Source organism: Brienomyrus brachyistius, chromosome 2 (assembly GCF_023856365.1).
Source record: "Brienomyrus brachyistius isolate T26 chromosome 2, BBRACH_0.4, whole genome shotgun sequence".
Classification (NCBI taxonomy): Eukaryota; Metazoa; Chordata; class Actinopteri; order Osteoglossiformes; family Mormyridae; genus Brienomyrus; species Brienomyrus brachyistius.
In genome coordinates this window covers 3,583,358-3,653,809 of record NC_064534.1, presented here as the reverse complement: position 1 = coordinate 3,653,809, position 70,452 = coordinate 3,583,358, and the positions used below count along the sequence as shown (strand labels likewise).

The 70,452-nt window shown below is 47.5% G+C and overlaps 6 protein-coding genes and 1 long non-coding RNA gene across 8 annotated transcripts in view; 3 read left to right on the top strand and 4 right to left on the bottom strand.

The window, feature by feature from the left end:
* The window catches only part of LOC125716489 (protein crumbs homolog 2-like), a 21,358-nt gene extending 12,166 nt beyond the window's left edge, over window positions 1-9,192 (bottom strand). The window contains exons 1-2 of the mRNA XM_048988820.1: window positions 8,985-9,192; window positions 2,487-3,062 (exon numbers count right to left, since the gene is read on the bottom strand). Of these exons, the coding sequence (XP_048844777.1) occupies window positions 2,487-3,062; window positions 8,985-9,087 (679 nt within the window). The 5' untranslated portion in view covers window positions 9,088-9,192. The remainder of the gene's footprint in view (window positions 1-2,486; window positions 3,063-8,984) is intronic.
* An 11,158-nt stretch (window positions 9,193-20,350) lies between these two features.
* LOC125716503 (folylpolyglutamate synthase, mitochondrial-like) lies at window positions 20,351-35,464 on the bottom strand. 2 transcript variants are annotated; one of them, XM_048988858.1, is made up of 15 exons: window positions 35,244-35,464; window positions 33,387-33,515; window positions 32,332-32,385; window positions 30,914-30,978; window positions 27,276-27,390; window positions 26,657-26,734; window positions 24,862-24,923; window positions 24,479-24,581; window positions 23,700-23,777; window positions 22,582-22,729; window positions 22,234-22,317; window positions 21,394-21,544; window positions 21,233-21,308; window positions 20,987-21,050; window positions 20,351-20,878 (listed from the first exon to the last, which is right to left on the bottom strand). In XM_048988858.1, the coding sequence occupies exons 1-15, from the start codon at window positions 35,367-35,369 to the stop codon at window positions 20,505-20,507; spliced, it is 1,707 nt and encodes a 568-aa protein (XP_048844815.1). In that variant the 5' UTR covers window positions 35,370-35,464; the 3' UTR covers window positions 20,351-20,504. The 2 variants fall into 2 exon arrangements, with proteins under 2 accessions (XP_048844815.1, XP_048844826.1); XM_048988869.1 differs by having other exon boundaries at window positions 33,462-33,515.
* LOC125716519 (uncharacterized) lies at window positions 35,363-36,668 on the top strand. Its single transcript, XR_007384348.1, has 2 exons — window positions 35,363-35,448; window positions 35,858-36,668. It is a non-coding gene; the product is annotated as an uncharacterized LOC125716519 (long non-coding RNA).
* Window positions 36,669-46,114: 9,446 nt separating this feature from the next.
* Window positions 46,115-48,172, bottom strand: LOC125719987 (zona pellucida sperm-binding protein 4-like). Its single transcript, XM_048994916.1, has 7 exons — window positions 47,822-48,172; window positions 47,548-47,735; window positions 47,375-47,472; window positions 47,161-47,306; window positions 46,750-46,942; window positions 46,533-46,680; window positions 46,115-46,459 (listed from the first exon to the last, which is right to left on the bottom strand). Exons 1-7 carry the CDS (start codon window positions 48,045-48,047, stop codon window positions 46,256-46,258), a joined length of 1,203 nt encoding a protein of 400 aa, XP_048850873.1. The 5' UTR covers window positions 48,048-48,172; the 3' UTR covers window positions 46,115-46,255.
* A 3,063-nt stretch (window positions 48,173-51,235) lies between these two features.
* On the top strand, window positions 51,236-55,093 carry LOC125727882 (Golgi-associated plant pathogenesis-related protein 1-like). Its single transcript, XM_049004875.1, has 6 exons — window positions 51,236-51,334; window positions 51,971-51,997; window positions 52,564-52,773; window positions 53,707-53,784; window positions 53,986-54,135; window positions 54,456-55,093. Exons 2-6 carry the CDS (start codon window positions 51,991-51,993, stop codon window positions 54,461-54,463), a joined length of 453 nt encoding a protein of 150 aa, XP_048860832.1. The 5' UTR covers window positions 51,236-51,334; window positions 51,971-51,990; the 3' UTR covers window positions 54,464-55,093.
* Window positions 55,094-62,184: 7,091 nt separating this feature from the next.
* Window positions 62,185-64,915, top strand: LOC125720098 (tubulin beta-4B chain-like). Its single transcript, XM_048995175.1, has 4 exons — window positions 62,185-62,343; window positions 63,260-63,368; window positions 63,471-63,581; window positions 63,703-64,915. Exons 1-4 carry the CDS (start codon window positions 62,287-62,289, stop codon window positions 64,761-64,763), a joined length of 1,338 nt encoding a protein of 445 aa, XP_048851132.1. The 5' UTR covers window positions 62,185-62,286; the 3' UTR covers window positions 64,764-64,915.
* Window positions 64,916-65,792: 877 nt separating this feature from the next.
* Window positions 65,793-67,713, bottom strand: bcl2l16 (BCL2 like 16). Its single transcript, XM_048995188.1, has 3 exons — window positions 67,556-67,713; window positions 66,659-67,209; window positions 65,793-66,499 (listed from the first exon to the last, which is right to left on the bottom strand). The coding sequence occupies exons 2-3, from the start codon at window positions 67,133-67,135 to the stop codon at window positions 66,368-66,370; spliced, it is 609 nt and encodes a 202-aa protein (XP_048851145.1). The 5' UTR covers window positions 67,136-67,209; window positions 67,556-67,713; the 3' UTR covers window positions 65,793-66,367.
* Between the last annotated feature and the right edge of the window lie 2,739 nt (window positions 67,714-70,452).

Here is a 70,452-nt window from a genome sequence, read left to right as displayed (position 1 = left end):
TACGTGACTGACTTCATGTTTGCCACCGGGGCAGTGTGGTTACGTGACTGACTTCATGTTTGCCACCGGGGCAGTGTGGTTACGTGACTGACTTCATGTTTGCCACCGGGGCAGTGTGGTTACGTGACTGACTTCATGTTTGCCACCGGGGCAGTGTGGTTACGTGACTGACTTCATGTTTGCCACTGGGGCAGTGTGGTTACGTGACTGACTTCATGTTTGCCACTGGGGCAGTGTGGTTACGTGACTGACTTCATGTTTGCCACTGGGGCAGTGTGGTTACGTGACTGACTTCATGTTTGCCACTGGGGCAGTGTGGTTACGTGACTGACTTCATGTTTGCCACTGGGGCAGTGTGGTTACGTGACTGACTTCATGTTTGCCACTGGGGCAGTGTGGTTACGTGACTGACTTCATGTTTGCCACTGGGGCAGTGTGGTTACGTGACTGACTTCATGTTTGCCACTGGGGCAGTGTGGTTACGTGACTGACTTCATGTTTGCCACTGGGGCAGTGTGGTTACGTGACTGACTTCATGTTTGCCACTGGGGCAGTGTGGTTACGTGACTGACTTCATGTTTGCCACTGGGGCAGTGTGGTTACGTGACTGACTTCATGTTTGCCACTGGGGCAGTGTGGTTACGTGACTGACTTCATGTTTGCCACTGGGGCAGTGTGGTTACGTGACTGACTTCATGTTTGCCACTGGGGCAGTGTGGTTACGTGACTGACTTCATGTTTGCCACTGGGGCAGTGTGGTTACGTGACTGACTTCATGTTTGCCACTGGGGCAGTGTGGTTACGTGACTGACTTCATGTTTGCCACTGGGGCAGTGTGGTTACGTGACTGACTTCATGTTTGCCACTGGGGCAGTGTGGTTACGTGACTGACTTCATGTTTGCCACTGGGGCAGTGTGGTTACGTGACTGACTTCATGTTTGCCACTGGGGCAGTGTGGTTACGTGACTGACTTCATGTTTGCCACTGGGGCAGTGTGGTTACGTGACTGACTTCATGTTTGCCACTGGGGCAGTGTGGTTACGTGACTGACTTCATGTTTGCCACTGGGGCAGTGTGGTTACGTGACTGACTTGTGAGTCTGACCCATTTGCCTATTACACAGCTGCCCTTCCCCTGAAACCAGTGAACATGCATCCTGGCATCCTGAAACGCTTATGTACTTCAGGTCACACCACGAACAGGTTAGATGCTGGGAAGGCCAGTAGGGGGCGCTGGTTAGCAGGAGTGTGGGTAGTTACGGAGTGGATGAGCCTGTTATGTGCAGGTTACTGTGTCAGCCATGCATCGATCGTCCTTCAATCCCAGCCTCGAAACCCAAAAAGAAATGAAAACTACTAATTCATTCTGTTAAAACATGCTGGTCGATGAACAAATGCATGGAAAGAAAGAAAAAGATATTCTTAGATTTGTGCATGAAAGAAATTTTAAAAGGTTCCAAGAGCTTTTCATAATGTTTGGCTGCAGTTAGTGGTTGTTAGTTCAATAGTGTTTCGTGGTTTGTCTTCATTAATGGCTCCTAGGCGTGCAGTCTTAAATAGGATCCTAAAACAGATTTTGGGAGGGATTGGCGTAACCGCTGTCACTGGTCACTAAGTAAGAGATATCCGATCAATCCAGCTGGGATGATCACTATACATGTATGTCATATATGCTAGGAGGCCGTGTGACCGTTTTTGAGCTCCATGATCAGACTGCGTCCACTCGCCGCTGCCCCCTTTTGAGTGCCTCTCGTGCGTTGGCGAGCTCCCCAGGTACTCGAGATACCAGGACAAAATCTCTACAGATAACAAGTGAGGCCCTTAACATACCGTGGGCCCAGTGAGGAGCGAGAAAGGAGTGAGGGGGGATGGAGAAGCAGGCCGTCCATTAGCCAGCTCCTCAGGGCACCAGGCAAAGTTAACGAAACCGCTCGTTTGTACGTAAACTGCGTACACCCCACATGTGGTTGTGACACTTTGTTTATTTGTCTGCAGGTTTATTCATTATTTGCCATCTTTCCTTCTATTTTATTTTATTTCTGTTTTATTTTGATTTTATTTCTACCTCTGCTTAACTTTTATTCAGTTTATTGTTTTTGTACTTTCGTGTTAATTATGTTATTAATTGCATGTTTACTTGTCTATCTTCCGCCACTGCCTGCATCCAAGGGAATTTTTTTTGTTCTTGGCGAATAAAATGATTCTGATTTTGGGTGGGGGGTTCATTTCTGGACCGAAACTTGCTCACAAAAGTTGGCTGTAACTGGTTGTAACACACAGGAGTGGGTAGTTCAGGTCCAGAGAGTACAAATCCAGACCGAGATTTTGCTTCAACCACCCAGTTGAGAATAAAGAGTCACGGTCACAGAATAGTCATCTGGTTGGTTGGAACAAAATCCTGATTTGGACTTTTACTCTCTAGACCTGAACTTTCCACCTCTGGTAGCGCATGAGAAATCGGAGAATGGTGGGGGGTGGTGGCTCACCGGTGAACCCAGGTGGACACAGGCACTCATAGCGGTCCTTCCCGTTCACGCAGGTGCCGTTGTTCTCACACGGTCGCGAGGCGCACTCATTGATGTCGATCTCGCAGTTGTTGCCCTGGAAACCGGGCACGCAGAAGCACTGGTAGGTGCCCGGGGCGTCTATGCAGATGGCGCCATTCTTGCACGGCTCTGACAGGCACTTATTCACTTCCTGTTCGCAGAAGATCCCCCAGAAGCCGGGGGGGCACGTGCACTCGAACCCGTGGCCCACCTCCCTGCAGCTGCCGTTGTTGTGGCAGGGATCCCCGGAGCAGCTGGAGACGGGGGTCTGGCAGTCGTCGCCATGGGAACCAGGCGGACACGGGCAGAAGTAGACGTCCGTGCCGGGAGCGCTGATGCATTTGGGACAGGCGACGAAAGCGCAGGCGTCATACAGCTCCCCGCAGTCCCGGCCTGTGTAGCGCAGCCCCTCCTGCGGGCAGCGGCACACGTAATCCCCCCCCAGGCTCTCGCAGGTGCCGCCGTTTCGGCACGGGGAGGACGCACAGCTCTCTGTCGGTGCCGCGGAGCCGGTCCCTGTCAGGAAGAACAGGCCACGTTTCAGAGGGTGGAAACGGTAAATGCAGCAGGGAAATGCCGTACAGGAAAGGGGGGGGCGAGACGTCGTTAAAAGCTGGAAAGGACAGGGGGGCAAAAAGTGAAACCCTGCTGCACTCAAACCCCAGGAGCAAATCAGTCAGAAACAGGCAATACCACAATACCCACAATCCCCCTGCCCGGGACGCCTTTGTTTTCCCAGAGTTCTTAGCTCCTTAGCTCGCATCCTTCCAAGCACACGCACCGCAGGGACCCTCCCTAATTCTCCACGTTAACGAGGGCAGCTTATCTTCCAGACAATGGGGGGAATCATCTCAATCAGACTATTAAGACCTCCTGTTTAAATGTAAAAGGCACTCAGGGTCGGGGGGCAAAGTGCACAAATTACCCTCCATATGGGGTGTGGTCAAGGGAGGCCCAGACAGTCCCCTCCCCCAAGAAATGTCACGAGCAGATGAATCTTTTCCGACATGGATAAACATGGACTGATGGGTTTTATTATCCTTTAATCCAAGCCCATCGTGCGGAATCTCCGAACTCCTGTTTCCGAAACCATGAGCCGGGTGCTTTTGCGTTCCCATGCGGGAAAAGCTGAACAGGTGTCCAGCACCCCCCCCCCCCCATAAAGAAACCCAGCACCATCGGAACAGCTGTACCAGCAAGGAGGCGACGCAAATCGGCCACAGAGGCCCTGCTGGGACACCATGGGGAAATCACTCAAGGCCACCGCTGGGGGGGGGGTGGGGGGGCAAGGGAGGCGGCACAGGGGCCAACTGAGGGGCTGGGACCATGTCTCATGTATCTGAGTGACAACGAGCCAAGGGGAATTCAGACTTCAGGCCAATTGAAAGATGTGAGTGAGCTTAAGGTTGGGGGTGTGGGGGACACGTCATATTTAAACATTTTTAAGCTGCAGTGTAGCTCACTTATGCGTCCATTCATTTTATATACTCACCTATCCCAGTCCTTTCCAGGGAGAGAAGGCCACTACCAAGCCCTCCCACAGACAGGGTGAGGTGCCCATCTGTGGTCTGCTCACCTCACAACAGAGGTCACCGATTATTGTAAAAGATCACAGGTATTAGGAGTGTGGGCTGATTCTGCCTGGGAGCTGCTTCTCCTTACGTTGCTTCTCAGTGGTTTAATTAGTGTCACCTTTTGATGGCACCTCACCTCTTCTCCAGAACTTTCTCAAAGTCACCAAAGATGTCAGTCGGCCAAACGTTTATAGAAACTGGACAGTGACCTTGACTAAGGCCCGGATGGCGTGTTTGCGGCCCAGTTAAGCGAAACATTAATGCATCATCTTTCACCGTTTCCCTCACCAGCTGCCCCTCGCCTCAAACATCCCTTTGGCGGTGACGCCCAATATAACTCAGCGCAGCATTTCATCCACGTTTCTCTAAAAAAAATAAAACAGAGAGGATCCTAAATTCCTCAGCTCCGGTTCATGCACGATTTCTGGAACTACATAGTGCGACGATACAAACAAGTGAGTCTGGAGTTTCACTAAAAAGATAAAGAGTAAAAAAAATTGAAAAAGTCAGTAATTTTTTATATGACATTAAAAAGGTTGGTGAGGAGCAGCTGTCAGCATCTGGTCTCTGCAGAGATCTCGCTCTTCTACCAGGACCGTCCATGGTGGGGTGCATCTTTGTCAAGAAGAGGGCCAAGCGTTTTTGGGGGGGTGGACTCTGCCCTCCATTGTCTCACGCCGAACCAGCCAATCACGTGCCCCCGTGCAGAGTTACTGCATTCCACGGTCCGCTTTTCTGATTGCTGCTTTGTTTCCAGATTCTTCCACTCAGGCAGAAGATATTAATGAGGGTGGAGTGGGGAGAAGGGGAGGGTGCTGTGGAAGGATGGGGGGGGGAACCTAAGGGGCAGAGTCACAGCATCCCAGAAGACCACCGGGGCATGGGCGGTGGGGAGCAGCTTAGCCTTAGCCTTCTGGGCCCCTGCTGGTGGACACCCCCAAGCCCTGCGGAAGGTGCTGCACGCGTCAGCCTGGCACCCTGAGAAGTCCCAGGGCGGGTGTGAGCGAGTCAGACGGATTCCCCGTGAAACGCCACACTACTGAACCTGCAGGGGTAACCAGAGCAACGTGGCCTGGGAGGACTGAACCAGCTAAGGGCACAAACTCGCCGTCATTTGCCGGATCCCTGGCAGACACGGTGAGTGGCAGGGAGGAAATCCAATCAGCTTTCGGGGCAGTCAGTCCCAGGACCGGCCCACAAGAGAGGCTCAGATGACTGACCTCTTACACTCTTCTCCATTGGCTCCTACCCCGATGCCCTCTGGCCTACCAGGCAACTGTGGCAAATTCCAACTCCCCCACCCACACCTGGTCTCCCATCCCACCCCCCCCCCCCCCACCCTAAGTCGTGGTTCATTTCCCGAAAACGCTGTTCGGAGGATCCCGGCAACGGTTGCTACATGGTGCCAGGCGGCCCACGGTCTCCATGGTAGCCGTGGTGAAGTATGCGGCAGGATTAGTGAAAAGGCTGCACCCTGTAACGACCCCGCGACCTCTGACCTGTGACTCCTCTCTCTGTCAGTGGTGAAGGGGAGGTCACGGGACAGCTGATTGTCTCGGAAACTCCTGGAAAATGTGCCGAAATTACTCACACTACAGACTTTGAGTCGAGCGTGAGTGTGAGAGTCTATCTAGTCTCACTGTGCCCCCCTTACACTCCCCCACACACCCCTTGTATTGGGCCTCTACCCTTTGACCCCATGGCCGTTCCTAATCATTATATGTGTGGGCTGCTGCCCCCCCCTGCCCACCCCCGCCCAAAGCACAATGCTGAGCCCTCAGTACCTGCCACACAGTCGGAGCTAAAGTGACATGGACACACCCATGCACAAGTGATCACACAGGCTCACACACACAAACACACACAAACACAGACACACACACAAATACACGCGCATACAGACACTCACACACAAATACAAACACACACAGACACACACAAATACACAGACACAAATGCACGCAGGTACACACACAAACACAGACACTCGCACATACACATGCACACTCACACACCCTGCAGTGTGATCCCATGCACAGCTTAGCACTGGTTCCCTCCCACACCTGCCTTATCTGGCCAGTGTGACCCCACCCCCCGCATAACCTGCGGCAGTGGGACACTGCTGGGGCATTCCCCTATGCTGATGTCATTGCTTCCCCGGCAGCAGATAGGCTTTATCTGGGGCGGCAGGGTGCACTCCTCAGAAAAAGCCAGCAGGTATTTCAGTGAGCAGAGACCCCCAGCAGGCAGAGACCGCCAGTGGACAGTGACCTCCAGCGGACAGACCTCTCCAGTGGACAGAGACCCCCAGCGGTCAGACCCCTCCAGCAGGCAGAGACCCCCAGCAGGCAGAGACCCCCAGTGGGCAGATACTCCTAGCAGGCAGACACCCCCAGTGGACAGTGACCTCCAGTGGACAGACCTCTCCAGTGGACAGAGTCCCCCAGCAGGCAGACACCCCCAGCAGACAGAGACCCCCAGTGGTCAAACCCCTCCAGCAGGCAGACACCCCCAGCAGGCAGAGACCCCCAGTGGTCAAACCCCTCCAGCAGGCAGACACCCCCAGTAGGCAGAGACCCCCAGTGGTCAAACCCCTCCAGCAGGCAGACACCCCCAGCAGGCAGAGACCCCCAGTGGTCAAACCCCTCCAGCAGGCAGACACCCCCAGCAGGCAGAGACCCCCAGTGGTCAAACCCCTCCAGCAGGCAGAGACCCCCATTGGTCAAACCCCTCCAGCAGGCAGACACCCCCAGTAGGCAGAGACCCCCAGTGGTCAAACCCCTCCAGCAGGCAGACACCCCCAGCAGGCAGACACCCCCAGTAGGCAGAGACCCCCAGCGGTCAGACCCCTCCAGCAGGCAGACACCCCCAGTAGGCAGAGACCCCCAGTGGTCAAACCCCTCCAGCAGGCAGACACCCCCAGTAGGCAGAGACCCCCAGTGGTCAGACCCCTCCAGCAGGCAGACACCCCCAGTAGGCAGAGACCCCCAGCGGTCAGACCCCCCCAGTAGGCAGACACCCCCAGTAGGCAGAGACCCCCAGTGGTCAGACCCCTCCAGCAGGCAGACACCCCCAGTAGGCAGAGACCCCCAGCGGTCAGACCCCCCCAGCAGGCAGACACCCCCAGCAGGCAGAGACACCCAGCGGTCAGACACCCCCAGTAGGCAGAGACCCCCAGCGGTCAGACCCCCCCAGTAGGCAGAGACCCCCAGCGGTCAGACCCCCCCAGCAGGCAGAGACCCCCAGCGGTCAGACACCCCTCCAGCAGCACACCATGCACAGTGGCTTGTTCTCTGGGGGGCATTAGCACTGCAGGTAAAATGGCTCTATTAAACTATTATCTGCTTGAGGCCCCTGAACACCCTTCTCCTCCAGTTTAGGGGGGGGAACGTGAGGAATGGCAGGCCCCAGCTTTAGAGCTACCCCCCCCCATAGGGGGCAGGCCCCAGCTTTAGAGCTACCCCCCCATAGGGGGCATATCGTCAGTGGTCTGATGGCCTACCGGCTTCCCGGGGCCAGGAAGGCATGTTTATTTTGCTAAAAATGCCCTCCCCTCCAGAAAAAGCATCACGCCTCCACGGATCTTCAGCACCCCCACCTCAGTGATTGCACACGGCTCATGTAAAGAGCGTTTGTTTTTTTTTTTGGCACCCATCAACCCCCCTTTTGACCCGTCCAGCTTATTTGAATACTAAGCCCCTGGAAGGACGACTGGCCCATACAGAAAAAGTGGGGGAGGGTTTGGCCCAAAACACCATGAGGGAACAGGAGCTTCTGTGAAGATGCAGCTCTACCCGACCCTCCACTAGGGGGCCACCTGGAGCCCTTGGACACACGCAGAAGGAATCTGCTTCGGCCTCCTCAGCAGGACAATGACGTCACTCTGATTAAAACTGCTTGGCTGGTCTGCCCCCTCCTTTGGCTCTCGACTACCCCTGAAGCCCCCTTTTCTCCTCCAAAAGAGGCATCCCCGTCTTTGGGCCCATCGCCATAGCGACGGCCAACAATGGCCCCTGCATGCATGTGTCTAGACCCCCCCCCCCCCCTTTCCCGGGCTGGTGGGACCTGCCAAACTTAACGAATCTCAGACCTCCCTAACAGACAGCACTGCAGGGGTTGAAAACAGGGCAGTGCTTGATTGTGTGTGTGTGTGTGTGTGTGTGTGTGTGTGTGTGTGTGTGTGTGTTGGGGTTTAGAAAAACTCCTCCCACCAAAAAGCATGATGTAGGACCCCAGAGAACGAAACGTCAGACCAGGAATTAACATTTAAAAAAAAATAATTAAATAAGCATTTTAAAATATGTAAAACTAAAACTCTGAGCTTCCACAAATTCTACTGTACAAATCATGAGGTTTTTTCAGGAAACTGAAAAATGTGAAAAAACAGAAGCGCACTAAACGATCTGATCTGATTAAATAAAGAGCCCTGACTAATGTGATGACGTCACAGACACAGAGCTGGACGGTCGGTGTGATCGTGTGAACTGCAGAAACGACACACACTGCAGGCGGCACTTTATCTTAGCTGGGGTCCTTCTCAGAGAGGAGCCAGTGCCGATCCCACCTGACCCAGCCGCATCATGTCCGCATTCCCGGCCTCCCTGCTCTCTTTACAGGGCACCCTAATCCCAGCCTGCTTCCTTGTTCCCGCCAGTCAACACACCACCAGATTATCACTTGTGCCCAAAAACAGTCTGACTGCCAACATCCAGCACTTGTTCCCCCTCCATCAGCTAATATGCCCCCCCCACAACAAAATGGCAAACTATTCTCTCTCACACAAACAGGGACTGACGATTCTACTTTAAAGCTTCACCATCCTCCCACAGATCATAGTAGAAACCCCAAAAAAAAACACTTTTACCCCAGTAAAGCAGCAACGCTGTGATCAGCAACCAGCCCGGAACTCTCCGCCGAAAGTACATGTCCCTGGAACTGTCCCTGAACTCGCAGCTCCGAAAAAGCATCCTCACGCCATGCGCTCCAAATGTCTCTCCGCTTGGTCCAGCACTCCTCCTCACGCCCGTCAGCGGCCAACACACCACAAGCACTCCATGCCCCTGAGTGGGGCCTTCTCAGATAGGGGGGTTTGGCCCAGTGCGAGCTGTTCAGCCCCCTTAGAGGGAGGGGGGGGTCGTGCTAATACCAGGGCCGGACTTTCTGACTGGGAAGGCACTGCGAGGCTGCCAATTTAACACTCCAGTTTGGCAACTACAAGAAACTAACAAAAGAAGAGGGAGTATGGAAGAGGGAGTAAGGAAGAGGGAGTAAGGAACACAGAGTAAGGAAGAGGGAGTAAGGAACATGGAGTAAGGAAAAGGGAGTAAGGAACATTGAGTAAGGAGTAAGGAACATGGAGTAAGGAAGAGGGAGTAAGGAACATGGAGTAATGAACACAACAACACGGAAGCCTGACCAGATTTATCAAAATTCCAGGCTGCTGTTTAAGGCAGAATCAGTGTTATCATTGCCAGGTACACATGTGTGTGCAGGGAATTTGGAATGGTACGTCAGGGCAGCTACAAAAAATTAAAAAACACTAAACAAGAATAAAATAACACCACTAGGTACAATAATACAAATGTCTGTCAAAGTGTGTCAGTTTAGCAATTTGAAACCTTCCCTAAAATCACCCCGGAATTTGGTACATCCATGTGTTCTTTGACTCGACCACTAGCCCCCCTTGTTTGCCTAATCAATTCCTCATGGAGTTATTTACCTAATGAAACGACCTGATTAATTTAGGTGCTGGTAAAATGCACCAAACACACGGCTGGGGTGCGAAGCAGGAGGTTTGGGAGCTGAAGCTGTTCATCAAGTCATCCAACGGGACGTCGGTGACTTTTCGGAGAACCGAAAAAATTCTCGTTACTTTCTGCTGTGTTGCCGTCCACTTGCATATGTTCTGTTACATTGTGATTTTATTCTGGAGCAAAGACACACTTACTGTCCAGATAAACAGCTGAATTTTCTTTGACTGCCTTAGATTTTGTGCAGTTTTGTATAAATAGATAAGTGAGGTGCTGGATGGGTTGGTGTGTGAGTCTCGCAGTGGCCTGGTCATGCTGTTCTAATAGGTAGATAACAGCATAGAAGAGGGACCCCTTGCAGGCTCAGGACGCCCACGTTAGCCTGCTGAGGTGGTGGGGGGAGGGGGGCTGCCATCCGCTCCTGCTTTTGGGACTCACCCCGAGGGCTTATCTCCTAGCATTATGACACCTAGGCTGGCCAAAAAGCCATACCCCCCCCCACATAGAAATGTAAGCACATCCCAAGCTAGATTAGACCAAGACAGTTTAATTAGAACATCGACGGCCAGGATCGCCTCTGACACTGGGGGGGGGGGGGGGGGATGGTAGCATGGGCAAAGGGGCGCATTAACCAGCCAGCAAACAGGTTCATGTCCCCCCCAGATCCCCCTGTCACAGTGACTCAGGGACAGATCGACGGGGGTAGCAAGCATCACTGACTCTGACCTCGACCCACCCACGGCCTCCCCCACACCGGGAAGAGGGGGGAATGCCAGCCACCCTGCTCATGCCCCCCCACACCAGCACTCCCCTTTGGAAAACCCCCCGGCTCCCCTGCACCCCCTGCTATAGAGGTGACCTCAAACCCCCCCCAGGAAAGAGACTCCTGTCCACCTGCCATTGGGTTTCTCCCCCGTTCATCCTTCTCCATTGCACCTAATCGTCTTAACAACTCCTTCTCCGCATTATTGCACTTAAATCCCCCCCCCCACTTAACATATGTCATCATGGGAAGGAAACACTAAAAAACAACGATATAGAACAAGTAACTTGAAACTTTATGATTTACGATTAGATGGATGGATGAATGGATGGATGGATGGATAGATGGATGGACTGCAATTCCACCTAGTTTTACCGCAACCTGTTCATTTCTTTTCCTGGAGCTGCAGGGCTGATGGGGAGGTACTGCTGTGTGACTGACTCAGATCTTCGCTGACAAACCGCAGAACGAGCGCGACACCTCCTCAGCCAGGACTCTGGACACAAAGCAGACGACCGGGGGCCTCTTATCTGAACTGGCTAAATGAGCTGGATTCCAGTCATCCCCACCTATCAGACACCTCCCCACCCCCCCTTTATCAGCTTAGGCTAAACGCTAATGCTATCTGCACATGATATGCTGGTAGGTCCAGATCACGCCGTGTTTCATCCACCGAAAGGCTGACGTGGTCACAACCATCACATGTAGTCTTACTTCATAACAATAAGTAACCATCAGTTTGCTGTTGGTTTTTTTACATGGTGACACTGAGCCAAGAGGCAGGGGGCAGAGGAACAGCCTGCAGGGGGGGGGCAGTATAGAGTGATCAGTCAGCTTAACTATGCATTTTTGGAACACGGAGAAAATGTGGGGTGTAAAAAGGAAACACAGGGAAACAGGGGAAGGACGCAAACCACACCCCCCCTCCCCAACACACGCAGACACATTGGGACACACAGACAGACAGAGAGAGACAGAGGGTGTCGATCCTGCACCCCTGGGGGTGTGAGGAAGCAGGCAGGGTTTCTCTGTGAGCCCCCAAGCTTGCACTTGTGATGTGATGCCTCACTAAATACCGCATTTAGCCTATTACGAAGGACTTATTTTTAACTTATTTAGGGAAATCCAATGTGCAGTGCAGACGGGAACTGATCCCCACCGCTGCGCAGAGCCCACATCAACCCCACAAAGACGACAAAGCGGTTTTTCTACTGAACTCCCGCTAAACTGCTGAGGACAGCAGTGGTAGGTATCAGAGTGTCCTTCTGGGACGTGGCCAACGGCAATGGTCACCATGCCGGCAGTCTCCACGGCAATGGTCACCACGCTGCCGGTCTCCACGGCAATGGTCACCACGCCGCCGGTCTCCACGGCAATGGTCACCACGCCGGCAGTCTCCATGGCAATGGTCACCACGCTGGCGGTCTGCACAGCAGCGGAGAGGTAAAGTTGTAGGACACACTTTGGGTTGGCATGGCGGATCGATTCCCGTGGGGGGTTGGGGGGCAGAGACATGGGGATGTGAAATGGGGTTTGGGGGGTTTGCGGTCTTGTCACCTGAGATAAGATCTAATAAGGTAGAATAATAATTTTAGTCATCTCTCTGGGGGGGATCTTTGCACAGAAACACAGTGAGGAAATACAACAAAGGATAATAAACCACTCAAGTTCAGTGCTACCTAACTCCCCACTGCCCCACTCCTCACTGCAAACTGCCCCACTGCCCATTCCCCACTGCCCACTGCCCCACCCCTCACTGACACCTTAGATTCGGGGTCCGTCCCGGCACTTCCTCTATCGCTCGCAGGATAGTGCGCATTGTATGCAAATGCGGCAGGAGGCTGTAAGCCGCCTTGGACCTCCGCACACGATCGATCAGACAAAGGCCACGGGGGCAGGGGGGGGAATCGGCAAACATTAAGGCCACCCCCCATTTCGTGAGCACAGCATGTTCAGCTAACGAAATAAAAAGCAGATTTTCCTAGAGATCACGGCTGCGTTGCAGGTGACTCCCCTCCCAGTACAGGCACACAGGTCCCATTTCGTAAAAGTGCCCAATGGCACAGCGCTTGGGGACGGCTGCTTAATTGGATTAATTTGATTAACGAATAAAAACCCCACGATGGGTGGCCCCGATCCCATGTAATTGTCTGTGGCCCCTTTCAGCAGCAAGGTCATGTGATTACCGGGAATGTGGCAGCTTCCAGCAGATGGGGGATGGGGGGGGGGCGGACCCTCCTCCCACCAGTAAAAGGTTGTCGTTAGAGCTTGAAGGATTTGGTGGTGGGGGGAGCAGACCATGGCAGCACCTGTTCCTGGCAGCGTGTCTGGGGGGCTCCATCCCAGCCACCGGGGGGGGGGGGGGGGCTGTAACGCGGCTGAGCACCTTGCTAATCAGATTCACGGCGGCTAAAACCGCCTAAGTGCAGAGCAGCAGGGACACCTCAGCGCATCCCGGCGGATCGGGGTCTCCCAGCCCCCCAGAGAGGCTTAGCATCCAAAGAGAGTCCGTGCGTGTGCCAGTACCGTCACTGGGTCCTCTATGCTGTCACAGAGGCCTGCAGGGGGCGCTACTGTTAATGTGTCAGATATCTGGTAACCTAGCGCTGCAGCCTGAACCTGCATGATGTGTGAGACTGGCGACCTCTGCACCAAACACCAGCGAAACATCCAAACAGCGTTAGGATGCAGTGCCCCAGTGCTCGAGCAGAACTGTCAGAAAGCGCTTTGCTGTGGGCTCAGCCTGACTCACACAATGAGGGTCTCAAACGTAAAGGATGACTTTGCTTTTTTGGAATTAGACTTTTATTAGACGTCAAGGGGACTTCAGCAGATTCAGCAACGTGATGTTTAGAGAAGTGATCAAAGTGCGTTTTAAAGTTCATCAGTCATGCAAAGACCAGCTATGTTCATCCTATGCTTGGTCAGAACCACAGTGAAAGGCTTTGGTTTGGTTTAGAAGACAACCAACCGCTGTTCTAGCAAATGGTAATATTGCCTGCAATGGGATGCAGCCAATGGTGGGGTGCCAGTCCATCGCAGGGCACAGGGCTGGGGTACATCCTGGATGGGGTGCCAGTCCATCGCAGGGCACAGGGCTGGGGTACACCCTGGAAATAATGCCAGTCCATCGCAGGGCACAGGGCTGGGGTACATCCTGGATGGGGTGCCAGTCCATCGCAGGGCACAGGGCTGGGGTACACCCTGGATGGGGTGCCAGCCCATCGCAGGGCACAGGGCTGGGGTACACCCTGGATGGGGTGCCAGTCCATCATAGGGCACAGGGCTGGGGTACATCCTGGATAGGGTGCCAGTTCATCACAGGGCACAGGGCTGGGGTACACCCTGGATGGGGTGCCAGTCCATCGCAGGGCACAGGGCTGGGGTACACCCTGGAAATAATGCCAGTCCATCGCAGGGCACAGGGCTGGGGTACATCCTGGATGGGGTGCCAGCCCATCGCAGGGCACAGGGCTGGGGTACATCCTGGAAATAATGCCAGTCCATCGCAGGGCACAGGGCTGGGTTACACCCTGGATGGGGTGCCAGTCCATCATAGGGCACAGGGCTGGGGTACACCCTGGAAATAATGCCAGTCCATCATAGGGCACAGGGCTGGGGTACATCCTGGATAGGGTGCCAGTTCATCACAGGGCACAGGGCTGGGGTACACCCTGGATGGGGTGCCAGTCCATCATAGGGCACAGGGCTAGGGTACACCCTGGATGGGGTGCCAGTCCATCACAGGGCACAGGGCTGGGGTACACCCTGGAAATAATGCCAGTCCATCGCAGGGCACAGGGCTGGGGTACATCCTGGATGGGGTGCCAGTCCATCGCAGGGCACAGGGCTGGGGTACACCCTGGAAATAATGCCAGTCCATCGCAGGGCACAGGGCTGGGGTACACCCTGGAAATAATGCCAGTCCATCGCAGGGCACAGGGCTGGGGTACATCCTGGATAGGGTGCCAGTTCATCACAGGGCACAGGGCTGGGGTACACCCTGGATGGGGTGCCAGTCCATCATAGGGCACAGGGCTAGGGTACATCCTGGAAATAATGCCAGTCCATCGCAGGGCACAGGGCTGGGGTACACCCTGGATGGGGTGCCAGTCCATCGCAGGGCACAGGGCTGGGGTACACCCTGGAAATAATGCCAGTCCATCGCAGGGCACAGGGCTGGGGTACATCCTGGATGGGGTGCCAGTCCATCATAGGGCACAGGGCTGGGTTACACCCTGGATGGGGTGCCAGTCCATCATAGGGCACAGGGCTGGGTTACACCCTGGAAATAATGCCAGTCCATCGCAGGGCACAGGGCTGGGTTACACCCTGGATGGGGTGCCAGTTCATCGCAGGGCACAGGGCTGGGGTACACCCTGGATGGGGTGCCAGTCCATCATAGGGCACAGGGCTGGGGTACATCCTGGATAGGGTGCCAGTTCATCGCAGGGCACAGGGCTGGGGTACACCCTGGATGGGGTGCCAGTCCATCATAGGGCACAGGGCTGGGGTATATCCTGGATAGGGTGCCAGTTCATCACAGGGCACAGGGCTGGGTTACACCCTGGATGGGGTGCCAGTCCATCATAGGGCACAGGGCTGGGGTACACCCTGGATGGGGTGCCAGTCCATCGCAGGGCACAGGGCTGGGGTACATCCTGGATGGGGTGCCAGTCCATCGCAGGGCACAGGGCTGGGGTACACCCTGGATGGGGTGCCAGTCCATCATAGGGCACAGGGCTGGGCTACACCCTGGATGGGGTGCCAGTCCATCGCAGGGCACAGGGCTGGGCTACACCCTGGATGGGGTGCCAGTCCATCGCAGGGCACAGGGCTGGGCTACACCCTGGATGGGGTGCCAGTCCATCATAGGGCACAGGGCTGGGGTACACCCTGGATGGGGTGCCAGTCCATCGCAGGGCACAGGGCTGGGCTACACCCTGGATGGGGTGCCAGTCCATCGCAGGGCACAGGGCTGGGCGACACCCTGGATGGGGTGCCAGTCCATCGCAGGGCACAGGGCTGGGGTACATCCTGGATAGGGTGCCAGTTCATCGCAGGGCACAGGGCTGGGTTACACCCTGGATGGGGTGCCAGTGCATGGCTGGGTACCTGTATACACACACTACAGGCCAGTTGGATGCATCAGTTCACTGAAATGCTTGCTTTTGGAGTGTAGAAGGAAACCCACCCACTCACTCACTGACCCAGAGCTGGGGCAGGATTTGCACCCCCCCAACCCTGGAGGTATGAGGTAACAGTGCCACTTGACGTAAAGTCACCAAAAAAGTTGGGAAAATTAGACGGCGACTTACTTCAAAGATGTTCTGATAGCAGGGTTAGGAGCTGATTTTACGTTCAGCCTTACGCTTCATTTCAGATTAAACCTCAAGAAAACACAGTCAGTGTGTCATTTTATTTATACTGCCCAAATATGTCTGTACCTTCCCTGCATGTTTCTCACTCCTCAGAGGTGACGGTTCCCAATCTGAGGGGCTCCGGGAAAAGAATGAAGGGATGTAGCCTCCCCCCTTGTGGTGAACCCTGAGTACTGCGACAATTCGAGGTTTAATTCGGCTTGGAAATGTTTCACTCCATCCTCCTCTGCCTTCTCAATGACACAACTCACCATTATGCTCCAATTTGCTGTAAACAATGACAGAGGAGAGAGAAATGACTGCATAATCCGTCATCAAGACGTGGATCGAACCTCAGTGATTGGCCAGCAATTCCTAAAGCACACAGTCAGGTTTCACACACAGAAACACAGCTGGTTTCCAACTTTGTCTGTTACACACAGTGATGCACCGATACAGAAAAGCTGACACATTCTGATGGCCTGTACATAGGTTTTACACGCACACCTTCATTTGGCACCATGTATGATTCAACAACAATAATTAAATATCCAATATATTTTTTGTCTAATATTATCGATACCAATAACTAACGTCTGACCGCCACAAACAGTTTGTCTCATTACAAGGAACTGGATGATCTGACTTCAATGCAATCTGTTATTTTGAATATTTGGACAGAATTAAGAAGACTTCACACGAATTGTTAAATTTACAAGTGTAGAGCTTAATCTGGTCTTCACGTTCAAAGCAGTAATATCTGAAATCCTCCACTGGTGCCATGACACCTCAGACATTTTACGCACAAAGAAATCACACAATAAGATGAGCCAGTAAACTGCAGAGCTCACAGATCATTGAATGATCATCTGAATTAGTTGCAGAAACAGTGATTGACCTTGTGTACTGCGGTTCATACACAGTCATGTTGCATAGCTACATGGTCTGATGCAATTTGACAGGGATGCTGCATCACTGCATGGTCACAGTTGTGGTACACTGTAACAAGCATGCTGCATCACTGCGCAGTCACCACTGTGGCACACTGCGACAGCCATGCTGCATAGTTACATGGTCACTGCCGTGATGCACTTTGACAGGGATGCTGCATCACTGCATGGTCACAGTTGTGATACACTGTAACAAGCATGCCGCATCACTGCGCAGTCACCGCTGTGGCACACTGCGACAGTCCTGCTGCATAGCTACACGGTCACTGCCGTGATGCACTTTGACAGGGATGCTGCATCACTGCATGGGCACAGTTGTGATACACTGTAACAAGCATGCCGCATCACTGCGCAGTCACCGCTGTGGCACACTGCGACAGTCATGCTGCATCACCTCGCAGTCATAGTTGTGACAACTGAGTACTGCAGCAACCCAGCCCAGGTTCTGGTGCTACGGCTGCCGGTCACCAACCGGCGCAGCCACACACTCTGGATCACCAGGAATGCAAAGCACAGGGTGAATAGCGCCCTCCAGAGGAACATGCAGATGGCTGAGGTACATGAAGCTGAGACTTCACACTTTCTGTGCCTTAGAAGTTATTCCACCAATCACGGTCTCCCCTCATTAGTGTGACGTAATCTCTCATGTATTTCTGTGGTAGTCAGCTGCACTAAATCTTGCTCCGTAACATGCCCACTGAATCCCTCATTACCGCAAATTACAAGTAAATAAGTTAATAAGTGACACTGTGAATACGGTTTATTTCCAGTAATCACATCATGTGTATTATAGTTGCCATTTATCATCCTCATCATTATCATCACCATCTTTCGGGGGCGGCTTATCCATGGGTTAGTATGCAGTACTAATCACGTCCTGCATATCCAATGTGAGAATGCTGTTTCCATTGCAGGTTTTTGTAATTACTTCATTCGACTCCCCAAAAAAACAACTGCAAGTGACTATGAAAACCTCTTTTCATTATTGCATTTTTTCCCCCTGAAATTAACTCTATATTCTCATATGCAAAATGTGCAAAATCTAATTAAGTGAAACTACCACTACTGTTAAAAAAACCCTACTGTTTCAGAATTCTCTTTGTCCAAATAAGGACCACATTTTGGAACGGTGGATTACTTTGCTGACATCCATCAAAACACGACACGGAATTTACCTGTGCTCCTTTTGTCTTTTAGCTCTTTATACAATAACGATTGTTACAGAATAACCCAGAGCAATGCAGTTCTATCCACGAAGGGGCACTGTGTGAGCAGGTTTTCGCTGCAGCTCCCTAATTACTAATTAGAGCACTGATTAGCTGAAGAGTCCTCACACTTAAAATTAATATCAAAAACCTGCATACGAACTGGCCCTTTGAGGATAAAGACTTCCCACCCCTATAATAACACAGTTATTGGGTAAGACTAGCATCGCATTGTGTTCTATACTGGCAATTTGCATGAGCGATTTTGTTGGTACCCTCTCACAGTGTTTAACTTATCAACTGTGCGATGTCGGAGGGGTGGGGTGTCGGAGGGGTGGGGTGGGGTGTTGGAGTTCATACATCCCACAATGGCCTCATGCACACAACTTGGTCTGGGAACTTGAATGAGATTGAGTGACTGGGGGACGAACATGAAGTTGATTTTACCTGAAACATAATGATTTTTCAATATATATCACACATTATTATGCCTGTTCAACACACAGACATTTAAAAATAAGTCATTCTTGTTCATTTAAAAATAGTTTAGAAAATTAAATAATCCTAAATCTTAAACAAGGGCGGGCGGTACTTTAGCGCCCTCTATTGACCAAACACACCGTAAGCGCGAAAACACACGAGGTGAGATTTGTTTTTTATTTTGGCGAAAACATCAAACTCCGCTTATGCGTAAATGACGGGAGAAAAGAAAGACCGTTCATTTTTTAATCTTATATAATAAAACCGATATAAAAAAATTAACACTTATATAATGAAAACATTATAAACTAATCACAAATATCTTGGGTGTTTCACAGTCATAAAACATTATTTCTTTGATAGCGTTAATTTTAATTGCGTTAATTCGGATGCTCCAATGGGATTATAGTAGAAGCAAAGACTTTTAATAGCATTCAGCTGTTAAACGTAATATACATTATGATTTAAAAAGATGTTTTCTCACACTATTAATAATCTTTGTTCATGATGATGAAGACAAAATGTCATGTATCACAACACAGCAGTCATTACACACATTAAAATGATGGAGGATATTAACAGTCAAACCCTGGGACGTCTTCCCTGCACGTCAACCTGGCCACTGAGGCACAGGTAGTAGGACCAGTTAGAAAATGATGTTTATTATGTCCAGATTGCACTTCTCCGATGAAAGGATAATGCAGGTGTAGGACACAAAGTGAATTTTTTTCCTGAGAGTAGTTTAGCTTGGGTGCTGCTAACTTTGAAAATTTGACAAAAATCTCTACATCGATCAATACAGTTTGGACCGATGCTGATATGTTAAGCGACATTTCGTGCATCTCTACGTGATCAGACCGTCTGCTGCTTTGTTAGTCTTAAAGGATCTGGTTTGGTTGCACCAAAATCCCAAGATATTCTGAGGAACTGGAGAAGATGGTGTTCGGGTGTTAAGTCGGGGCTGTTCGGGTGTTAAGTCGGGGCTGTTCGGGTGTTAAGTCGGCGATGTTCGGGTGTTAAGTCGGCGATGTTCGGGTGTTAAGTCGGCGATGTTCGGGTGTTAAGTCGGTGATGTTCGGGTGTTAAGTCGGGGCTGTTCGGGTGTTAAGTCGGGGCTGTTCGGGTGTTAAGTCGGGGCTGTTCGGGTGTTAAGTCGGCGATGTTCGGGTGTTAAGTCGGCGATGTTCGGGTGTTAAGTCGGGGCTGTTCGGGTGTTAAGTCGGCGATGTTCGGGTGTTAAGTCGGGGCTGTTCGGGTGTTAAGTCGGCGATGTTCGGGTGTTAAGTCGGCGATGTTCGGGTGTTAAGTCGGCGATGTTCGGGTGTTAAGTCGGGGCTGTTCAGGTGTTAAGTCGGCGATGTTCGGGTGTTAAGTCGGTGATGTTCAGGTGTTAAGTCAGGGCTGTTACGCCACATCTTCATGAGGCAGAGACTCATCCTGATGCTACATTAAAACACCACAAATGATTCAGACACAGTTAATGCTGTAGTTTTCTAAATGACTTGGATCAGTATTGGGGGGGAAAAAGAACTTGATCAGGACATCGCTACAAAAAACACGCTCAGCTTTGGAGAATTTTGTATATAAAACCATAATTTAGACTAAGTTAAAAATGTCTTTATAATTAACACAGAAATATATCGGCTTGTTCCATGATCTCACATTACCATGTGAGACATGCAAAAAGGAATCACTGCACATTGGCAACTGGAAAACAACAGAAGAAAACAACACGGAGTTTCCCATTGTGAGGGGGGGGGGGCTTCTAAAAGGACACGAGAAGGCAGGCAGTAGCTTGATCACATGACATTTAACCCAAAAAGGTTCTCTCTTCAGGCTAGAAGTATCTAAAAATCAGCCAATCAGAACACTCCAGCTAGCTGCTCAGCATGGCAGGATCCAAATGCCTTAGGGCCCCCCCAACTAAGTGCAGGCTTCCGGTAATGAGAACCTGGACCCCCGCAGCTTCCCGCAGCTCCAGGGCTCTGGACACGACGGCAGGGTGAATCTGCATCACATGCTCCTTTGGTAGCAGCAGGACAGAGTCCCTTCCCTGGCTGATCCACTGGAGGGCGCTGAGGATGCAGGGGAACACGAGGGTGTCGTTCCTCAGCCCGGCCACAAGGGGGATGCCGCATGGGATGACTCGTTCGGCCTCCAGTCGCTCCCTCTGGCCACTCATGCTCCGCCAGCTGCTTTGGTTGTCCAGGCAACGAGAAAGCATGTTCTCCACGCTGGGATTCGGGGGGGCTGTCCCAGGCACAAAGCGCAGTCACCACGGAGTCGGGAACACAAGCCCACACACAAAATGTAACATCAAAATTGCACTTGGAATCTCCCAAATCACACAACACTCACCTTCATTTGAGCCAACAGTCTGTATGATGTTGGGGCTGAAAACGGCAAAGTCAAACTGGCAGGACTGTGGGAGACCAAGCAAGCAGGAGGCCCTAAGTAGGAGGTACATGAGGTACATCGCAATACTTCATGTCTCATCCCATCATGCCCCCCTTGGAGATACATACATACTTGGGGGCTACATACCACCCCCAAATAAACACAGGATCACGTACAAACCCCCCCCCCCGCATCTCTGGGACTCACCACCAGCAGCTTGAGGAGAGCGGCTGAGTCCCGCTCCCCCGTGGTGTTAAAGAGCAGCAGCCGCACCACCGGGCCCCTGGGAAGGAGGCAGAGGGCATCACCTGAATGAGGAGACTCTAGGACGCCTGTTCCCGATTAAGCGTGGAGGTGGCGGCACTCACCTGAGCGCCCTCTCCTGGCTGGAGGCCTCCTGGAGGAACCAGCGCACGCAGGCCTGCATGCTGCGTCTGGTGTGGGCCCCGTCCAGATAGTAGGTCAGGAAACCATGTCGTAAGATCTGGCCCCTCCCCGGCCACTCGGTGTCCTCCAGCCCTGGACGAGGTCAGAGAGAGAAGGAGGCCAAATGCTACCACATCTAGTCAGCAGGATCCCTCAGCACCTTCAGGAAACGCTTCAAGGCCCTCAGGAATTCCTCCACTAGTCCGAAACCACTGCGGGTTCCCTGGATGTTCTAAATGCTGCATTACCTGCTGATCTGAAAAACCCTCTTATTAGGTTCATGCTTTGTTTGGTAGATGTTGTGTAGCTCCTGCTCCAAAACCTGCTTACATTTGTACCTGATCACTCACTGGAAGCTCAGCCGAGCTGCACTTATGTCTAATCGATTTACCGCACTTGCACGTTACTTTGGACAAAAGCATCTGCTAAACAGAAAAAAATGTAAATGTACTGCATAGAATGCAGAGATTAAAACACACAAGAACGAAAATGACAAGATTTCTGCTCCATAAAATACACCACCTTGCACCGGCTGGTTTATACTGGCTGAAACCAGTTTCCTTGAGAATAATTTAGGGAAAAAAATTAGCATTAACACCAGTGTACAAAGCAGGGAAAACCAGCTAAAGTTACCTGGATTGCTGACTGATTCAGTAAAGTTACCTGGATTGCTGACTGATTCAGTAAAGTTACCTGGATTGCTGACTGATTCAGTAGCAGCACCACCTACACGCACAACAAAACATACACATTGATTCATTATAATATAGATTTTAACTGACCTTTTATCATAGCGGAACTGGGTGGGAATGGCATTGCCATGGAAACGGAGGCAGTTTCCTTGGAGAGCACTGGCCACCAGTTACCTGGGATATCAGAGAAGATAAGGGGCCAGTGAAGATCAAGCATGGCAACACTAAGGCAGCAGCCCAAAGTGCAGCAGTTCAATCAAGAAATATCGTAGTACCTGATAACACACTTACCCTACATATACACACACACACACACGCACACACACACGCACACACTTACCCTACACACACACACACACACACACACACACACACACACACACACACACACACACACTTACCCTACACACACACACACACACACACACACACACACACCTGCCACCTGCTGGCGCTGCAGCCAGCTCCAAGACAGCTGGAGGGCAAGAGCGGCATTGGAGCGCTGGTGCTGCCCAGCAAGGCCCAAACGAAGCGGCCGACCCGGGTCCTCGTACTCCTGCAGGTCTGGGCACACGCAGAGTGGACACTAGAAGGGGGGGAGCGAGATGTGAGCCGAGCAGAGGGAGCCCAGGACAACAAACCAAGGTGGCTTCAGCACAGCCGCAGGTCGAAGGGCAGCCACCCAGAAAATAATACGGTCGGCATCACAGAGGCAGGAGAAAGGCAGCATCCACAGCTCAATGCCGGACGTCCGCGCACAGGTCAAAGGGCAAAGGTCAAAGTGCAGATTGTCACTTGTTAGCACACAGCTAGTGCTACATTTCACGTAAAAACATTGTTTTTCTTTATTCGGGGCAATTGAAGGTTTATTCCACCTACAGAATGAATTACTCATCTTAGACAATCAGACGGGACATACTGCACACACAGCGGGCAAAGAGTTTGTAAATTGCGATTGATATTAAATCACTGTGATACTGACAGGTGACATTTTGGCTCCAGTTTCCTTTGAAAATAGTAAAAATCCCAAAAAATAGTCAATATCGCCACATTACCTGCTTTGTGTCTTTCCAGTGCTACCTTCCCTTTATTAATACCCCCCCCCCCCCCAATGAGAAAACCTTCCCTGGAAATGCCCCTTCCCTCATGCAGTTTCCTGTGACTCAAAACGCCTTAGTACCATCTGACTTTCCAGCATCAGCACATTGATAACCCCCCCCCCCACGCAGGGTGACGACCCCCCCGCCGCCATGCTGACTGGGATGGGCCCCCGGACCCAGTGCCACCCGGACCAAGATAAGCAGACAGATGAGTTAATGTGCAAACTTACCAAATTTCTGAGAAACTGCCCGTCCTGGTTGCAGCCTCGCCACCAAAATGCTCACTTCTGCTTAACTAGAGTTTACCGGTGAACTAACCAGTACAGCCAAGCAGACTAATGAGTTACTTACACAGAGTCAGGTAGGATTTTACTCTTTGGGGGTGGGGCAGGAGGGAGGGGCTTTGGAACAAAGAACAGGAGAGTCAGCTGAGAGTCAGATGAGAGTCAACCTTACCCCGATCTCTCTGGCTCGCTCCTGTAGCACCTTCATGGGACCCTCAGGCTGCCTGACAGTGTAGGCAGGAACCCCTGGCTGGGGGGGGGACAGGGGCCCAGTGTCACAGAAGCCCCCCATCTTTACATACTGAGTGGCAAAGAGTCACAACCTCCCCCATGTCCCGTGCCGCCTTCAGGCTCCTATTTGCCTCCCATTTCTTACTTCTGACAATTTCTGACTAAGTAACTATTAAAGCCTCAACAGTATCACACACACACACAGACAGAGAGACAGACAGACAGACAGACAGACATACAGACAGACATACAGACAGACAGACACACACAGACACACACACAGACAGACAGACACACACACACAGACAGACACACACACACACACAGACATACAGACAGACACACAGACAGAGAGACAGACAGACACACACACACACAGACAGACACACACACAGACAGAGAGACAGACAGACACACACACACACACAGACATACAGACAGACAGACAGACACACACAAACAGACACACCACAGACAGTGAGACAGACAGACAGAGACATACAGACATACAGACAGACATACAGACAGACACACACACACAGACAGACACACACAAATACAGAGAGACAGACACACTATCACAAACAGACACACACACAGACATACAGACACACACTCTCACACATACACTCTCACAGATACATACACACACTGTTATACACACACACACACACACACACAGACACTCTCACACACACACAGTCACACACACACACTGACCTTAAAGATGCCACCTTTTTGCCAGGCAATCTTCTCAATGCTATCCCCCAGTATGCTGGTGTGATCGATCCCCAAAGACGAGATCCCACAGACCCACGGCTTTCTGTCGGGAACAAAAACCTCCTATCGCTGAGTGACCAGAGGCAGCTAAAGCCTCTTTCTGCCTCATTAGGGGCAAGAAGGCAGCCTGAACTCTCCTTGTGTGCCCCGACGAGGCCTGCTGTCACAGGGGCATGAAAGAGAGACCCATGGAGACGTGACAGAAAGGGGAGGGACAAACCCCTCACCCCCTCAGGGAACTTTCCGCCAGCTTCTGCCAGCTAACTAATAGAAGAGAGCAGGTAGGGGCGGTGATGGGGTCACCCATGCCGGACGCTCCTCACCTGAGAATGTTGGTACAGTCGTAGGCCCCCCCAATGCCCACCTCGATCACTGCCACGTCCACCTGCAGGAGACAGAGAAGGGTCACGACACCACATCCATCACGTATACATGCCTGTGACAAAACACATTTACTACATTTTAATTCTTTAGCATATGCACACACTAAATAAAAAAAGAACTGCTGGGGGTTAATTAACATCCATCAATGGTGAAATCACTCTTCCAACTCTGGGATTTGACCTGATGACCTTCTGGACACAGGAACAGCATCCTAACCCACTAAGCCACACGCAACCCCTATTAGCTATAACATGGCAGCATAAGAAGTGTGTGCCTGCAGTGAGTGAGTGTGACCCTACACCCATCCGGCGATCCTTTGTACTGCATTATATACTCTCTATATACCTATAGTGCATTACATATTAGAGCTTCATAAGACAGTCATAATGCATAATAAACATAGCCGTGTATATAATGCATTATGCATAGCTGTGTTTATAATGCATTATGAATGTGTTTATACATTAGTAACAATATGGTCTTAATAATAATAATAATAATCAGTACTTTATTAATCCCCGTGGGGAAAATTGGCTTTACGCCTCCCTTAACTTGCTCTCTGTAGAGTAAGTCATCCACAAAGGGCAGCTACCTGTAGCGGCGCCCAGGGACCTGGGGGTTAAGGGTCTCTCGCTCAAGGACCCGCAGACGTGCTGAGGCTGGGTTTGAACCGGCGACCTTGTGATTACAGGCACCCGGGCTTAGCCCACTGTGTAAACTGTTACTGAAAAACATACTCGGCAGACTCTTCGGGGTGTTACTTTTGAGGTGGTGAAAAAGGTTTGTCATGCTGCCATCTGACACATGAGCCAAATCTTGGCAAGTTTTGCAAATGACTGTTTACAACGTGTTGGTTTTTTAAGATCCAAACCAGTTCCCTGTTACGGGTGTCACACCCCTTTTTATAGACCGACTCCTCCATGCCGTTACATTGCCCAGTAGGGAATGTGTTCCATGTTGTGACTGCATGTTGGGACGAGAATGAAAAAGAGGGAGAGGACAAAATCCAAGGCCATACCTACTGTTTGCAATTGCCAATGTATTGGTGTGTTGAAACGGATTTGGCTGACAAAACTACTTCAGATGCGTGTATGAGGCAAAGAACTGCAACTGATAGAATGTGCACAGTAGCACGATCCTAACGATCTCTCCATAAAAGGCAAACCATGAAGATGTTTTAATCGTTATTTAATTTAATGTTGTCAAATCGCACACCTCCCCTAGTAGGGAATGGGCTGCAGGCCCGACATGGCCATGCTGGAGAAGCAGATAAAGAAGATGGCCAGCTGGATGGATAGATAGCTGATTGGCACCTTCTATTTGCCGGTTGGGGGTTTTCAATTCAATAAAGGGTGCTTGCCTTTCCATGCCATTCGCATCGCCATGGCGATCTGAGTGACCTCATCACCAGTCAGTACATTCACAATGCAACACACGATAATAACAGGGGCATTCAGGACTGCGCAAGAGCCAGGGGAGATAAAAAAGCAGGGCAGGGGGGACCAGGCAATGGGGGAGGGGGCAGCCCAGGGCACAGGCTGACCTGTACCAGCAGGGGGAGGGGGAGCAGCGCTGACAGCAGCTGCTGTTTACAGTAACTCCAGTAGTACTACCTACACATAGTATAATTAATGTTTTATAAAAACAAGGACTTTTATTACAGTATCAGAATTTTATTGCATGAGTTATTACATTTTTGCTGTTATGGGGGGAGTGACGGGGGGGGGCACTCACCTTCTCCCGCAGGAAGACGTGGAAGGCCAAGAGGGTAAGGAAGCGGAAGTAGGCGGGCATGCAGCCCCCATAGATGGCCTGGGGTGCAGAGAGAGACCACACACACACACACACACACACACACACACACACACACACACACACACACACAGCTCAGCCCAGGCCCCAGCCCCACCCCCCCCATGCTGGGGCTAATCCCTCGCATGGCTGCTGTCACATGACATCCCATGATGCAGTTCTCATTTTCAGAGGCTTTAACTGAATTACTCAAACTCAATGAGAACTTCCAGCATGGCTGATACACAGGACACAGTGTGAGACCAGGGGTAACTAACAATGCATTTCATAGTGTCTTACAACCGTTCCAGACTCTACGTAACAAAATGCTGTGGAAAATGACCCCAGACCATTTTAACTCTTTTTTCCCCCATTTTCAACACTTATCTCAAGTCAAAGTCATATGAGTTTTAGAGAACAGCATTCAATGGTCATATTAAAAATGTATAGATGGTTCTATTTTTTTGATCCGGGTAAAATATAAATCCAGGTGATTGCATGAACAGCTTTATCATTAAATTAACACACCCCCTACCCCCCACCCCCCCATGAGCAGACCTACCTTAGTGGAGTCCAACCGACTGTACAAATCCCAGAAGTACTTTGTGAAGAGACCTTTGGTAATTGGCTGTCCGTCGATCCGGATTCGCTCCCGGACGTGCACAAGGTGGGGGGAACTGCAGGGGAAACAGAACCGGGACCAGACGGTGATTATGTGGGGGGGACACACCTGAAAGTGACGGATAGCGGCGTAAGCCAATGAAAATCCACGCGTGCGTGTGATCTTCAGTAAGCTGCCTTGTCATTGGTGCACACCTACTATCTGTGATGCACATGGGCTTTCAGGAACAAAAACCAAAACAGAAAGAACATATGATGGTTATGTGAGCAAATAGGTGGTCATGTGACATCAGGTGACATGGACTCTCATCCTCTGTACCTCTGCCTTGTTACAGATGACCTAACACTGCTTTCAATTTAATCTCTCCCCCCACCCTTGACCTCAGAATTGCACAATAAACCACTGCAGCCATTGCAAAACCTCGTCTCCCACCCCCAATCTCCCTCCCCCAAGTCACATGACTCCAGTCACCATCCCACCCAGAGCAAACCTTACAGCCAGCCTCATTTAATATAAAATTTAAATTCAAGATGCAGTTCATGAGGAACACTGGACTACCATGTATAAGAGGGATTAACAAATGTAAACAACTTAGGTTTACAAATATACCCGCCGCAAGTGTAATTACTGTAAACATAGCACTAGGAAGAATTAAAAAGCAAAAAACTTAATTAGCTACAGCATGCATTATGAAAATTATGCCACAGAGACCATCTATTAGATGCATGGTCATTTAGCTGGTTTATCTATGTGTTATTAATTACTAAAATGCCCTCAATCACAATGTTACCCATACACAGGTTAGTTAATTATTTCTAAGACACACGGTCAGCAAATCAAAGTCCGTCACAATGACATCAGCGCTAAAACGTCAGCGTGTTTATGTCAGCATGCTATTGTCGTGCAATAGGGGCACAGGGAACACCCGGCTACGGTATTACCTATAAGGGGCACAGGGAACACCCGTCTACGGCATTACCTGTAAGGGAGGGAACACCCGTCTATGGTATTACCTGTAAGGGCCACAGGGAACACCCGTCTACGGTATTACCTGTAAGGGCCACAGGGAACACCCGTCTACGGTATTACCTGTAAGAGCCACAAGGAAACACCCGTCTACGGTATTACCTGTAAGTGGCACAGGGAACACCCGCCTATGGTATTACCTGTAAGTGGCACAGGGAACACCAGTCTACGGTATTACCTGTAAGGGCCACAGGGAACACCCGTCTACGGTATTACCTGTAAGAGCCACAAGGAAACACCCGTCTACGGTATTACCTGTAAGTGGCACAGGGAACACCCGCCTATGGTATTACCTGTAAGGGGCACAGGGAACACCAGTCTACGGTATTACCTGTAAGGGAGGGAACACCCGTCTACGGTATTACCTGTAAGGGCCACAGGGAACACCCGTCTATGGTATTACCTGTAAGGGGCACAGGGAACACCTGTCTACGGTATTACCTGTAAGTGGCACAGGGAACACCCGTCTACGCTATTACCTGTAAGGGGCACAGGGAACACCAGTCTACGGTATTACCTCTAAGGGAGGGAACACCCGCCTACGGTATTACCTGTAAGGGTCACAGGGAACACCCACCTACGGTATTACCTGTAAGGGGCAAAGGGAACACCCGCCTACGGTATTACCTGTAAGGGGCACAGGGAACACCCGTCTACGCTATTACCTGTAAGGGGCACAGGGAACACCAGTCTACGGTATTACCTCTAAAGGAGGGAACACCCGCCTACGGTATTACCTGTAAGGGTCACAGGGAACACCCGCCTACGGTATTACCTGTAAGGGAGGGACCACCCGTCTACGGTATTACCTGTAAGAGCCACAAGGAAACACCCGTCTACGGTATTACCTGTAAGTGGCACAGGGAACACCCGCCTATGGTATTACCTGTAAGGGGCACAGGGAACACCAGTCTACGGTATTACCTGTAAGGGAGGGAACACCCGTCTACGGTATTACCTGTAAGGGAGGGAACACCCGTCTACGGTATTACCTGTAAGGGCCACAGGAAACACCCGTCTACGGTATTACCTGTAAGGGGCACAGGGAACACCCGTCTACGGTATTACCTGTAAGTGGCACAGGGAACACCTGTCTACGGTATTACCTGTAAGTGGCACAGGGAACACCCGTCTACGCTATTACCTGTAAGGGGCACAGGGAACACCAGTCTACGGTATTACCTCTAAGGGAGGGAACACCCGCCTACGGTATTACCTGTAAGGGGCACAGGGAACACCCGCCTACGGTATTACCTGTAAGGGGCACAGGGAACACCCGTCTACGCTATTACCTGTAAGGGGCACAGGGAACACCAGTCTACGGTATTACCTGTAAGGGGCACAGGGAACACTCGTCTACGGTATTACCTGTAAGGGGCACAGGGAACACCCGCCTACGGTATTACCTGTAAGGGGCACAGGGAACACCCGCCTACGGTATTACCTGTAAGGGAGGGACCACCCGTCTACGGTATTACCTGTAAGGGAGGGACCACCCGTCTATGGTATTACCTGTAAGGGAGGGAACACCCGCCTACGGTATCACCTGTAAGGGGCACAGGGAACACCCGTCTACGGTATCACCTGTAAGGGGCACAGGGAACACCCATCTACGGTATTACCTGTAAGGGGCACAGGGAACACCCGTCTACGGTATTACCTGTAAGGGGCACAGGGAACACCCGGCTACGGTATTACCTGTAAGGGGCACAGGGAACACCCGCCTATGGTATTACCTGTAAGGGGCACAGGGAACACCCGTCTACGGTATTACCTGTAAGGGGCACAGGGAACACCCGCCTACGGTATTACCTGTAAGGGGCACAGGGAATACCCGCCTACGGTATTACCTGTAAGGGGCACAGGGAACACCCGCCTACGGTATTACCTGTAAGGGGCACAGGGAACACACGTCTACGCTATTACCTGTAAGGGGCACAGGGAACACCAGTCTACGGTATTACCTGTAAGGGGCACAGGGAACACTCGTCTACGGTATTACCTGTAAGGGGCACAGGGAACACCCGCCTACGGTATTACCTGTAAGGGGCACAGGGAACACCCGCCTACGGTATTACCTGTAAGGGAGGGACCACCCGTCTACGGTATTACCTGTAAGGGAGGGACCACCCGTCTATGGTATTACCTGTAAGGGAGGGAACACCCGCCTACGGTATCACCTGTAAGGGGCACAGGGAACACCCGTCTACGGTATCACCTGTAAGGGGCACAGGGAACACCCGTCTACGGTATCACCTGTAAGGGGCACAGGGAACACCCGTCTACGGTATTACCTGTAAGGGGCACAGGGAACACCCGCCTACGGTATTACCTGTAAGGGGCACAGGGAACACCCGGCTACGGTATTACCTGTAAGGGGCACAGGGAACACCCGCCTATGGTATTACCTGTAAGGGAGGGAACACCTGCCTACGGTATTACCTGTAAGGGAGGGAACACCCGCCTACGGTATTACCTGTAAGGGGCACAGGGAACACCCGCCTACGGTATTACCTGTAAGGGGCACAGGGAACACCCGGCTACAGTAGTACCTGTAAAATCCAGTGCGGAAGCCGTGATTCCTGAGAATCCTTTCGGTAAAGGCACACGTCGATCCCTGAGGAATAGAACAAGGGTGACCCCAAAGATTTAAGTTTCACAACACCATTGTCAAGTGAGTCAGCTGTAAACACAAACATGCCTCATCAAGAAGCCACTGGTGGGGTGAGTGAGTATCAAAGGCCAAGACGAAAGGCCTCAGCAATGGGGGCTGAACAAATGGGGGGGGGGCTCTTTAAAGGAGAATCTCAGACAAAATACGGACCAGGCGCCTTTAAGTACAGCAAGACAAAAACAAGCCAAAGGTACCCAAGGGCCCTGAAACATAACATTAGCAGAGATAATTAACCAGCTCTCACTTTGAACCTGAGCCTCACTGCAATACTGCTGACCCTCTATGTAATCTAACCAAGGTTAGCTGATTAACCGAGTTACCCGGATGTTACAACTCCGGAAATTAGTAATCGATAACAATACCAGAGAAATTCCATGATTATTGATCTTTGATTATTGATTATTGAAAAAAAACAATAATTATCATGTATGTACATAACACCCTCTAATAAAAACATTCAAACATTATAGAAAACAGCAACAATGGAATGTAGCCTTGAAGCAATAAATAAAATGAATTTACTATTAACATTACAAAATAATACAGTGGCATGTAGCCATCAAGTATTTAAAACCAACAATATTGTACTTAAATACAAACAACCAACTTTTTAAGGCACAGCCTTATAATTATATATTACTGAGAAACAAAAAAATGAAAATAATAAATAGATGTAATGAAAGAAATTTTAATATTTGAAAAAACTAACATACAAAGACAGGAATGGAAAGCAGAAGAAAACACAAACAACACAAAAAGTCATTTACTTGCACATTTATTTTAGGCAACGTTTGTCATTTGTTATGAAGCCACTCACTGCTTATGACTAGCTGACACACATGGTCACGCCGTGGGTTTGGTCAGCAGGCCTCATTATGCAATGCGCACACCTTTAAGTACTGTAAGGTAATATGTGTATTTATCCATTTCTGTTAATGGTAAATGTAACCATATAATGTTTGCCGTCGCGGAATGTGTGTGTTTAGTTACAATGTAACAATGAGTGTCATGTAAATTGTTGGTTAACCCTATCTGTGCTGCTGCTAGTTTAGTTAATAAAGTAATAAAGACAACAGCTTCCATTTCAAAATGACTCATGCACTTTATTTGCTCTATCTATGTGCGTCGGCTGTATCAAACACATTCTGCGCCCTTTAGGGTTGTGGTGTGACATAAGGAACAAGATAACAGCGTCATTTTAAACATGCGTTAGTTTGTTCTCTCCGATATGTTCGATTTTGTTTTGCTCAGACATCGTTTGAAGTGTGTGGCCAGTGTTAGGCTGCCGTAACTCACCTTGCCCTTTGTCCCGGTCACATGAATGACATTGAGGCAGTCCAGCTCCTCCTCCTGGAAAACAGGAGAGAAAATGGACAGGATGACGACAAGGGGGGCGAGGTGGGACAACTCCTGCACGTGTGGGGGCCAGGGTTATCTGGAATGGGTCTTGGCTACGTGTGCCTTGTGTGAGGTGCATTTATCAGAACAGTAGGGTTAATATGGGACATAAGTGGGGAGGGGACAGGATGGGAGGGGACGAGAGGGGACAGGACAGGATGGGACGAGAGGGGACAGGACAGGATGGGAGGGGACAGGACAGGATGGGACAAGAGGGGACAGGACAGGATGGGACGAGAGGGGAGAGGACAGGATGGGACGAGAGGGGACAGGACGGGATGGGACGAGAGGGGACAGGACAGGATGGGACGAGAGGGGACAGGATGGGAGGGGACGAGAGGGGACAGGACAGGATGGGACGAGAGGGGACAGGATGGGAGGGGACGAGAGGGGACAGGACAGGATGGGACGAGAGGGGACAGGATGGGAGGGGACGAGAGGGGACAGGACAGGATGGGACGAGAGGGGACAGGACAGGATGGGACGAGAGGGGACAGGATGGGAGGGGACGAGAGGGGACAGGACAGGATGGGACGAGAGGGGACAGGATGGGAGGGGACGAGAGGGGACAGGACAGGATGGGACGAGAGGGGACAGGATGGGAGGGGACGAGAGGGGACAGGACAGGATGGGAAGAGAGGGGACAGGATGGGAGGGGACGAGAGGGGACAGGACAGGATGGGACGAGAGGGGACAGGATGGGAGGGGACGAGAGGGGACAGGACAGGATGGGACGAGAGGGGACAGGACAGGATGGGACGAGAGGGGACAGGATGGGAGGGGACGAGAGGGGACAGGACAGGATGGGACGAGAGGGGACAGGATGGGAGGGGACGAGAGGGGACAGGACAGGATGGGACGAGAGGGGACAGGATGGGAGGGGACGAGAGGGGACAGGACAGGATGGGAAGAGAGGGGACAGGATGGGAGGAGACAGGACGGGACAGGCGTACCGAGAGGCCTGAACGTTCCAGAAAGACCTTCATAGCCTGCAACTGGAGCAGCGGCTGGTTACATCCCTGACGCACCTGTTCCAGGGTGCTGGCATTGGACTGCAGGGAGTTCAGCATATTGATGGCATCCTATGGATAGACACACAGAATCATAACTAAAACACCTTTAAAGCTGAGATTAGATTTCGCTCATAGACTTACCATAATACAGTATATTACAAAATGTGCTTCACACACCTGAGCCTAAACAAAACTCTATTTAGTTCCATATTAATACCCTTTAAAATTTCAAAGATTCAATCCGCCCAAAGAAAGCTCTAACGCACATTCACGCTGAAAGGGAGTTCCCAACAGTCCCAGACAGAAAGCACACTTCGATTTTATTATCATCATCAATATCTCCAACACAGGGTGGTTAGCACTGTTGCCTCACACCTCTGGGACCCGGGTTCGAGTCTCCACCTGGGTCACATGTGTGTGGAGTTTGCATGTTCTCCCCATGTTGTCGTGGGGTTTCCTCCGGGTACTCCGGTTTCCCTCCACAGTCCAAAGACATGCTGAGGCTAATTGGAGTTGCTAAATTGCCCGTAGGTGTGCATGTGTGAGTGAATGGTGTGTGAGTGTGCCCTGCGATGGGCTGGCCCACCATCCTGGGTTGTTCCCTGCCTCGTGCCCATTGCTTCCGGGATAGGCTCCAGACCCCCCGTGACCCAGTAGGATAAGCGGTTTGGAAAATGGTTGGATGGATGGATATCTCAAACACCTTGATGTCAAGGAATACTCACTGGCATACCTACACAAGTTCATTTATAAGAGATCAAACCATCTTCCCAAATTCCCAAGAAACTTCCAGTTCTATAAGCTTCTATAAGCATCTCGCTCTTGATTGAAAAGAAAGTAAATTCTAGTGATGTAGTCAAGACCATCTAAATTAACACCAAGCCATTACCAGGACCATAGTGACCGAGGCAGCGTGAGACCGAGACGAGACTAATGTTTGAATCTACATAACACAGCTCTATAAAATGTGGAGCAGAGGCACAATCTTAATTGGAGCTCCGCAGTATGGCCAAAAATTTGTGTCACAGTATAATTTGAACCATGGATGTTTTTTCGTAAAATTTCAATATAAATGCTTCTGTACAAATGTAACATTTTCCTAATAAGACGCACCTTATTGGATGCATTTGAATTTTGAAGCAGGATGTTTTACACCCAATCACAGATGAATATCAAGCCTCTGTGATAAATGTTGAGGCATTTGGATGAGTGATCTTGACTGGTCTTGAAATAAAACCTTGAGTTTTCTATGTCCGAGACAAGACCGAGTCAAAAAGTTTATTCCGAGATGAGACCAAGACCGCAAATATGATCTGGAGAACTACAACACTAGTGAATTCTGAATGAAGGGTTATGTTTGTTTTCATGACACGATCGATCACCCCACTTTCGATAATTAAACTACATTACATATACATAATACACTTTTCAAATAAAGATTATAAATGGGACCATCAGATGAATGTTTTTTTCCAACCTTCGTTGCGCTGTCTAATGTGTTACATTGCACTACCAAGACAAAAATAACCTTATCAAAGTGACCGCATCGGATTCCCCATGTATGCCTTTGTAATAAAATTATATATTTCCCACGCACACCACTTTCTCCAATAGACCTAACAATAAAGCAAAAGTTTCGGGAGTGAGACAGTCTGCAGTCACGTGTAGTCACGCTTCTCGTCATACACCCCGGCGGGCCGCTGATTTGCAGTCACTTTTACAGCTTTTACAGCACACGGGGTGTAAGCTTTCACGCAGCCGTGAACCGCGCTCCCCACACCGTCTTTGCCCGCTGACCTGGTACTCCATTCCGGCCTGAAGCGCTGTACCGCCGCTCGGGCTCCGAGCTGAGAAAGACGCACCGAGCTGCCGGGGGCGAGCTGCGCGCACATTGCGGGTCCAGGCTCGGATGGAGCCCACCATGGCGCTCCGGCTGAGCCAGCAGGGCGGCTCCGCTCAGCCCGCCCCGTCCCCGCCTCCTCAGCCGCGCCGTTTTGGACAGGTGATCTGAACGGTTTTTATAGTGTAACTTTATGGATAAAGTCTGCTGTGGCACACCGCCGCAGGTGTTATTGCGGTAAGGTATGCTATAGAAAACCTAAGTTATTTTATTGTAGGTAACTTGCATGCGGAATATCTTTTTGAAAACATGCGCGTTTCATTCGATTGAGTATAGTTTCGTTTCCACGTTTTAGTATATGCTGCCGCTTAGTGGTCATCGCGTGAAGTGCAGCACAAATCAGTGACTCCCCGTTTGGTGAACGGGCCCACAAATGAGGCAATTAATGTAATTAAATGGGCATTGACTAACAAAAATGATGCTATTCTTCGGAGCGCTTGGGCGATGGACACAGATCTTCCCCCACATCTTCCTCTCCTGCTGCCTGAATCGGGGACGCCACCCCACCCAGCGCACGGCCACCACTATCACACTCCTGCTCTCTGGGAAACACTACTGGTGCATCGCCGTCCGCTTCAGAGAAAGGCTTCTGAACCATGGACTTTTTTTCTTAAAATTTCAATATAATGCTTCTGTACAAATGTATCATTCTTTCTAGTAAGACGCATTGGTGATTGGTTGCTGACCACTATGTTTTTACTCACGATTCCTAAATTATCCTTCCCAAACCATTACATTATGTGTGACCATGATTCACTGCTGGTTAAATCCCTTGTTTGGAGTGGAGAAGCAAAACAGACATATAAATGTCAGCCCTGTGGTTTGCATATTATGAGATGTTCTTCTTTTCAATACGCCCACAAAGTAGAGGGAGATCTTTCTATTTTAGATGGTTTTGTATAATGCTTTGGTCTGGTGTGATGGTGAGGGGTGATGTAGTGGATTGGTTGTTGGGGCTCCCATTCGTTGCCACAAAGTGGCCGTGAGTCTCCTGGGTTCCGCTCAAAAGCAACAACAATCAATTAAACGATACAAAAATGATACAGTATCAGAATCAACAAAAACAAAGAGACAAAACGAGCTGAAGTTCAAATAAATAAGTTAAATTTCTCTGCATATGAAACACTAAACAATAATAATCTGCATTGAAAGCCACAACGAAAATTTGTCGCAAAATATACAACAAAACGAAATGAAACAATCTAAGGTTCGGAAACCGCGACAACCACAATAACATCATAACAGTACATATAATTTAACACATATAATTTAAGATGGATCAGATTTTGTTTCAGCCACTCATTGAATAAAAGTCCGTTTTTTCTCCGATGTTGACTCCATATATTTATTCCAAGCTAAAGAGGCTTTATAAAATACGGTGCTTTTCATGCAATTTGTTCTTGAACCTGACAGCACCACCGGACCAGTACTCACATGACTTAAGGGCGTGGGCCATTCATGCTGAATACGAAGTTATTTCCTGTTTAAGACTGGAGTTTGAAATCCAGTTTAGGTTACAGAAAATTATGTGGAGCTTCCATAAAAATGTGCTTTACTGAATGAATTTAGGTCTATATCATAAAAACATTAAAGAGCAGTAAAATATTATGGGTATGAAGCATGCAATTTAACGTTAGGCCACTTAAAAAAAAAATTGGTTCTCGTCCCCTCCCGACCCGCCGAAATGCCTCCCACCAGAATTTTTTTTTAATTTTCTATTTCGTTAAAATCGCATGGAAAATGCCCAAGAATGACGAAATTTGAATTTCCCGCGCATTCCACATCGACGATTGATCCACATTGTGTAATCCTAGTCTTGGAATGGTTTCATGAACCTAAATTTGTCTCTACCTGAGATGGGCTGGTGCAAAGATTTAAATCTGGGGAAGTGATGTGGTACATGTTCTTAAGTACTTGTTTGTAGAGTTGCATTTCCTTGTTCAACCATTCAGGTTCCTGTATTTTGTAAATTCCTCGTGTTTTAACATGTTTTAATACACTTTCTTTCTAGATATATATTTTAAAATCTTGGTTGTTCATTTAGAATGGGAATGACAAACAGAATATTGGTTTCAAATAGTATTATTTTTATATTCACGAATGAAACATCAGCATAAAGTATCCAAATCCATAGTTGGGAAGGCATTTATGAGATACACATGGATCAAGGAATTTACATTCTTGTATTTTCTTACATTTAATGTATTTGAAACGCAACAAACTGGAAGAACTGAGGAGGCGTACTAAGTAGGTCTGCTCTCTTCGGTATGTATTTTCAAATATGTATTTTCTTACATATTTGAAAGTCCGAACAGTCAATCAAAATTTGTAAAAAAAAAAATTAAAAATCCCTCCCCCCTACCCACCCCCTCCAAAAAAAAGGGACGAGAAACAATTATTTTTTTTAAGTGGCCTTATTCCTAACAAATGCTTGATATGAACACATCATTACAAGCCAACATCAAATACACCTATATTGTTATCCAAACTTGGCTTTGAAATGTTTCTATGGACACTTTTACGCGAATGGATACGAAGCTGCTCCTTTAATGTAAACGGATCGCACTCAAGCAAGAACGGCACAGCACACGGAGAGGTGACACTGGGGGCGGTAAGGCGACCGCGACACGGGTGATTGCATACACGACAGTCGGGAAGTTTCAAATTTCAAGTTTTATTGTCGTATAAAGATAACAATGTAGCATCATTATCTGTAATGAAATTCTTGGACTCATGTCCCCCCAACTTTACATAAACATATAGAAAAGTATACAGATAAATAAAAAGTATGTATAATAATAAGAAAATAAGATTATTAGAAATTGTTAGTATTTGCAAGTATTAAGAGATAATTTCATATTTACAAGTATTAATAGTGCAAAATAATGCCGTGAGATGTTTAGAATGTGGGGTCTACCTGAAAGACCTCATCACACCCCGCACTGCACCACGATCTCTCCGATCCTCCAGCTCTGCTCGACTGGTCCCTCCACCCCTCAAGGCACAAGGAAGACACACATCTCGGCTCTTCTCTGTCCTGGCACCTAGTTGGTGGAATGAACTCCCCCTTGATGTCCGAACAGCTAAATCCTTGACTGTCTTCAAGCGACAACTGAAAACATTCCTTTTTCAGAAATACCTGAAGTAGTACTTCTGTATTCTTACTCAGCGCTTTTCCTTGTGTGTGTGTGTATAAAAAAGAAAAAAATGTGCACTTTCTCAACAGAGTATTCAGATAGAATACTCAGTTGTCATAGCATTATTGAGCTAGTATCGGAAAAATTCATCGCACAGTCTCAAAGCACTTATGTAAGTCGCCCTGGCTAAGGGCGTCTGCCAAATACTGTAAATGTAAATAGGTGCAAAATTGTGCAATAGTAATCCCAATAACAAATACGTACAAGAGCTATTTACAGCACTACACACTACACGAATCCCACCTGCGCATACATATTATGTGAAACGTTATTTACCGGCCTAATCTAGCACGGCCAGAGGGCCTGCATATATTTAACATGTTTCATACAGTTATCTTTACTGTAGATGCCATCGCAGGTCGTTGTTCTGAGATGGTTTTTACAGATAATAATCATTGTTGTGCCTTACAGAATGATACGCTGCACGCACGCCTTCCCTCAATATGCTGCATGATCACACGCACACAGCGTGAATTACAACTGCTTTCAGTGAAGTGTGTACGTGCGGTGTCAATATAGTTGGATTTAAATGACAGCATTTTAATAATATTATAATACTCATTATTATTATTCAGATATCATTCATATCTGGCTATGGCCCTGATTGGCAGCGCTCCCCAGACGAAAAGGTATCTTCTCAGGACGAACTCACACTGACAAGCAGGCACAGGACAACACATACATCCAGATTGAAAATCTAACCCAAGGTGGTCGAGTGTGAGAGACCCATGAACAAAGAGACTGCCGACTGCAGTCTTTCCAGCGGTCTTTCACGTTCATATTAAAAGGGCCCGCTTGCTTAATATCTCTTCCCAGCAGCCCCTGCGCCCTCCGAAGCTGTCCAATAGCATTATACCGCTGGGGTAGCTGGGACATGTAATATATTTTTAAGTAGCGCCGCTACAAGAGGATAGCGCAGGAGAATTAATTTCAGCTTAGTGAGAGAAAGAAGTATATTTGCATATCGATTCAGATAATATGTTTTGTAATATTTCGAGACATGGCGAAGACCAAGGCAAGGTCAAGACGAAACGGGTTCAAGACCGAGATGAGGCCGAAATCAGGTCCCGCTCTCCAGACCAAGACAGCGTCTCGAGAAATACAATTCTGATATATGCTAACATTTTCAATCCAATTCACAGAATTTGTTAATATATTACAAGGTACACTCAGCCAGTTACCTGTGATGCTACCTTTAAATAAGCTGCTATTATATGGAAAGACTTCTTTTGAAATACCAGCTTTTATATGGTACTTAGTCATCGGGACTCTTGACGGTGATAAACTGATCATCTGACTGTACACGAACTTCAGCGCAGAGACTGGCTGATCCTGTTTTCCCAACGAAAAAGATACGTAATTTAAGTGTGAATGTAAATATCAAACTGCTTCCTTGCCACTCAGGTTCAGGTAAGCAGGTGCACGGTACTGTGGACCGCAGTGTTCAGTCTACCACAGGCTTGAGAGTTTCTCGTGACTGTTGCCAAAATAGACCCTGCATGCCACAGAAAAAGAACGAATAAAATGCCGCATGATATCAATGCTTTTAAACCACATTTTTGACAGCATGGTAGGATTTAAATGACAGCATTTCACTTCTCAGTGCCGAAAATTCACAATGAATAAATAAATAAATACACAATTAGTGCCCAGTGAGGGTGGGGGGCATTTAATTTTTCCCCCGAGGCAGGAATTGAGCTGTAACAGGAGGCAGGAGGACGCCATCACCCCGTGGAAAACCAGCCCTTTCGAATACACTTATCTCTGTACTTCAACTGTGTTCCACGCTATCCTGTGCAAAAGTGCTGTTCGTGATCATTTCCTGCACTCTCAACTGAGGCTTTTCTAAAGTGCAGTATTTCTCAAGTGCAGTATATTTATCTTATATGCAATAATTCAAGTACAGTATTTCTCCTATACTTTTACGCTGTGTACTGTTATCACTATATGTTACTTTTATTTCATCTTTTTTTCTAAGTTAAATTTTCTTGTATGCTGCTTACTGCCAAAGCTTCTTTCGAAAGAGCCACACATCATCTCATTGTACTCATACATGTCATGCCTGGCTCGTCCGTTCCTCGTGTGTGCCACAACCCCTGATTATGTGTGTCACGCCCCCTGATTATCCTCGTGTGTGCCACGCCCCCTGATTATCCACGTGTGCTTCCCTGATCTTGCCCAGCTGTGTCCTATTATCTTCGCCCAGTCTCGTCTATTTGAGTCCACGTCTTGCCCTGGTTTTGGTCCGTCGTTGACGTCGTGTAACTTTATGCTATGTTTCCTTGTCGCTGTTTCCCAGGTCTCCCCAATAAATCCCCAGTTTTCCCCGTCTTTTGCCTGCCTGCTTCCCCCTTCCCTACCTCCTGCCTGCCAACCTGCCCGTCTTCACCCGTGGTTCATAACAGTACAGTGACAATAAAGATACCGTATGTTAGGTAAGAGCAAGTGTGGCAGCATGGAGAATGGGGTTAGGGGCTTTGCTCAAGGGCCTGCAGACATGACTGCCTTACTGAGGCTGGACTTGATCACAGATACAGAGTGTTAGTGTGCTGGGCCATACGTTGCCCCCTCCCCCGTCTCCATACTACAAAACTTATTTACTCACTACTTATTTATTATCATGTCATTTTAGTCTAATATTGTTACCCTGCATTACTCCCCCCCCCCCCATCATACAGGTATTCACCAAAAAGTCATGCACAAAAAAAAACACATGAAAATGGCCAGACCTGAAATCCTAACCTCAGTCGCGTCTCTCTTCAAACAGTGTACCCCTGTCGCAATCTATTGCCCCCCAGAAGTGGTGAAAATAGTAGCAGTTCGCTTTTTAAATTGTGAAGTGGGATGTTTCAGATCGATGTATTCTAAAATGATCGTGTGGATCAGATTAAGTCCTTTAGCGATATTATTTTTCATAAATGCGCATGCAGCCCATGAAATGGGTCATCATCCGTATCCAGCTCGCAGGCCTTGAGTTTGACACCAGTGGTTCAGATGATCATGTTGCTAAGTCTGTGTTTTCTTCTCCATCTTCGTAACCAAACCAAGGAATGAGCTAAGTTTGCATTCTATAAAAACAGTAGTATGTTATGGGATATTTCACTGTTACACACCCAGATTGGTGATCTAATTGGGGCTGTGTATATTTGTTAAGAGAAAGTTTGTTCCATAATAAAAACCACCAGGAACCGACTACAGCTGGAATCCAAATTACATGTTTTATTGCTGTTCGCAACATATAAATATCAAATGAAATACTTTTATATTTTGGATAAAATATCCTATATAATATACAAGGTCAAATGATGTATTTTATTGACTTTTTTCATGAAGCATTTGTAATATTGGTGAGTTTTACTGCTTGTTTAGTTCTTAGGTGCCTGTAACCCTCTACACACACTGGATGGCTGCCTGTCTGTCTTCGCCATGTCACTGTCTTTGCCATGTCACTGTCACTGTCTTTGCCTTGTCACTGTCTTTGCCATGTCACTGTCACTGTCTTTGCCGTGTCACTGTCTTTGCCTTGTGACTGTCTTTGCCGTGCTCGTACGTCTGTCCACCCATCTTCCCCCAGAGCTTCTAACTGAGGCCTACAGTCTTTAGTGCCTTCAGGTGACTCTTTTAGTTTTGAATCCCTTTGTAAAGGGTTTGTAAAACCCCAGAAGTAACCGGTTCAGTAACTTCCAAGGTAAAAGGTGATCTTTACTGATAACTCAGTACATCTGAATTGTTGTTCTGCCTGACTGCGGCTTCCATGCATGAAATCCTTCCATCCCGGATGCCAAACCATCCCAAACACTCACATGACTCTTCCATCTTCCAGTCTCATCTCCCTACATTTCCTACCCATTGGAACTTGTGTGAATTTCACAATCCCAGTATTGACATGCAAAGTTTACAAAAAAAAAAGCACCAAATCTCATCAAATGGTACAATCCGAAGGGGTCTCAGTCTTAAGTTCCCCATGGTTTACTCCGACATCGGCGTGTGAAAGGCGGTGATATGTGTCTCTGCCATACTTGTGGTCACACAAGACACGTAGAATTGATATTAACACAGTAAGGTCAAAACAAGATCTGTTGCTATTATAAACCTTGTCAATTTTATCATCTGTTTGGTCGTTAAACATGAATGAGAAATAAACATTCAGCTGATCTGGTGACATTAACACCGTCAGAGGAGGAGAGTAACCTATGCGATCATAACATTGACAGGCCATCTGTCATGCTCACTGACAGCATCAGTTTACAATTTACACAAGACCGTGTTTGTAAGTGGTTCACTCCACAACAGCCCTTTACTTTATCTTTCCATGTGATAGGTATGTTCCTGTGCTTATTTGAATAGCCAGTGAACCACGCAGGGACAAGGCGGAGCAGAACTAAGGATGCTGTATGACCGATCGATGCACTTTGCTGTTTGTGTTCTGTAGCAAAAATTTGCCATGCAAACTGGTAAGATGGTGCTTGGTCTGCCCTGAAGTCTCCATGCCTGGGGGGGGTCTCTACAAACAGTCTGGATTTGGAAAGAGGGGAGTGTGAGCCGTCTTGAGAAATAGCTCCGGTCAAGAATCCTGATTTGAAGTCTTGGTGGCACCTGAGCTGTGGTGTGATTGCAACTGAATGGGTCCAACAATGCAAGTTGCTAAGGGGAGGTTTTGGGAAACAGCCCCCTGAATGACACCACAATGTGCAAATGATGTGTAACTGGTTCTCCGTTCCTTTACTGCACTGCATACCTTGCCTAACTACATTTTCTCATACTCACACATGTAATAGTAAAGAATAATGATTCATTTATATACCCATTGCAGCATTATAGCATTTCTCAAGATGCATGTGCATGTCACCCTGGTAGAGGTGCACCCAACACTACAAAGACCTCACAAGGAACAGAAGCCTTCAAAACAGGTTGAATCCTCCTTGGAGCGCAGCTGGAAATCAAAAATCTACTGACGCACATGTTGGCAGATATGACCAAGACTTGCTTAGATACTAAATTGCCGTGGGCAGAATCCCCACTGCTGTTAAAATAGCACACCATAGTACATCCTTTGAAGGAAACTGACCATCATTGATTGATGGTACTTTGAAGGGAATTTAAATCGGGTGAAGATGTTATTTTTGAAACCCACTTACAACAAGAAATCTTAACTACAGAGACTTTTACACCAGGCTACAAAGTTGTTTTTTAGGAATTTAATACAAACATCTGCAATCAACTTAATATCTTCAGGAACTCACTAAACCATCACCCACGATCTCACCACCAATTATTCCAGCCCGTAACACACTCTGCCTCCGTCTTCTGGCTGCTGTCCTAGTCCGAGAAAATGAGGTGTGTCATTTCTGACCCAAGCCTTGCTCCATCCATCTGTTGTATCAAGAGATGGTCAAAATTATTTAGAAGCATTTCTGGGACCATTCAGAAGCTCCACTCCATGGAAGCCCTTTCACAGAGGTTGAATATCTGTCTTTATACATTTTCCATGGTAGTGGAACATCCTGCTCCTTGTTGATCTTCTGATATCATTCATCAGATTTCTTTGATGTTGCTTAAAGGATTTTTCCCTTGGCAACTGTCTTAATGAAGGAGAGTTTGCTTTGTGAAACTACTCTTTTCTTTTATCTGAAATGCATTTCATTCTGCCATATACTTCATGGTATGATGGTCAATCATCTTAGCAATTTCAAGTGTAGCGTTGTCAGTCACCCAAATTCTTAATGATTACGCACTTTCACAGTTAAGTCCTGCATCCCGTAATGAGATTTAAGAACTTCATGCAAATTGCTTAATACAACAACACAATATAATCATAAGGGGCAGCGCCTTCGATACTCAGGTGCAGTAATCAATGAAATTCACTGAAGCTGCATATTACTATCATGGAAAGTAAGACTCCCTGAAAGTGAACATTAGAACATAAGAAATTTAAGACGAGGCCATTCAGCCCATCAAGCTCGTTTGGGGAGAACTTACCTAATAGCTCACAGTTGTTAAAATCTTGTCTAGTTCTGATTTAAAGGAACCCAGGGTTTTAGCTTGTGCTACACTAACTATTCCAACATGCTGCGTAAAGAAGTGCTTCCTCAAATTCGTTTTAAAATGTTCTCCCGCTAATTTCCACTTATGGTCACCAGTTCTAGTATTTAAACTAATATTGAAGCAGCCATTTGGTTAAACAGCATCCTGACCTGTTAGAATCTTATTGAAAACATGAGACCGCGTCAACAAACCTTTTAAGAGCATGACGCCCAGTGCAGCTTTAGTTGCCCATTTTTAGACACTGATATAAAAAATGTATATGCAACAGGATCACAGTAATATGAATAAAATGTTTTGACTGTTTAACAGGTCAGTGACCCAACCCTGCATCTGCTTAAATTTTAAATTAGAGAGAACTTGCGGCTACTGCAGCAATAGTAACAGGCAACACGATCCAGGAGCCAGTCATTTATGGGCTAGTTAATTAGAGGCACATGCTGTTGAAGAGCAGTGTTGCGCTTTTATGTGACTCATTAAAAGGTCCTGATCGAGCAGCGGTATGAGTGGCTGCAGACAGGGCTAAAGCAAACGGCCTGAGGACCCATCACCGACCCGCATTTACAAGAAGCAATGGGAGTTCGAGTGTCAGAACGGTGCACCGGCAAACTGCCAATTAGATCCTGACACCTTTGGTAACTTAAATGCTAACTGGATGGCTGACAATCAGCCATCACTGGGTTTAATAAGACAAGGGGTATCATTGACACCTTTCACTCCACGTTTAAGTTTCACACACTCTGGTTACAAACGGCTGGCTTGAGTAGTCTCCTGATGTCCAGATTCCCCCATTTAAAAATTCTGCCAAACCCAAACGATGACAGCAGTTGAGTAAAGCTTGTCTTTTTCCTATGGGCTAACCCACAGACACCAACAGGAAGTATGACATGTGTGGAGCTTCTACAAACACGCCAGGGTCAGCCAATCTAGGCTGCAGTCTGCCTGAAACCCATTAGTGTTTTAATGAGGCCGATTTATCAGGCAGGACAGCTATAAACCAAACACCAAACCCTTCAAAACAATCATGCTACTCCTGTTGTGACTGAGGACACTGTTTACTGGTACAAGGACAGAAAGTCCAGCAGTGGAGATACCTCTACAGCAGAACCATTAGCCAAGTAGTAGTTTCGTAACATGATGATGTACTGTGCCACAGACCAAGTAAATTCCTTCTACAACATTCATGCATTTATTTGTTGGGTTTTCCCCCTTGGGGGAGTTGGTGCCTTTCGCACTTGTCCACCTCACATGGTAGGAGCACAAGCCTTTCATGTGTAGGTAGCAGCGATTGCCTTCTATCAGACTAGGAGCCCATCATGGACGAGACCTAACCTGCTAAACGCCCATTTCCTCTAAGGATATTTAGTAAAATTGTAGGGACTCGTGCATAAATTTGGACTTGTATCAAGACCTGAGATTAAAAGGTGAGTGAAGTCCATCTATGATACCATGTACCAAGCCATTCAGAAGAGGCATCACATGTAGAGTCAAGAGGCACTTGGGGGGGAAAAAATGGCAGGAGGAAGCAGTCAAGGTTGGACTCCTTTATTGATGGGCCAATCACAAATCACCAGGTAAGCCACAGATAAGCAAGGCTCTGCTCAGCTGCCCTTAACCTCCAAGACAGTCTCTACCACTTGTTTGGGGCCCTCTGGTCCCCACAGTCTCCCTCACCATCCAAACCCAATGGTCTGCAGCCTTTGGCCAGGAGCATCTTGGGTTGTTAGAACCAATTCCTGACTGGAGACTGTGGCCTTCTCACGGTGCCGGTCCTTCCAATCAGCAGCAATAGCTCTACCTTTCCGGAAGCATCTCTGCTCACAGTTATCAGCAGCAGAGAGGTGACACACCGCTACGCTACAGTGGAAGAAGACCTGCAAAAAGCATATCATACATCTTAACGTTAATCCATTGTAATCAGATAGCAGCATTTATGGGTCCCAGTACCTTCTGCATTTGACGATGGTGAAAGTTCTGGTCAACAAAAGCAAACATCTTTACAGCAAATCTTTTGTAGTGAGATGGGAATGGAAGCCCAGAGGAGCCATCCACCGGGACCAGTGTGGTCTGGTACTTGTCAGCCTGGTCAGGACACCTGTAGAGACTCACAGTGAGGCAGGAGGCAGGCTTGTCAGGTCCAGAACCAGTTTGGCTTCCTAATTACCCATCAACCAGGAGGCGCCACTGGGGTAGGCTCAGAGGATCGGGGGCTAAGGTTGCCCAGCAACGCTCCAGAAGCAAGACAAGGTTGGGGTCCGTCCTCTCAACGATGCGAACCTCAACATACACAGGATCTCTTAACATCTTGGTAATAGGGCCATCGCTTTGGCCATAGTATGATGAATAGAGATGAACATCTGCAAAAAAAAAAATTAAAAATTCCATCAAGGGTCTGCCAATTGTACCATAGCTGTAGGTAGATATTCAGAGGAACATTTCTGTACCACTGGAGGTACATTAATGCTGTTGGTACCCTGGGGTACCAAAGCGGCAGTGCTGTACCATTTTCCTGAGCAACAACCAGCTCACCACTAATTATTCCAAGTCAAAACATCAACACCACCACTTGCTGTACCTTCATCACATCCAGATGTGTCGCGTTGCCCTTTCGCCAGCCTGAGCTCGATCCTGAGTGGTCCCGTAGCTGAGATTGTGATGGGCTGCAGCATCATAGGGTCTTCAGCAGTGGACAACATGAGGTACTTGCACTGCAGGACCACCCTGAAATTGCAGTCAGTCAAGTCCAGGTGAGGGTCAACAGCCAGAGAAATCCCCCCTAGCCCACTTACTCTTGGGAAAGAGCATTTCTAGCCAAATTCGGCAATCCCATCCCAGCACTGGAGAAGAGGTACAGCCTGCTTTCGAACACCGCGTAGTTCCCTTCCACCTGGGAGAGAAGACAGTGGCTATAAGCATTGTCTCAAGACACAAAGCTTTATTAGAAACCAGAAGAGCAACACACTTTCTGTGTGGTCCCACATGCAGAGACCGGGAAGTTGTACACATCAAAAGAATCAGTGACGGCAACAGGACCGCAAGATGGGGCTCCGTCCCCCAGCTGGGAAACAGCAGGCAGGGTAAGGGGTAGCGCTGCAGGAGACTTAGCCACTACAACCTTAAAGTGGCCATCCTCAGTACACTGCAGAGTCACTGAGGGAGAAAGACGAGGTCAAGTTTCATCGCCTAGGGCCCCCTTAAGATACAAAGACGACCAGAAAAACAAAAGTCAAGCACACCTGCATTTCCATAATAACACTGCTGACCATCAAAACAACAGTGTACGGCTTCGCAGGCAGTGCGGCCTATACCGGGGTAACCACACGCCAGCCTTTCGCTCACTCGACAGGGTCCATCAGCCCACACGTTACCACTAGACCCCGTCTGCTGCGCTGAAGCAGCAGCTAAGACGAGAAAAACGACGAAGCTATGAAAACAGCGCAGGCAGCACCGCGATCGCGCCATAATAAAAAAGCAGGCGATATTACAGCGCCCTACCACCTCCAATCTTTAAGTAGCACTGCTTTCGCAAGCGCCTTTTGGAGTCTCATTTAGGTTCTAGCGCATTAACCTAATTAGCCAGGTTAATTAGAGTAAATTTGCAGCAGCTTATGAACTTCGGAATCGTTTCTTCTGGTTTTATAATAAAGGCATTTTAAAAATAAAAACGGGAGGTTCCTAAGAAAATAAAATTTCTCTCAAACGAATGTATCTTAAATTTATTTGAAATGTAAAAAAACAACCTAACGTGAAATCCTAATTTCTAATATTTGTCGTTGATTGTATTATATTGGCGTTTCTATGTACGCAAAAAATGGCGAGGACATTCAGTTTTTTTGTGAATTGTTATGCAAGTGGTTTGCATGGTGTTCATACTCATTTCCGCGTTTTATAACTTAATCTTTGGATTATAGTGGCATTTATTTGTTAATAGACAATGTTTATGACCGCTAAAAACAAATTGTGTATAGTATAAAATATTACACAATACGGCAGACTTAATTATTTACCCTTAAAGCGCAGCTTTTAAATATGAAGCAATATTATTTAGTTGCGAAACATCTGCTTAATCACAGTTTATATCTCCCGAAGCGGAATACGTCTCGGAGTCTGATTAAAAACGTTGCCGGCGGAACATAATACAATGATAGGAATTACGAGCAGTGTAAAAATTAGCCAATGAACGTTAATATTCTTTTATATTTTATACAGCGGACAAAAAAAATAAACGAGTTAAGCGAATTATACTTTTTTTGCCACAACACTTTATTAAAGATTTGGCCATGTCAATACAGCAGTCACAACAATGGCGATTCAACTTCGCTTACAAAGTCAGTCTGTACCACATAGCATTTTGTACAAGACATACAAAAGACAATAACAAAAAAAGAGAACAAGGAACACAGCTTCTCTCATCAAAAAACAATTCTGTATTACAGCATTCCTTAAATTATATATGGATGTAGGTTGAGTGAATGGAACTGCCAAGTACTACTGAAAGTACTCGAAATCAGAAATCTGTCGAGTCATCTGTTAGGTGTCAGTCCTTAATAAAGTCGATAAAAGGTCCCCAAATTTTTTCATATAAATGTTGTTTTGCTTTGTGTATATATGTTATTCTTTCCAAAGAAGGCAAGACGACATTTGCTTCAACCACTGGGTAGTGCTAGGCCTGCTAATGTTTTTCCAAGCCAGTGCAATACATCTTTTGGCTAACAGTAAAGTGAGATCAATAAATGTACATTCAGTTATACTAAAATCATGCTTCTATAGATACAATGCCATTAAATACAATCTAGGATTCAGCGTTATCCCTTTTCTATCACGTTTTTTACTTCTTCCAAAAAAGTTCTTATTTTGTGACACATACAGTGTATTAATATACCTCTAGATCCACATTCATATCAACAGCTTATAAAAATCTGCAATGATGCCTTTTCTCAAATTATTTTTGATCATCAATTTTTTCCAACTGAACGGGGAGTTTTATTGAGACTTTTTTGGTTTGCATTCACAAAACTTCTTAATTGAAGATATTTAAAATAATGTTTTTTTTATCTAGACTAAATACAGATTTTAATTCCCCAAAGGACATGAAGATATCTGATCCTGATAGGTAAAGACTGTTAATTGCTTTAAGTACCATGTTTTAAACGCTGCATCTGCTCTTCCTGGTACAAAGAGCTGATTCCCCCAAATTGGACTAAATTGTGACAGAGAATTTGATTCTTTTACATACTTTCTAACCTCATGCCAGACCTCTAGCAATAGAGCCATAGATCTACAAACTACAACACTGATAAAAATGGCCTGCGAGACGGTTTACAGCACCGCAGTTGCACATTTATAAAAGCATTAATTAGACAGCGATATTTATACAGCATAAAAAAATCAGCTTTTCCTGACAAACAAGAGCTTAAGTTATTTGATTCCAAAAAGTTACTAGCCTCATTCATTTTACACAATATTACTTTGTCTCAAAGCGCTTTACATTATCCCTGCCCAAATCACCCAGTGAGCAAGTCAGAGGTGACACAGGCAAGGAAAAACTCCCTAGAAGGAAGGCAGGAAAGACATCACAGACAGGAAAGACGTCACAGACAGGACGGCGAGCTGGCTGGAATGATGTCACAGGCAGGAGAACGAGCTGGCTGGAATGATGTCACAGGCAGAAAGGTGAGCAGGCTGGAATGATGTCACAGGCAGAAAGGTGAGCAGGCTGGAATGATGTCACAGGCAGAAAGGTGAGCTGGCCGGAATGATGTCACAGGCAGAAAGGTGAGCAGGCTGGAATGATGTCACAGGCAGAAAGGCGAGCTGGCTGGAATGATGTCACAGGCAGGAGGACGAGCTGGCCGGAATGATGTCACAGGCAGAAAGGTGAGCAGGCTGGAATGATGTCACAGGCAGAAATTCTCTGATTAAGTTTCATAATTGAAGGTTGAAGCAACATCCTTCTCAACAGTCAGCACAGCAGGTCCACATAATCTCTCCTGAGACATGAATGTTCTCAGGTTATGAACAAGTTAGCTACTTAGCCAGTGCCAAACAGTAGTGTGGCCACACAGGTCACGTTAGCCTAGGCCATGATTATGTCCAGGATAGGATTTAGACAGGATTTCGATTAAGTGTATTTCCAGGGTACATTTTGCCAGAATGACGCATTCAGATGAAATGTGGATGCGTACAATCAATGAAAAAAAACTGATTATTATTTATCCTATCATTATCCAGGCAAGTTTCTCATTTGAGCGGGGCTCCCTAGAGGGTGGGGTCCCCTAGAGGGTGGGGTCCCCTAGAGGGTGGGACCCAATGCAGCCTAACCAGTTACACCACCCCAACGATGGCTCTATCTGTAGTATGTGTATATATGCAGAAATAGGTACATTTGCATGCATAGATAAATAAATGCGCCGTCCACAAATCAGACAGATGATTTATTTTGCATGCAAGTTCTTTCCAAGCAGTATAGCAAACTGTAAAAGTATAAAAATGCATATAGTATTTAATATACGTTATACTTTATATACATGCTCTTTAGCATTTGAAGTCACTGCATCATGGGTGGCAGTACTGTTTTCTTTAATCACCATTCCTTGCAAATTAGCATGTTAGTCTCCTCCTCTGCGTGGGAGGCACAGAACAAGGCCTCTCTTAAGAGGATCCCGCATCAGCATGTGAGGCACATCTGCAGAGAGGCCAGCACTGCAGCAAACAGACACCGCAGCAGCAGGACGTGTGTGTGCACCCAGGTGAGAGAAGGAGAGACAGGGAGCTCAGTTAACCATTCCAGTTAGCCATTAAACGGCATCAAGGGACTATTGTTACTGTTTACATTTTGCATTTACATTTATTTATGCTAAATATTTATTCCTAAGAGAGAGGAAATGTCATAATGTTACACGATAATATCCTGCAAGCTTAACGTGGAAACCATGGAAACAGGAGTGATGTTGCACAGTGTTAGACTGTTTTAGAAGGAATTGCTTGTGCTATGATTAACATTTACATTTGGTTGTCAGAGAGCATCAGAGGATTACAGAGAGTATCGGAGCATGTTAGACAAGTCAAGCAGTAACAGGCATGTGGGTGTGTGGTGTAGCGAGGAGGGTGGGGCCACTTCTGAGAGCCCAGGTGGGAGTCGCTGCTCTACTCCTACTGCCATTCATGGCTGTTAGACCTTAACTCAGGATGTGTCATAGGATGCAGCTCACCGTCTTCTCACTAACAGCTATTTTGCCCATAGTTGCTTTTTCTGCAGTCGACCTCCCTCGGCAGGAACTTTAGTAGCAGAGGGGTTGAACTGAAATGTGTTCCAGCTTGTTTTTGGTGCCCCGTGCCACACATGATATGAGATAAGGTGATAAACCATCTTTGTGTTCTCGCAGGTTGAAGAACATCAAAGATCATGGCAGGTTGGTTCGTCTTCTCCATTCAGCCGTTGATCTTTCACAGCCGTGCAATCGGGGGCCGGTTTGTTCTTTCTGATACCTCACTCTGACAGTCGTTGCTAGTTAGTTGGTTAGGAGAACATCGCCTAAATAAGGAACAAGAATATTTCATATTTATGGGAGCTGGGAACAGCATGTGGCTCTGTGGGCTAAGCCTGTGTGCCTGTAATCAGAAGGTCGCAGGTTCAAACCCCGCCTCAGACTGTGGGTCCTTGAGCAAGGCCCTTAACCCCCAGCTCCCTGGGCGCCGCTACAGGTGGCAGCCCTTCGCAGACAACTTCCTCTATGAAAAAAAAGAGCAAGTTGTGGGAGGCGTAAAGACAATTTCCCTACGGGGACAATAAAGTATCGATTATTATTATTATCACTCCATCAAATATTTTATCAGAAAGTCCCCTGGGGGGCCGCAGGCAAATGTGTACCGGCAGCGTATTCCGTACTGAAGCACTTGTTCAATCAATCTCTCACAATATGACGGAACAGGCTTGTTCTCCATACACGTTCCGTCTTCCTTGTCTGTGCCACCCCAGATGCCACCTTCAAACAGGAGTTTCTGGATGCCCACAACACGTACCGTAGGAAACATGGAGCCCCAGACCTGACCACGAGTGCCAAGCTGTGCTCCTCTGCCCAGAAGTGGGCTGACCACCTGCTCACCACCAAGAACCTTGAGCACAGTGACACCAACTATGGCGAGAACCTGTACTACTCCTGGTCCTCTGCACAAAAGAAGCTGGCCGGTGAGGTGTCACATGGGCCCAAGCCACAGTTCTTTTTTTTTTTTTTGTATTTATATTCATTCTTATTAATATTCTTTCAGGATATTCTGTTTGTCTGCTGAGAACTTTTGAATTTGTTGAACTTGTTGAATTAGCTCTTTGGTTTTTATGTTTTACTGTATATTTCTTTTTTAAAAAAAGATAGAAAAAAATAAAAAGGAACAAAAAAGAAAGAAAAAAAGAAAGAAAGAAAAAGAAAGGAAAAAAAATATATGTATCCAAAGGCCAGCTGTTGTATCTGTAGTAGAGGATACCATCGCGCTAACTGCTGCATCTGAAAAACAAAACCTAGACAAACACAGAAACACAAACCAGTGGCAACAAAAGGTCTGTTTAATGTCCTGAATAGTGTGTGTGTGAGGGTGTGTGTGTGTGAGGGTGTGTGTGTGTGTGTGTGTGTGTGTGTGTGTGTGTGGATGTTCTCATGAGTGGTGGTTTGGTTGCTGTTCCTTTGGGCCCCACAACCTGAATTCTGCAAGGAAAATATCAACCTATATGTTGCCTACAGGTGTCCTGCTTGTTAAGGAAGCCTGGCGTAGATATCATTGGGTGTGTTCTTAGGGTACACTTAAAATTAAGTGATTTTTGGGAATGAAATGGGAATGCTTTAGTTTTCACATATGCCATCATGCTCTTCTTTGGGACATACAAATATGCTGACGAGAGCAAAGCCTGGGGTCTGGGGGCAGGGTGAGGCCATTTGTCTGGTGCCCCCATCACATTTGTGGGGTAAAAGGCCTTGCTCAACGATCAATCCTGCAGTGCCACACAGCGCCCTTAAAATAAACTCTGCTGAGAGTCAGGAATGAACCAGGCGCCCTCAGTCTCGGTTTAAGCCCATTCATGTGTCTGTTTGCTTTCCTAACTGTTAATTGCCTCACTCTGTCCCCACAGGGAACGAGGCAGTGGACAGCTGGTACAATGAGATTAAGGACTACAATTTCAGCAACCCTGGATTCAGCTCTGAAGCAGGTAAGCACTGTCTGTGACCTCAGTATCAGCTGCACCATAGGTTAAACCACACCCACCGCTACGTCTCTTACTCACAAATAAATGCTACGCTCATTTGACTGTATAGGCACTATCCTTTACAGTGAACCAAATTCATTTTTAGAGGAATTGAAGGTGTTTGGGAAAACCTGGTAAACGTCCGCCCCCTGGTGGTCCACTTAGGGCACTTCACCCAAGTTGTGTGGAAGGGGTCTAAAGAGGTGGGCGTGGGCCTTGCCACTGACGGGAACTACTTTTTCGTGGTGGGCCAGTACAACCCTGCGGGGAACATGACCAGCGACGGCTGCTTTGAGGAAAACGTCCATCCTCCAGGTAACCCGTGAAAATCGAGGTAATGGATTTGCACGAGGAAGGCGCCCGCAAAAATGCCTGCAGAGCTTTGCACTTAACTTTTTAATTAGAGTCACATTTAAATAATCCTAATGTGGGATCTATTTTGCTGTGGTTTTAAAGTTGTGGACGTTCGTTTGTGAGCACGTGTACAAATTCCCAGCAGTATGATGCGCGTCCTGAAGGTGGCGCATCTCCGGCACGTCAAGTCCACCACTACCCCCCCCCCCCCCCCTTCTCTGTTTACCAGCCTGTCCCTCCTCCCACTCATGGTCCACTGCCGCGTCTCTTTCTCTTTTCAGTGAAATAAACGGCCGTGCCTTTTACTCCGGGAGCGCAGAGTGGCGACGTCCTGCAGTCTCCAGGGATTCCAGTTATCTAGTCTGGGAACGCAGAGGCAGGACACATGACCCAGCACATTCGCTGAATTTATATACATATATATATTTTATATATATATACACATACACATTTATATACATATATATTTTAGTGGCATCAATCAATTTAAAAACTGATCCAATCAAACACAATAATAGGCTGTGATTGATCATGATTAATCATAAATTTGAAATGACAGTGGGCTGTTTGTTTGTATTTTTTCGAAGATTAAGCAAATGCATATGTGGTCTTGGAACAAAGAAATGAATGACAAACTGGTCTGAGGAATCACGTATTTTAAATATAACATCTTGGTCTTGATAGTTAAAACCATTTAGTTGCATGGTTCCGAATGTGTAAGTAGCTCATGTAATTATTGACTATGCTTTTGGGAAACGTAGCCCCACTCTGCTTTTACTTTTTAATTTTTGTCAGAACTTAGTTCCTTCCATTTTGGAACGAACAGAGAGCACGTAAGTTGGATCATTCCTGTGAATTTTACAAGTGAAAAAGTTAATCTTTTTATGTACAATATGTAATAAATAATAATGAAACCTAATGTCATCTTTCCTTGGAATAACTGTCAGCAGTATATATATGGAAATGAGAGAAAGAAAAGCAGATGTCCCTCAAAACCAGTCTATCTTCGCCTGGCTTTTATTTTGAAGCATGCTAAAGCGGCTGTGATATACAAAGGGCTCATTGGTGGAAGCGATGTGGATGGGCTCAGCGCGCCTGGCCGAACGAGAGGGAGGGAAGGAGGGGGGAATGTGTCTGGGGGAGTAACAGATCGAGGAATCGTGTGGTTCTTTTACTGCCGCTCTGCACTCTCCACCGCAGCTTCCGAGAAAGTACCGAAAGTAAGGTACTTAAAGGTGCTGGTTTTCCACACTGGCGTGAAAACTGATTCCGGGGCCAAATGACTTCACGGCGCGAGGCGGGGCTGTTTTGTACTGAATTCGAAAAATCGCTGTAGTATATTATAGGGCTGGATGATGTGCAATATTAATTAATTTAATATTAGTCAATATTAAAAAGGGGACAGATGCATGAAGGGACATGAGGACAAACAGTCGTGTGATACCGGACAGACGGCAGTGTGATACAGGACAAAACATGTGGAAATTGACATGGAAATTAATATACAAATTCCTCAATGCTTACCCAGTGCAGGATCACAGTGAAACCGGATCTCTGGGGATGACAGTGCATCATAGGATACACATTTCTACACTACTGGCAAGTTAGAGGTAACATTTCACACGGGAAATTGGAGTATTCAGAGGGAATCAGAACGACCATGCAGATGTCATACAGTCTGAATATTAACATGTTCGATAAAATGACCTGTGAGGTGTGTCTGCACCAAAGGCTGCTGCTCTGCGTTTAGCCACCATTTTTGTAGTTTCTGTGTCAGTGTCTCACGCGGAGGTCCTGTCCGTCTCGCCCCTCCCCAAATGGCACATAAAGCTTATCTTCCTCCACATAAGGACGCACACCTGGGTCGGTCCAGTGCGGTGAATGCTGTACGGCAGGCGAAAGCAGTTCTCCGACTTTCCAAACGCTTATCAGGAATGTGAGCTTTGGGCCTTTATGTATTGCAGAATTTTGCAAGAACGACCACTTACAGATAAAGGAACTGTTTTCACTGATTGTAGGATTCCCAGACTTGGGGACCAAGACCATCAAAACCGTGAAGGAACACGATGTCTCACAGAGTACCACAATATCTCATGAAGTCTCTTCTCCCTAACAGCCATTTATGTGTCTCCATTGTGATTTGTGATGGGTCATATGCTGCACCTGAATAATCATTCTTGTCACAATAACTCTGGGTGTTTACAAAAATTTGCCACACTACATTCTCTCTTTTTGTAATCATTTTAATAATGTCTCCTACACAAAAAGTTGAATAACGTAGTTTTATATTCAGGGAAACCTTGTGAATAGCCTTTTATTCATAATTATGAAAGTAGGACAATCTAAGTATTTAAGATACATGTTGAAGGATTATAGATTATCAATGAAAGTTATGTCTATCAGGCAAAATCGCTGCAGGATTCCTCTATGTTGCAGTACACATAATCATCACTAGGGGGCCATAATGTATATTTTAAATTCTGCGATACGACAAAGAGGGAGCAGCCATGAGCAAACTGAGCAGACCGTTTCTGTCTCTTTTGGTGTTCTTTGGTTCCTCATTTATGTATCATCTCCTAGAAGAGAGACAGCCTGTGCTTTTAATGCGTTGCTTCCTTTCTACAGTAGTCAAATACCATGTGAACACTGTAGACGTATCATTCAGGTTCTAGACATGGATGTGGGTTCAGAGCTGTTTTATCTAGTATGTCTGTACTGTGTGAAATCTAACCTTCAACCTGAATGTGGACATTGCTAAGGCAAAAAGGCAGCCTGCTTTACACGGTACTTCCCTGTAATGACTTCCCTTTGCCGTGGTCACATGACCTTTGAAGTTTGACTGAGATAACAGGCCCGGCCACTTTGATCACAGAAAGGTATTACATTTGCCACATGCAGGTTTATAACGAACTGCGGCGCTGCGCTCGCATTCGCTGAGCAATATAAATGCGATAAACAGATAAATCTTCTCCAGTCGGTGCATGACGCATGCCAAGCTGTGGCATGGCAGAGCCTTGCAAGTGTAACGTCTGCTTCTTGCGTCTCAGGAAATGAGCTGTTAGCCTGAGGCTACGTGGGCGGGGCTGCAGTGAAAATGCGCCTTTCAAAGAGAAAGAAAAAACAGCAGGTCTCAGGTGCAGAATTTGGCGGGGAGGGTTGTGATTGGTCTTCCCTGGTGTATGACCCCACTCCTGATTGGACAAAGGCCGTTTTTTAAACTGCGGGGTAATTGGCCAGTTCTGAGCCCTCCACCAGAGAGTTCAAAACGAGTAGAGCGACAAGCCTGGCAAAGACGAGCCAGGTTTTAGCTTAACTCCAGCACTGCAGGAATCATTCATGTGGCGTTTAGCTGGCATTCTTTACAGAAGCACTTTTCGCCCAGTTACACAGCGGGATATTTTAACTGCTGGGATTCTGGTTGGCTGCCTGTCTATGTGCTTCTCTCAGGACCTGCGGAGGACGTCCTCAGGGAATGAGTCCTTGTCCTTATCCAGATGGGCCACCTGCTCTTGATGTCTGCTGGACTTAAACGGTTTCCTTAGCATGAAAAAATAAGCTTGTTGAGAAGGATGCAAATACGAGCCATTGTTTCTCTTGAAATGCAAATGCAAAAACGCCCCCTGTCATCCCCCCCCCCCACCACCACCACCGTGCCACAGTCTTTGATCTAAACACCGCATGCCCATGCCTGACGGTTGCAGAATGCGCTTCGCCGTGCCGCAGGAAGTCCAGGGCCTGTTCGGCTCAGGCTCAAGGAATGAGGTCATGTTCCTGAGAGTCTGCTTTTCAGTTTTAATCACCGGTGATGTATTTTTACTCCTTTGTGCAGTGTGTAGAAGCTTCCAGAGAAAGCTGAGGGCAGCTGAGAAGCTGTTTGGCTGAGCTGTCTGGGAAGTGAGCGTGTGTCTCCCCAGTTGGCGAGATGGCACCCCCACCCCCACCACCTCCCCACCTTCCCCGTTGTTCGCAGCAGAGGCACAAACTGCTGACAGGAGAACGAGGGACACGTCTTTTCTATTTAGCTTTGAGAGTCGACAAACTTTAATGTTAAACCTCAGTTCTTCAGCATCAAAGGAAGAAGGTGTGCAGGGTAGGGGTGGTTTTGGGGGCTGGCCAGTGATTGAGGCCCCAGAACATGTTACAGGACCCAGATCTGCAAGGCTGAGCCCCACCAGCTCCTGGCCAGGGATCCAAAACAGGTCCATCGTGAGAGGAATGCATGGGGACAGCATGACAGACCAGGACCTGCCTTTTGTGGGAGCAGGTGAAACTTGCGTGGGAGTCACAGCTCCAAAGAGACAGAGCCAAAGTCAGCACGTTCCATCCAGGGTTGCTCTTACCGTGATCTACCCACAATCCTCATAATCACTAATGGGGGGCCTGGCGGCAGGTAAGGCCTGCGAAGGCCAGGTTACAGCAGCCTGCAGCACGGAGGGAGCTTCCTTCCTGATCATGGGGTGAGCAGCAGGCCAGCACGTCACGTCGGCATTGCCACATCGGCGAGCCGAAGTCCAAACCGTTTGAACGCGTCTGTCCCGGAGGAGGCCACTGCTGGCAAAGCACTTTCACTTCATGGCTAGCCGAGATTCTCTTAAAGATACATTGTCTCTCCCCATCTGAGGACAACCCTGTGAGATGGTGGGAGGAGGGGCAGAGAAATGCTATCTCACTCCATGGCTTCCCAGTCACATGGCCCCAACCCCCCCCGGAGGAATAAGAACGATCAGGACCAGGTACGAAACCGACTTGGTGTGGAGCTACGTAAATCTATCAGATACTGGCAAGACGGTTGTGATGTGCACCTCCCCCCATCCACATCCCATCATCCCACCCCAGTGCAGCACTTTCTCACATCCTCCTACGCTTTGGCGTATAAACAATTTACGACCGGGTGAAAACTGTACTGCAGCGTGGCTGATTGTGCCATAAGGCGGGGCAGCGGACTGCTGCAGAGACTGTGAGTGGCACTGTCTGTAGCTCAGGGGGTGTGGCCTTCTGGTTAGCTCCGCCCCCTGCAAGCTGCAGCAGTGTTAGGCCCAGTTTTGATTAAGATTGTTACAATCATAACTGGATAAACTTAACAGAAGACCTTGCTTGTTATGGATTGAATACGTTGAATAAGTTTTATTTAACATTCTTTCTGTTTTAACCGAGAAAAATCTAACCACTGGTAGAGCACTTTCTTCTTCTTATTACTGAAATGTTACACTTGAGTGTGTGATGAATGTCCAGATTTTGTGCTTTAGCGATGGCTTTGAGAGGTCGACGCAGGGGAAGGAAGTCTGTCCGCTTGCCTCAGAAATGCTTGTTGACACGATCTCGGGTGGAACACGCAGATTCAGCCAAGTGGGGCAGGAACTTTCAACATCACTTCCTGTTGGCCACCGCGGCTCCGGCTGGAGTCCTGCTGGCTTTGAGGCCATGATGACGTGCAGTCAGGGGGCCGACAGCCCTGCAGGGCTTTAAGACACATTCCCTTAGCCTGCCTGACATCAGCTGACGTCTGACATCATCTCACTGAGGTCACCCTATCCTGTTTCGCCTAGGTGGTGTTTATTAACATGACCCCCTTGCCCATAATTCAGGTCTACCTGCCCTCAGTCCACTAAACTTCCACTTTGGAGACCCTGTCAGGTCTCCATCCACCACGGACATCAGGGTTTTGTTTGGTACAACTGTTTGCTGTTTATCAAGGGTGTGGGGGGTGTCGACATTGCACATATCTCATACCTCTGTGTGTGTCTCAACACACAGGTTATGCACTAATTGCACTGTTTTTCATATTAGGTTATAGAGCAGATACAGGTCAGTGTCTCACCTTCTTTTAGACCTGTATCCACTACCCTTGTTCTCAGAGTATTACAGCGTGCAGAAGTACAGAGGAGCGCTACTTCCTGTTACCTGTTTCCTCTTCTCCTTTCAAAGCATTCATCAGCACTGGCCTTTACAGACGCATCACGCAGCACATTTCAGGACGCCGGACATTAGCCTGCTGCTGTGATTTCTGCCGTTTCTCTGACATTCCTGCCTAATCAGCACCTTTGCACTCGGTCAATCTCAGCTCGCAGGCCTCTGCTGCACTGGCAGGGTGTGTGCAGTATTATGGACAAAGTAAACCCACCCCCACCCCCCCACACAAAAAGATCACTAGGAGAGCCTTTTAAACCACCTCAAACCACAGTGCCTGTGATTTTTCTGAAAAGATGTGCCACTCATATGATCTAATGTGCTTCTGCCACAGTGACCATGTGACCATTAATCCACAGGATGTGAGACCCCCGCCCCCCCACCCTGCATAAGGTGCAAGGAGGCTGGACGGGCCCTATGATGAAGGGCAATGAAGAGGAGGAATGGGCTGACTTGTTGGTAGCTCATAATCTCACTGTACCAGGGCTCATGTCCACATTGGTGAACATACAGCACCCTCACATAACACTAACTGTGTGTTTAATCAGCCCTCATACATAACAGACAAGGGAGGGGCAGGATTCAATTTCACCAGCCTACAAACCCACTGGCCCACTGGGAAAATGCCTGGTATTCCAGAGGACCAGTCCAGCCCTGCAAACAGTGTTTCCTGCCATTAACAAAATATTGTCTGCTTTGGTGCAATGGTCTGTATGTTTAAGAAGAACACATGAAATAGCTGAATAGAAATCGGAGCACAGAATCTATTACGTACAGGGGCTTTCGGATTTCCTCTCTGGAGAGCAAACCAGCACTTCCTTATACGTCCGGCTCCGCTTTTGAATATTTAAAGGGAAAACTGCAGCTCTTCCTGCAGATAAGGCGACGGCATTGTTACCGCAATTCGCTAGATACAATGGGTCACTTACAAAGCAGCTGCTGGTACGGCGTCTTCAAAAGAAAAATTCAAATACAATACAAAGCAGTCATGGTGCTGGTGAATGAGGCTGCAGATGACTAAACAAACAATACTTTGAAAAAGACAGACAGCACACAAAAATACTGATGCACGTACACAAAATAGGTGGTTGAAAATGCAATAATATTCCAGTATGGGCATAATCATATTTACAGAATTGCCAACCAACACGCATCCGGCATGACACGCTTTGCTTCACCCCCACACAATAAATGTTACTGCAAAACATACTATTTACAAGGTGATAAAACTTTTAAATACATGTAAATGCGTATGCATATATGTGCAGACTTGTCTCGAATTTATAAGCCACCTGATCGAAGTTGTAAACAGTGTATTTGAACAGCGAATGGCATAAGTGGGTCACATTTCAATGTCGAGACTGTTGTTGAAAAATGTGTCCCTTCTACATACATATCCTTTTACCGTCTATCGTGAAAACCCTTGTACAGTACAAAGACTGCATGCTTTCCGAAAGCTGTTTTCCTCCCCTGCCTGCCATACCACACTAACTAAGCTCTCAACACTTGGAAAGAACACTGTGAATTGTACCTGCTTTTACCTTACTTAATATATGTAACACATCCAGTTGTATTGGAATCACCGTGCCGATTGTAGTAAATGTATTTTCAGACATGAGGAATATTTAACTTATAAACTATTTTGACACATCAGAAGGACGACGTTCTTTTCCTTAAAACTGGTAAGTTTAGGGAATATTTTTTTTACAACTGAATAGACACGTGGTATTTCAGGGGGAGTTTGACTATCACATAGTATCACATTTTTTATTTTTTTTTGTATGAACACTTAGAAATCTATTTTCCTGGCGATCCATTCTTAACCACGACCTTCAAAGAAATGAAATTAAACAACTCCCAAGACCTATATTATTGCTTATCTTTTCAGGCCGGATCTCGCTATTCATCTCTCAACTAACTGCGTACAGAGCGACGGTAGAAAAACACGTTTTCGTTCAATTTGAATGATAGACTTGCAGGGCCAATGAGGGTATTGTCTTTTCAATTATGATTGGTCTAAAAGTAGAGTGACAGCAGGTTGATGACAAGTAGCCAATAGCTGACTAGGAAACTCCGCTTGACTGTACGGCAAAGGCGGGTGTTCATGAAGTCTTAAAGCGCTGGAGACGTGCAGTTAGCAGCCATTTGAAGGAAGCAGCAGCTCTTATTCTGGTTGTGTTCTGTACTACCTCTTGAACTAAAAAAATGAGGGAAATCGTGCATCTTCAAGCCGGACAATGCGGTAATCAGATTGGCGCAAAGGTTAGTCACTTTGAATCGGCAATATTTTATATATTCCATTCTGATAAAATGTTTTTGTAGGGAAACCAGTATATTTTTATCTGTAAACAACATTGCATTCATTATTTTTCTAAATCTGGTCTTGATATTTGAAAGTCCTATCTTATCTTATTTTCAAAATTAAACGACCACATATTTGTTTGAAATATTTGAAGCATGAGGGAAAAAATAAGGAATATATGTAAAACACCCGAGCCAATAGTTCGAAATCTAATACCTCTTATTTGCAATTTGATAGTCCCAAAAAGGTATTACCGAAGTTAGAATCTTGCTTGACGTGTGCCTTAAGAGCAGTGAGTTGGGTGGGGATTCCCACGAAAGTTTACTGCATTGCGGAATAATATGAAGTACTTTTATTACTGAATGAACTAATGCAACAAGTTATATATTTGAGTGTTATTTAATACATCGCATATCATTATTGTTAAACTGTCTAAATATAGTAGTAATTTTAGGATTCCTTTGTGAAACTCTCTGTCTGCCGGTACGTGCGGTCCATAAACGCTCCATTTGTGCGCGCCGCAGTGTCTGCGAGCGGCAGGCGGGGCCAGAAGGTCGCGAGAAGTGACGTTTACATTTTCAAAAATCACACCGGATGGAGCTCAGCCAATCGGCGGGCACCGCGCGCGCGCCTTCCGAGCAGTCTCGGCGCGAAAAGGCGCGTTTTCTTCCGCATTTGTTTTCCGTGCGGGTAATTGTTTAGAGGCGTGCGCAAAAATAACCCTGAACTCGATAAAATAATACTAATAAAAAACTAACCTGAACTGCATTTGAAGTCGTGTGCCTACAGCTGCGTGCGCAGACCCCGGAAGTGACATCACTAAAGTGGCTCTTGCGGTCACATGATAACTTTTTTTTCATACTTTGTCTTTTGCAGTTTTGGGAAGTGATCAGCGATGAGCATGGCATTGACCCAACTGGCACTTACCATGGTGACAGTGACCTCCAGCTGGAGAGGATCAATGTATATTACAATGAAGCCTCAGGTGATCTTTCATTTTGACAACTGTAATACTTTGATCAAATTATTCTAAAATATAATTTCAGGTACTATACATTTTGTAGTAATAGTTTTTAAACCATTTCAGGTGGCAAGTACGTCCCCCGTGCTGTCCTGGTGGATCTTGAGCCGGGTACAATGGACTCTGTCAGGTCTGGCCCCTTCGGACAGGTTTTCAGACCAGACAATTTTGTTTTTGGTAAGTTGGGTGGTTCTCCTCATGGTATTTTAACACACAGACAAGTTCTTTGGTTACTTAAAATGACACTCATTCTGTCCTGATCTTTAGTTTTATGATGTTTAACAATCCTACATTACAGGTCAGAGTGGTGCTGGGAACAACTGGGCCAAGGGTCACTACACAGAGGGGGCTGAGCTGGTCGATTCTGTTCTGGATGTGGTGAGGAAGGAGGCTGAGAGCTGCGATTGCCTGCAGGGTTTCCAGCTCACCCACTCTCTTGGTGGGGGCACCGGCTCTGGGATGGGCACCCTACTCATCAGCAAGATCCGTGAGGAGTACCCCGACCGCATCATGAACACCTTCAGCGTGGTTCCCTCCCCCAAGGTGTCTGACACTGTGGTGGAGCCTTATAACGCCACATTGTCCGTTCACCAGCTGGTAGAAAACACAGATGAAACTTACTGCATCGACAACGAGGCTCTCTACGACATTTGCTTCCGCACGCTGAAGCTGACCACGCCCTCGTACGGTGACCTGAATCACCTGGTGTCGGCCACCATGAGCGGCGTCACCACCTGCCTGCGCTTCCCCGGCCAGCTCAACGCCGACCTCCGCAAGCTGGCCGTCAACATGGTGCCCTTCCCCCGCCTTCACTTCTTCATGCCTGGTTTCGCTCCCCTCACCAGCAGGGGGAGCCAGCAGTACCGTTCCCTCACAGTACCTGAGCTTACGCAGCAGATGTTCGACGCCAAGAACATGATGGCAGCCTGTGATCCCCGTCACGGGCGCTACCTAACGGTGGCGGCCATTTTCCGTGGCCGTATGTCCATGAAGGAGGTGGATGAGCAGATGCTGAACGTGCAGAACAAGAACAGCAGCTACTTTGTGGAGTGGATCCCAAACAACGTGAAGACGGCCGTCTGCGACATCCCGCCCCGCGGGCTCAAGATGGCCGCCACCTTCATCGGCAACAGCACGGCCATCCAGGAGCTGTTCAAGCGCATCTCCGAGCAGTTCACCGCCATGTTCCGCCGCAAGGCCTTCTTGCATTGGTACACTGGCGAGGGCATGGATGAGATGGAGTTCACAGAGGCTGAGAGCAACATGAACGACCTGGTTTCCGAGTACCAGCAGTACCAGGATGCCACCGCGGAGGAGGAAGGAGAGTTTGAAGAGGAGGCAGAGGAGGAGGCTGCATAAAGTGTAAATTATTCCAAGCTGTATAATTTCTGACACGATATTTCCCAGAGTTTCGAAACTGTCTTTTTTTTTTGTCACTTCTGATTGTTGCTTCTGTTTCCTTCCTGTACAGAAACCTGCCAATAAAAGCCATTTTTATATATATATGAAAAGCTGGTCTGTTTTACTGGCGATACCTCCATCCCTAACTGAATGCATTACACAGAAATAGGCTACCATGATATGTAACTGGGGACTTTTTTATTGCGAAACTAATTACACAATATAGTGCATCTATAATATGGGGACCATCTCAGTATAAAACCTAAAAGTATAGTCCAAAATTAGATTTCAATTTCTCATTCATCCTAATTGATTCTAAAACTGAAAAATCCTTCATTCGTGAAACACTGCAATGAGTATTTCTGCTGCCTTAAACATCTGCACAGCAATTGATCTGCTTTTGTAGAGGATGAAATGATCCTGCAGTAAAATGGCTTGTTAATCTGTGGGTGGTAAGTGCTGTGAAGGTAAGGAGCCTGTTTTGGTGGATCATGTGACTGCCAGTGTCCACACCTTCTGCAGAGAAGACGTGCAAACAAGACTTCTGTGTATCTTGGGAGATGGAGCCAGATGGACTGCGATGACTTCATTGCATGTTATACCTAAATGTGTTCCATGTGCAAGGTTTACGTAGATGCATTTGGTATTACAGGCCCCTATGCGTTGCATGTTGATAATTTGATGAGATAATATTCAAGTTCATTTTATTAATCATTTCCATAGCTGGTATTTCTAAAAATACAAATATCTTCATTTAATACTCAGTATGTAATCTGGATTATTTGGGCCATCGCTTGTTTTTAAAGAATATAAAAATGTGAACTGCTGGTACCTTTAATGTGGATGGTATTGCTGAAAGAGTCTGTCCATCTGTTACTCCCTGCCAGTGTTGCCAGGCCCACTGGCTTTATTTTTTTGCTAAAATCATATACAAAATCTAGAAGGTCATTCCCAAATGGTATAATAAATAGCTGACATCACTGCATATGAAGCCATATACGTGCTTTATAATTCATTGTGACCAGGGTTGCCAGAATTGCGGTTTTCATGCAATATTCTGCTACTTAAGAAACAGTATTGTGAAACAAGGTGGAGTATTATGGGGGGCGGGGAGCTGCTGCAAAAATTTCATAATGCACACAAGATGCAATTAATTTTTAAACCAGAAAAACTCAAAATGAGATGCAGTCAAATGGGGCACAAAAATAGGCTATATGCAACATAAAGGGCAAATGTGTTTGCAAAATTGAGTCATGGAGGAATTCCCCCCCCCCTGACACCTTGTTCCACAATGACTGGTTTCAGGCCATGCTGTGCAGTTTATAGGAAGGATTGTGAATATAATTTGTTTTCTGACTGGCAACCCGACTTGTCAAGCACAAAATTAAAAATGGTAAATGGGATACTGCCGCCCTCTTGTGGCTGCTTAGGGGTCGGTTTGTAATCATTCTGTTGCAACTTGCCAGTGTTGTTTTGAAACCGAGAAAATATTATGGATGAAAAGGCTTTCTTCAGGACATTCTTCGGCATGAATCATCCTTGTCACCAGATGGTGCTGTGATTTATTGCACCCTCCTTTTCCACAAGAAATACGAGACGATGCTCATGGTCAGTATGAGTAGAGTCCAGCTGCACACTTTCTTCACGTAGCTTTCTAGGTCCTGCTTCTTACCAAAGCGAGACACAAATCCAGACTAACAAAAACAGAGTGAAGGTAACTTTAATCCACAGAAACATTTTTTTGTGATGGTTACAGCACTACACAAAACGATTAACACTAAACGAAGAGGAAGCCTTGTCAGTGTATATTGTAGATCATGGAATCAAGTTTGAAAAAAACAGAAAATACTTACCCACCCACCCTTGTCCCGGATCTCTGGGCAGATCAACCTTTCCACATACATCCCTACACACTCCTGAAGCTCGGGAAGAGTTCCCAGCATGCCCTTCTCCTGGCAGTGCAATGCCATCTGTCCAGCCAGCACATACACTGACAAGATGGCACTCCAGGCCAACTCTCTCCGGCGCCCCCCAGGGGTGGGGGCAAAATGCTCATCCAGGATGGCAATGAGCATGGGGCAGGCGGTGGTCTCCGTCACATCCTGGAAGACTCGTGGCCAGCGGCGAAAAAAGATGGGGAATTTGAAGAGCAGTTCGTCTCCAGCGTGTCGGAGGGCAGCAGCTGCGACTGAAGGAGCAGGGGGCACAGATGTGCCGGGCCTCGCTGTCACGTAGCTGATATAGTCATATGACATCACAAAGGCCTCCCGGACCAGAGGGTCGGGGCTATGCAGGCCCCGCCCACCACCTGCTTCTCCGGACCTCCCCATTGGCTCCTCTTTAATACCCAGCAATCTCAGGGCATTTGCCCACTTGCTGCTGGCAATCAGCACGGATGTTTTGCCTAGACATTGATATAGAGATAGGAAACATTACCAAGACCTAGTTATAGCACTGATACTAGCCACAGCGGCTACAAACTGGAGAAATTAATTGAAACACAGTAAGTGACCGTTCGCTCATCTTGAAATAACGTTGCGTATGAATGTCAGCAGAACTTGAGCCAGTGATAAAAATCCCAGGAGTGGCTAACGCCTACCTCATGGGCAGCTAACAGGCACCTCAGGGGCAATCGAACCCTTCTTTCTCTCCTCCACTCCCCCATGTTCAAAGGCTAAACATGACGTATCACGCTACACAAACACTTATCAGGAACAACGGGGCCCGAAACACAGGATTTTATGACTCACCCGCATCCACCGACCAGGATCTGCCAATGCCAAGGGGCGGGGAGGCGATGTTAGCAGGTGGGAAAGTTTGCTTTTTTCTGAACGTCTACCCTGGTGAACAGTCTCTCCCACTTCGCCTGAGTCTAATTTTAGCACCTGTGCTGGAGACCAGCAGCAGATTCCACAGCGACTGGCATGCGGAGCCCAGCTCCCCGACTCGGACACTCAGTGTCATGTCAGCGCAGGTTGTGCTATAAATAAATCACAGCTGTGTGTCTCTGTGAGAGAGCCATGCTCAGGTTAGCAACCCGAGAGCCGCCACACAGACTGTCCAGGACAGAAGCTCCTGATGTGACACAACGTCACTATAAGCTAATGGCTTATACTATAGTTCGAGTACCAATATTACACACAGATGTAGGTATGATAGTAACTCCCGTAGCTCAACAAGTAGAGTTTGGTAATCAGTGGTCATTGTTGACACACCACAGTGCACAACAATGAAATGTGTTCTCTGCATTTAACCCATCGTGACACAGCAGGGGGCATCTAATTCAGTACTCAGGGTACCTCAAAGGTACCTCAGTGGTGCTTTATTGGTCGGGGATTCAGACCAGCAATATTTGAATTACAAGTGGACTTCTCTAACCATTAAGCCACCACTGCCCAGTGGAGTGGTGTAATAACAATGAAGGTTATTGATTCAAATCCTAGGCTGCACACATAAATTGTGACTCTTCCCTCTACTACAAGTTTCTTTGGATGAAGGTTTCAGACAAATAAGTTAAATGTAAAGTCATCACAACCTGAACTCATTTACAAGAATTACAGTATATTACATGTAATTTAAGACGACCCTTGTTTTATAAACCATGTTTGCGTACTGTCCAGTTACACCATACTTCTGATTTGTGGCAGTACATATATGACGCTCTCAGACATCTGCTGTGTTGCCCAGAATTCGGATCCCACTGTCACAGGTGGAGACAGGTCTGGTCATGTTTAGTCGTTAGTGCCGGCTGTCATGTGTCTGTCCACAGTTATGATGCTTGGTGTGGGGGGATTTTCAGTGGCTATTCATGTTCTGTGGGCAGCCCAGTCGCATCAGTGCCTCACACCTCCAGGGTTGAGGGTTCAAAACCCCCCCTGCCCCCTTTTCTGTGTGTGTGGAGCTAGCTCATTGGTGACCTTAATCTTCCTGTAGTGTGTGTGTGTGTGTGTGTGTGTGTGTGTGTGTGTGTGTGTGTGTGTGTGCCCCATGATGGACTGGCGTCCCATCCACGGTGTACTTGTGCCCTGTGATAGACTGGTATCCCTTCCAGGACAGACCCTACCTTGTGCCCTGTGATAGACTGGTATCCCTTCCAGGACAGACCCTACCTTGTGCCCTGTGATAGACTGGTATCCCTTCCAGGACAGACCCTACCTTGTGCCCTGTGATAGACTGGTATCCCTTCCAGGACAGACCCTACCTTGTGCCCTGTGCTGCCTTGGATATAGTCCAGGTGGCTGGACAAAGGATGGATGTATCTTTAATAAAATCTTAAGCTATTAATAAGATTTGACCTGCTTCTTCTGTCACCATTAAACCCTGGATGAGGCGAGAGGCCTGATGTTCATTCTGTCCCTCCATCATCCCTCCAGCAGAGGGATTCAGATTAATAAAGTAGCTTCTTAAAGATTAACAACAGCAATACATATTACTGGTTTTGAAACCGGCACAACATAATAGGAATCTCACTGCAATGTGTTTTTTCGCCTAATATGAGGCCATTCTGGATGTTGGTCTGTACTGCCTCTAAATGGCCACTAGGTGTCAGGCTACTCACGTAAAAACGAGTCAAACAGCCGCTTAGGGAAGGTCCGCGATAAGGCTCCATCGCCCCCCCTTCCCCCCATATCTCTACATATGCAGACCCCCCAGGTCTCACGACGTTTCGGGTAAACCATCCGGCTCAAGGTTAGCATATATGCATGTGATTTTTTAAAAAGCTGTCCTCCTTTGATTAAAAGTGCAGTATCTTTAACTCTTAGGTCACCTTCCCAGCAAACCCCTATGTTTTTAATTAGCACGTTGCACGTTTAATTCCGTGCACAGTATGCGCACCGTCGCTGCCCCGTCTCGCCCAGAAGGCCGCGCTAATGGTCACGCTTTGCACCTCTGGAGCTGACGCCGCCGCCCACTCCCACCACTCCGATGCTTCCCATTCTCCCCATCCACTGCCCCCAGTCAGGCGTCACCTTCTACGCGGTAATTTGTGACACACCATTAATTCCTCTGCCCTTTGTTAGGAAAGCATCGACCAAGTGACAACTAGCGTTACCGAAAGCCGCTTTTAACCACTGCCACATAGCCCTTAAAAGAGGACTAAGGAAGGAGGATGTACAGTATATGCACCGTTTATCTGCACTGAATATTTATTTTTTCGGTATATTGCTGGCCATTTAAAGTCATAATTTGTGTGTTTTGAGGTCTCACGATGTATCACACTCTCATTTCATTTGCTTCAACCATCACCTCTGTTTACAATAAACTATTGTTTTATTAGATAGCCAAGTAGCTTTAACTATAAATATTACCCCGCTATGTAATATAAATACACGGGTAAGTGGTTTTGTTGTGCGTTATCATTTCTTATTCGTAGATCTAAGGCTCCCCAGTATGTCCCACAATGACGGGCTAAGTCTTTCTTGACGGAAAGGCTGAGTTTAACCATGCAAGGCAGGTGGAAGAGGTTCGGACTTAAGTTTGGAACCGTTTTACAGTACGATACACATCTCCAAAGTGCTATCTCCGGTCAGGAGAAAGAGAGTTTGACGAAAAACCGGCAAGCAACTTCACATCGTGCAAGTATTCACAAGTACTCACAAGTGTCCCACTTAGCGGCGTCCCCGCTAGAGCACATCTGGGATAAATC

Coding starts and splice junctions, on each gene's coding strand:
- LOC125716503 (XM_048988858.1), bottom strand. CDS start 35,369: ATGGTGGGCTCCATCCGAGCCTGGACCCGCAATGTGCGCGCAGCTCGC. Junction 22,730..23,699: donor AGCGAGCCAGAGAGATCGGG/GTAAGGTTGACT, acceptor CCCCCCTTCTAG/TGTCCACTCTGCGTGTGCCC. Junction 20,879..20,986: donor GACTGTTGGCTCAAATGAAG/GTGAGTGTTGTG, acceptor TGCCTGGGACAG/CCCCCCCGAATCCCAGCGTG.
- LOC125719987 (XM_048994916.1), bottom strand. CDS start 48,047: ATGGCGCGATCGCGGTGCTGCCTGCGCTGTTTTCATAGCTTCGTCGTT. Junction 47,736..47,821: donor GTGTTATTATGGAAATGCAG/GTGTGCTTGACT, acceptor TTTCTCCCTCAG/TGACTCTGCAGTGTACTGAG. Junction 46,460..46,532: donor ACCATCGTCAAATGCAGAAG/GTACTGGGACCC, acceptor TGCTTTTTGCAG/GTCTTCTTCCACTGTAGCGT.
- LOC125727882 (XM_049004875.1), top strand. Junction 52,774..53,706: donor TGCACAAAAGAAGCTGGCCG/GTGAGGTGTCAC, acceptor CTGTCCCCACAG/GGAACGAGGCAGTGGACAGC. Junction 53,785..53,985: donor TGGATTCAGCTCTGAAGCAG/GTAAGCACTGTC, acceptor TGGTCCACTTAG/GGCACTTCACCCAAGTTGTG.
- LOC125720098 (XM_048995175.1), top strand. CDS start 62,287: ATGAGGGAAATCGTGCATCTTCAAGCCGGACAATGCGGTAATCAGATT. Junction 62,344..63,259: donor GTAATCAGATTGGCGCAAAG/GTTAGTCACTTT, acceptor TGTCTTTTGCAG/TTTTGGGAAGTGATCAGCGA. Junction 63,369..63,470: donor ATATTACAATGAAGCCTCAG/GTGATCTTTCAT, acceptor AAACCATTTCAG/GTGGCAAGTACGTCCCCCGT.
- bcl2l16 (XM_048995188.1), bottom strand. CDS start 67,135: ATGGGGAGGTCCGGAGAAGCAGGTGGTGGGCGGGGCCTGCATAGCCCC. Junction 66,500..66,658: donor TCCGGGACAAGGGTGGGTGG/GTAAGTATTTTC, acceptor TGTTTTTGTTAG/TCTGGATTTGTGTCTCGCTT.